General features: G+C 36.4%; 5 protein-coding genes across 11 annotated transcripts in view; 4 read left to right on the top strand and 1 right to left on the bottom strand.

Moving 5' to 3' along the window:
• LOC137007532 (bone morphogenetic protein 2-B-like) overlaps positions 1-446 on the top strand; it is a 5,296-nt gene extending 4,850 nt beyond the window's left edge. Inside the window, exon 6 of the mRNA XM_067369072.1 lies at positions 34-446. Within this exon, the coding sequence (XP_067225173.1) occupies positions 34-446 (413 nt within the window). The remainder of the gene's footprint in view (positions 1-33) is intronic.
• Positions 447-1,915: 1,469 nt separating this feature from the next.
• On the bottom strand, positions 1,916-9,977 carry LOC137008095 (uro-adherence factor A). Of its 2 annotated transcripts, XM_067369925.1 has the most exons (3): positions 9,791-9,977; positions 9,465-9,688; positions 1,916-8,373 (listed from the first exon to the last, which is right to left on the bottom strand). In XM_067369925.1, the coding sequence occupies exon 3, from the start codon at positions 8,267-8,269 to the stop codon at positions 2,501-2,503; it is 5,769 nt and encodes a 1,922-aa protein (XP_067226026.1). In that variant the 5' UTR covers positions 8,270-8,373; positions 9,465-9,688; positions 9,791-9,977; the 3' UTR covers positions 1,916-2,500. The 2 variants fall into 2 exon arrangements, with proteins under 2 accessions (XP_067226026.1, XP_067226025.1); XM_067369924.1 differs by having other exon boundaries at positions 9,465-9,977.
• A 4,807-nt stretch (positions 9,978-14,784) lies between these two features.
• LOC137008175 (transmembrane protein 273-like) lies at positions 14,785-23,613 on the top strand. Of its 5 annotated transcripts, XM_067370050.1 has the most exons (6): positions 14,785-14,802; positions 17,899-17,995; positions 21,623-21,676; positions 21,761-21,877; positions 23,185-23,212; positions 23,306-23,613. In XM_067370050.1, exons 2-6 carry the CDS (start codon positions 17,977-17,979, stop codon positions 23,334-23,336), a joined length of 249 nt encoding a protein of 82 aa, XP_067226151.1. In that variant the 5' UTR covers positions 14,785-14,802; positions 17,899-17,976; the 3' UTR covers positions 23,337-23,613. The 5 variants fall into 5 exon arrangements, with proteins under 5 accessions (XP_067226151.1, XP_067226148.1, XP_067226147.1 ...); XM_067370047.1 differs by lacking the exons at positions 14,785-14,802; positions 17,899-17,995 and adding an exon at positions 19,152-19,570 and having other exon boundaries at positions 21,767-21,877; XM_067370046.1 differs by lacking the exons at positions 14,785-14,802; positions 17,899-17,995 and adding an exon at positions 19,152-19,570.
• A 1,483-nt stretch (positions 23,614-25,096) lies between these two features.
• On the top strand, positions 25,097-58,909 carry vstm4b (V-set and transmembrane domain containing 4b). Of its 2 annotated transcripts, XM_067369575.1 has the most exons (10): positions 25,097-25,223; positions 26,652-27,050; positions 35,535-35,588; positions 35,990-36,097; positions 37,280-37,313; positions 38,163-38,284; positions 38,373-38,437; positions 38,557-38,697; positions 47,140-47,167; positions 58,819-58,909. In XM_067369575.1, the coding sequence occupies exons 1-8, from the start codon at positions 25,172-25,174 to the stop codon at positions 38,680-38,682; spliced, it is 960 nt and encodes a 319-aa protein (XP_067225676.1). In that variant the 5' UTR covers positions 25,097-25,171; the 3' UTR covers positions 38,683-38,697; positions 47,140-47,167; positions 58,819-58,909. The 2 variants fall into 2 exon arrangements, with proteins under 2 accessions (XP_067225676.1, XP_067225675.1); XM_067369574.1 differs by lacking the exons at positions 47,140-47,167; positions 58,819-58,909 and having other exon boundaries at positions 38,557-38,935.
• Positions 58,893-62,964, top strand: lrrc18b (leucine rich repeat containing 18b). The gene is made up of 2 exons (XM_067369576.1): positions 58,893-58,991; positions 61,979-62,964. The coding sequence occupies exon 2, from the start codon at positions 61,984-61,986 to the stop codon at positions 62,749-62,751; it is 768 nt and encodes a 255-aa protein (XP_067225677.1). The 5' UTR covers positions 58,893-58,991; positions 61,979-61,983; the 3' UTR covers positions 62,752-62,964.
• Positions 62,965-72,089: the final 9,125 nt, after the last annotated feature.

The following is a 72,089-nucleotide window of genomic DNA, read 5'->3' as shown; positions in this document are numbered from 1 at the left end:
GTGAAAGTTCTGATATCATTGACTCTCTTTTAGGGCAAAATATCAACACATCCCTGAAATTCCTCGAGCCTACAGAAAGTTTAGTGAAGTCAACTATGCGGAACCGCAGGAGCGTGCGCACGTTAACTTCTACATGCCAGAGAACAAACCTCTATGTAGACTTCACTAAAATTGGCTGGTCAGGGTGGATAATATCTCCTAGAGGTTATAACGCATACAGTTGCATGGGCTCATGTCCGTTTCCGCTGGGCGAAGGTCTACGGGCAACGAATCACGCTACTGTAAGAGCCATCATGAATGCGCTGAAACTATCGAAGGAGGCGGGAAAACCGTGCTGCGTACCTGATGTGCTTCACCCCATCAGCCTCCTGTACTTCGACGATGAGGAAAATGTTGTTCTAAAACAGTACAATGACATGGTTGCGGGCAGTTGTGGCTGCCATTAAAATACAAAACGGCAAGAAGTAAACTTATCTGTTGATGTCTACGGTTTGAAGCATTACATGTCACACTTCAATCAAATGTAAATTTAGATAGCATACCATAAGTTGTTATTTGTATGGGTCTAAACTAAATTAAAGATATTAAATGCATGCAATGCGATAATGTCTTTTATAAGTGTGAAACAGACCTACCTCTATCGTTATAAGCCATCTACTGTGACTGGAAAATGGAAACGTCATACTTGAAGCTCAACCCACCGACAGAGTTCATCTACCACAACTCTATTAAACTTGTTACATCTTTTTACCATGCCAGTGTGGTATTCGTTTTAGGCCTTAAGTTTGTGTTGCCAGTAGTAAGGCATCCTGAGAAAGACGTGCATATTGTCAGACAGGCTTGACCCCGATGAGTCATCCTGAGTTCCTTTATTTTCTCAGCCAATGATGTGTCCTGAGAAATAGCACATAATGTTGCAACCCAACTTTACAGCAGTTTTACAGAACTGTATTTTCTGCTTTGTTTTCTGAGATATGTCTGCGAAATAATCAGCAGTTACGACTTTTGAATGGACAAAAATTCTGGCTTTTTTCACCATTATTTGAAAATATTTTTCAATGCTGGTTTATTGTTGTGGTGTAATCTATTTCAGACAACCCGGTGGGTTTGAGTAGCTTGTGGTCATGGTTGGTCATTGTACAGTGTGTCGATGATCTCTTCCTATCTTAAAAGAATAGTTCACTTCAGAATTAAAATTTCCTGTCATCCAAGATGTTAATGTCTTTCTTTCTTCAATCGAAAAGAAATTATGGTTTTTGAGGAAAACATTTCAGGATTTTCTCCATATAGTGGACTTCACTGGGGTTCAACAGGTTGAAGGTTCAAATGTCAGTTTCAGTGCAGCTTCAAAGAGCTCTACATGATCCCAGACGAGGAATAAGAGTCTTATCCAGAGAAACCATCTGTCATTTTCTAAAAAAAAAAAAAAAAAATGTATATACTTTTTAACCACAAATACTCGTCTTGCACTAGCTTTGCAATACCTGCACGCATTACGAAATCACGTTGGAAAGGTCGCTAGACAAGACTCTTATTCCTCGTCTGGGATCATGTAGAGCCCTTTGAAGCTTCACGGAAACTGACATTTGGACCTTCAACCCGTTGAACCCCAGTGAAGTCTACTATATGGAGAAAAATCCTTTTTTGGAAAAAGAGTTGGCACCGTTGGTGGTTGGAAAAATGTTTTCCTCAAAAACCTTAATTTATTTTCGATTGAAGAAAGAAAGACATGAACATCTTTGATGACATAGAGGTGAGTAAATTATCAGGAAATTTTAATTCTGAAGTGAACTATTCCTTTAAGTCTGGTAGAATAATCTGCAGTGGCGGCTAGACTTGATATTGCAAGTCTAAACTCTGGCTTTCTGGGACTATAAACTGAATGTGATTTTTCTTCAAGTAATTCAAATGAAATAATGAAACAATTGATCACTGATGATGCTTTTATTGGAATGGTTCTTTTCTGAAGCAACAATCCATTTAAATGGATTCATTCCAAAATGCACCCTGGAAAGTGATGCAATCAGCATTTGTCAAATACAACATTTTAAGCATATAAAACACATTAACTATGTTAATCTCTTAATTTTTACAATACTTTTCTGCTGTGAAAAATACTGCGGACTAGTGTATTTCCAAACCTCAAATACAAGATGTATCAAAATAATCTGTTAAATAATGATCAAATATTTGTATGAAAGCAAAGCTACTTTCAATAAGGCGCAAGTCCAAATCTCAACCCTGCTGTTACAAATAGACAAGTGCTTTTAACAGTAAGAGAACTAGGTAATTCCCTTACTTTAAGAAGAAATAAACATTTACAATCCAAGTCTTTTGTACTACAAACAAAGAACAGCATCCATACTACAAAAACTTTTCCACGTCACACCAGACTGCAAGTTGGAAATGGTGAAAACTGCATTCATCTACAAACAAAATAAATCCCTGATTTCAGTCACATTCATTCTCTAGACCATCCACTGGTTCAGTCTGGATGTTGTCATCTCACACTATCAATTTCCTCTTCAGGTGTATGATCTTGTGATATATACACTGGCTCAATGTAAGGATTTACTTCTTCATTATTTATCTGATAAAAGTCCTCCTGCATCTGTTTCCTGCTAGGTTCAAAGTCCTCCAGGTCATCGGGAGGAATCATAGATCCTCCAGTCCTGACAACAGACTTCTGTGATGGTACGGGCACCGGAACAAACCCATGATACAGCATAAGTGATGGTGCGTTCATTACCTCCAATGGCGGAGCTTGTCTCAAAGCAGCCTCAGGAGACTGTACTGGCAGTTGCACATAACTTTTAGTTTCTGGGTCAAAGAAAGTTTTCGTTTTGACCTGTACTGGCATATCCACCAGAAAGTACTGTCCTGAGTCAGGGTCCTGTAAAAGCCTTCTCTGGGTGATCGGGAAGGACTGTGTTACAAGATTAGTGGTTGGTGCATAAGTATGTTCAGTGCTGTTTTGGCGCAAAGGTAATGCCTTTGGAGTAGAGTACTGTGATCCATCTTTTGAACCACCAGTGCTACTTGACATGTTTTCGTGTTTTTCCCTTAGAAATCTATCCAGACTTTGAGTCCTACGTTCCAGTTTCTTGGGCAAATGATTCTCATTGCTTCGACCTAATCGATCACTGTCATTACTTATATTGCCATTCTCCAAACGATCCCCGTGGTTTGATGTGCCATCAGTGCGATGGCCCTTTAAGTCTTCAGTTTGGCTGGTTTGTCTTTCTTTGTCTTTGGTTGCATGTTGCAATTTTTTACTAGGTTCATCCTCTTCTATTTGACTCTTGTGACTACTATGGCGTCTAGCATGCTTCTCGCTTCTTTGAGGTTTGGGCTCAGTTGTGTCATTGAGATGCTCGCTGTGTTTACTGCTGATTCTGTCACTGCTGTGTTCTGATTTGTCAAGTACTTGGTCGATGCTGTGGTGCCTCCTCTCAGCCTTGTGACTGACACTTTTGTCACTGCTCCTCCCTTTACGCTCACCTTTGCTTTTAGCTTCAGCCTTTTGTATCCTCCGTGTGGTGAGCTTCATGGCTCGACGTAGGGCCTTTTCAGTTTTTGGAGGTACAACAGGTGGCTTGTTCTGACCATTACTGTCATTTCCGCTGCAAGCAGAAGCTGATCTCTCGCTGGGTGCCTTGGATCCCTCTGCATCCTCTGCTGGTGCAATGCCAGATAAGTTCTCCTCCATCGTATCCCCTCCACTTGTTTCATAGCTGTCCAGGCCTTCAGATAAAGTGCTCACAGCAGAGCGCCGCTCCTCTTCCTCAGACACAGAGGCACTTCCAACAGACAGTTTTCCCTCTTTGACTGTGACCAGGTGATTTGTCGGAAGGGACAAGAAATGCATTGCTGGTTGGTTTGGTTGGGGGCTCTTGATTGATGGCATGGCAACTGGAGAATGGACACAGTCTTTGCAGAGTTCCAGATCTTGCTCATCTTTCTCAGGTCTATTCAAGTGGTCCTTCTGAGACAACTGTTGACCTATTTCAGGTTGATCCTTAGAGGAAGTATGACTGTGTGATATTTGTGATAAGTTTTTAGCTGACTCAATCAAGCTCTGTACCCATCCCCTTTTGTCTACATCACTCAGTGAAGAAACATCTGGCTCACTTTCATGGTTGCTTAAGGAGCAGGAATCTGTTGTTGGTTTCTGGAAATTCTCCTTCACCTTTCCATCAACTTTTTCTTTCATGTAGCAGACCTCTGCTTTACTTACCAACTCTTCAGGTTGTGATTGTGCCCCCTGTTCTGATTCATGCAATAGAGAGAGCTCACTTGAGTTTGAAGATCGACTGCTGTGATGTGTTTGTTTACCTTTTGATGAGGATACAGTATGAAATTGTCCAAGGATATCATATACTGTGATACTGTCCTTTCTGGCTTTGTCGGGTTTGAAAGACTCTGAGGACAGTGTCTCCGAGAGTTCCTCCTCATGTTCATCTACATTTTTTCCCTTTTCTGAGCTTGAAAGTCCAAGAAGTCCACTAAAGAAGTCTTTCACATAGCTTTTACAAGGACTTTTGGATTTGTTCTGCTTGTCTCCGAACTCTTTCGGACTTACAGAACCCCCCTCCTTCTCATTCGTTTTTACCTTGTTGTCTTGCATTTCTTCATTTGTGTTGTTTGTGAGATCATGCATAGCTTTTTGGAAGTCTTGTGTGACACTGTGTTTCCTCTTTGAATGTTCCTCACCACTTTCTGATTCTTTCGAGGAGCTGTTAGACTTTCTTTCACTCTCTGAATCCATCTCCTTGTAGATAATGGAATAAGTCCCACTTTCAGGATCACTGACTGTGAGTTTTGGTGGAACAAATGTATGTTTCATTTTGTCTTTTGCAGCCTTTTCATTGGTTCCCTCTTCTGTAGACTTTTCGCAGCTTGTATCTTCAACAGGCTGACCTTTCTGAACATCCTTGAGGTTCACCTTATTTTCTTTGTCATATTTCTCTTTCAGAGCCGATACATTTCCTCTTACAGGGCCTCGATTCTTTGATTGTCTTCTTGACTGAACTTTCTTAACTTCCCTACTTTCCATTTCCTCAGTTTTAACTGCAGTGTCACCTTCTCTTTTGAAGTCAAAATTACTTTCTTTCTTTTCACCTTCTCTCTCCTTACTTTGAGAATTACTTCTCCCTCTTCTTGGGGGTATCTCAGGTTTAAAGGAGCTAACGCCCAACTCTTCCTCACACTGTCCCACACTGTGAACATTGCTACTTTTCAATTGATCACCTGTTTTTGCGCATTTCTTTGCATGACTTATATTTTTACTCTTCAACTCTTTCTTTTGGCATATTTTATCATCCTTGCTGACATTATCTGTGTTGCTTTCTTGATTGTTTAGGCACAATCTGTCTCTCTCATTATATTTTATAGGTCCTGCATGCTGGCACTGCCCAATAGATGCTTCCTGCTTACAGGGCCTGGCTAATTTTACCTCAGGCACATGACTTTCACCATGTTTGGCCATGTCTTCTGACATCGTTTGAACAGTCTGCCAGTTTGTTTTAAAAGAAGACACAGTATTCTGACCTTTGCCATCTTTTGCACTTTTCCCCATTTCATTCAGCATGAACATACTAGACAGTTGGTCCTCTCCACTGGTGGGTAACTCACTACCACCTTGAGGTTTTTCACAATCAACTCTTTTTATATCAATGAGTGAATGTCCTGCATTTGAGACCTCTTTACTTTTCAACTTTCTTTGCTCTCGTTCAGCAATTACTTCCTCTAAAGCCATTTTGGCCAGGTCGTACTTATCGACAACAGCATTCTCTTTCTTTAAGGGTGCATTTGTCTTATTAGGCACCTGTTCCATTGATGCAAATAGTGCTCTCTTTTCAGAAATGTTTCTTTTCATTATTTCAGAGTTTCCTTTTTGCTCTCTTTGAGTTTCCAAACCACTCTTTGATGTCGCACTGCTCTGGTCTTTAGCTGTGTTAGCCTCTCCTCTTACATGAACCCTTTCTTTCAATGGTGGTCCATCCATTACTTTATCTTTATGTGTGTTTGCATTATGCGTCTCTTGTCTTATCTCTTTTGTTTTTGTATTTTTGGAATGCCTGGACCACTTGTCATTTTCTGTTTTACCCTGTATAGTCAACAGTGCATTGGAACTATCATTATCATGATGAGTATCATCATCTGTACTTACAAATCTCTGACTTTTAATGTAGTTGTTCTGTCGTGCAGAAAAGGCATGCTTTGCTCCTGCCTCCTTTCCGTGTGGTTCCTTGTCTTTAATGGGGCTTTTCTGTGCACTGACTGTTCCTCCAGGTTTCAACCTGTCTGTAATTTGATTTGTACCATCACTAATGACTTGCTCTTCCAGGTTTGTTAAACTTGCACTCAGACTTTTACCAGATTTGTTTTCAAGAGACATTTTGCTATGTAAACCTACAATGGGTTTTGGGGCATTCAGCATTGACTCCAAGGGATTATTTTTGCTTTGCAACTCTGCACCTTTAAACGGTTTACTTGGATAATTATGCTCAGTGTCATGATCTTTGCTGACTTTATCTGTGAAAGCCTGAGAACTGGTGTCAACCACAGTTTGAGCATTTGCTCTAATATTAATCTCCTCAGGACTAGTTTTTCTGTAAAGTCGTAATGAGGGGTAAGATGCCTTGTTAGCTGCAGGGCTCCTGTTTGATTTTAATTTTCCAGATTGAAGCAGACTTAATGCCAAATAGTCATCTGGCATCCCGCCATTTGCAGGAGAGCAAGTTTGAGTGTCTGCGGTTTCCAACAAGGGACTCATCTGAGAGATGATGGCTTTGTGACGAGCAGGTGAAATAGTTGTAGCTCCTGAAATCTCTGGTATTTCAAGCCCATCTTTTGACACTTCAGGCTGGGGAGATCCTTTGCTTTGATTTGCCACATCCAAACCTTTAAACTTAGGTGGACTGTACATTGTCTTAACCCGTTTTCTATTGTCTTTGAGATTGAACAACAAGCTTGATGCGATGGATTTGTACCCCTCTCTCTTAATCTCAGGTGACGGATGCAATTCTCTCTCCGGGAATGGTGGGACCTCGAGGGAAGTGGGTGAGAGCAGTATCTCTGAGGTTCCTGTCCCATGTCTGGAGGGTATCACTGGTGTCAACAGCTGTGAAATACTGAAAGGAGTAGAACTAGCAGAGGTCTGGTCCTCTATTGTCTTAACTTCTTTAAATGCCTGTGCGCTCCCATCTTCAGCGCTTGTTGAGTTGATGGAATGCCCCACAGGAGCAGCACTTTTTGCTCTACTTCTGCTTTTTCGCCAGGGAACGCAAGGTTCTACCCTTTCTGAATTACATCTCTGTTCAGAGGCAAGCGGAGGGGCCTTTGTAGGAATATTATGCTGGATGTGCTTGGACTCTTTCTCTGGTTTTGGGGGTACACTAGGTGCTGTGGATTGTACAGATGCAAGCTGTGAATGAGTCTCACTTTGTTTAGGACACTTTTCGACTTCTTTTTCCACTGATGGGGGGAAAGTTAATTGATAGTGTCCATGTGCCGCAGTTAATTCTTTGTAAAGAGGTGAATCATACCATTCAGGTGGCCTATTGCTTAACATAATCTCCGATATGTGCTCCTGACCAATGGAGAATTTATTAAAATCCCTCCATGACAAGAACGGACTGAATTCACTGTGGAGGAAAAAGTTGATGGAATTCAGTTTTCTCAGTTTGTTGTTTTTGCTGTGTTTACACTTAGAGGATTTTCCAGAGGGAAGCAATGCATCCTTGCTTGATTTCTTGCCAAACCCTTTTTCATCTGATTTTAGATGATTCTTGGCTTGGGAAAGATGTTCCGCTGTTAAACTGTGGTAATCTGCAGAAAACTCAGAGAGCTCTCTTTGGATGCTGAGTAGAGCCGATTTGTCCCATGAATCACCATTTGTCATCTTGGTGCTCTCACCATTCTTTTTGGCTGAAAATACTGCAAAAAGTGCCGAGTCTTTGGATGACTTGTTTGATCTACTCAGTAAATCATTCGCTCCATTTAGGGGGTAAGAATTAAGTTTTTTGACAGCAGAAACTGAGCTCTCCTGAGTCTTTTTTGAGATGTCCTCCACCACTGGCTTGTGGCAGCTGACTGGAGAAGGGGAAAACTCGGAGTCATTGTAGATTGCTTCATCTCCGATGCACAGACTCTTGAAAGCTCGATCCGTCAGGCTCATGACCTCACGGTCTATTTCATCCATAAAGCTATCGAGATAGCGGAGGTGTTGCATGTTTGTCCTTTGACGTTTCTCCTGGTTGCTCATGATGAATGTGTTTGCCCAGTTCCTTCAGTCTGATGCAGAATTAACCTGGCTTGACACTTCTTGCATTGTCATCACCACATATTGGAGATTACATTGTGATATTCCTGCAGAAAAAAGGAAACAGAAAATATATCAGTTTGTGCAATCACAGTCAAAAACTGCTATTAAAAAAATATTGTTTTGACCTCAGATGTGGTTGGTAATCCATCCTGTGACTATGTACAGTAAAGAAAGATACACCATGCCAAACACCAACTATTTTTAGAAGAAGGCAGATGTCTCTTTGCCCTTTCACATACACAGGCCACCTGCACAACCCTTGGCAATCGTTTGTTAAAACAAATGGATTTTCAAGCTATACAGAGGATTTTTCAGTGTGCCCTGTTCAACAGATCTACTTTTTAAAATAGAATACCTGTCAACATTGTTGAATCGTGTCAAAGAAGTTATCCAGCATATATATATATATATATATATATATATATATATATATATATATATATATTTGGCATTATTTACAATCCTGACAACACAAATTAGTCATCATGCAGTCATTTGTTTGCAGCTGCTGTACTGTGTGGTTGATCCTGGTATAACTCATTAACCCATATTTATCCTCTGACCTGAATCCGTTAACCAGCACTCATCACAGCTTATATCTGTCATGGAATGGGAATGTGTCTCAAAAGAGCAGGTTTCAGACTACAATATAGCATTATAACACATTTCTGTGTAATTCTTGGAATGTCATCTCAGAAAGCTCAAGTGCTGACCATGCAAGGACAAACCTTGAGAGATATTTATGAGCATTTAAAGGCGTGCACTAAGTGGCCAAGAAGTTTTGGGCAGCACAACATTTTTCCACCGCCCATAATTCTGTATCAGCTTGCAGTCGGGGTAATTTCCCCCACATCTGCTACTTTATTTATGTGAAAGAAGATCTACAGTACAGTGATAAAGCCCTGACTGACCTCAAGGAAAGTTCTTCAAAATAACAGACTGTTTATCATCAAATTATGAAAATGTGAAAGAGCAGCTGCGCTCAACAGATCTTAGCTTTTTATTATTGAAAGGAAAATATAATTTACTCTAAGAAAATTTCAAACAGAGCTCCTGTCAGGAAAGTAAGCACATGTGCTGAACTACATTAGTTTGACAGTAACAGAGTAATGGCCTGTTTAAGTTTATTCCTTACCTTTTTTGAGGTTCTGTATTTCATCCTTGGACAAATCCTTAAAGGTAAATTTCACACGAGCCACCAAGTGAAGTCAGACTTCTCTGTTACTCCATAAACGAACACTACGAAAATGAACACGACCTGAAGCTCATGGTAGAAATCCATGTTCAAGTAAGCACTTGAAGGAGGCTGAAGAAGGAACTGAACACACCCTACCGAAATAGTTGCCGGCAAGGCCAGAGCTGTAACACAGGAAGAAGTTAGTGAGCGCAAATAACTGAGTGGCTGTTTGGTGTCGAGTGGGCGACAGATGAAATAGAAATGGTCATCTGCTATTTTGGTACCGCTAGCTTGAAGACCTTAGCTGTCTATACCTCTCCAGTCCTTCAGAGACTACAACATTTCACATTAACACAGCAGCTCTGAACACATGGGATGTTGTTGTATGGTGGGTAGGAGTCATTTGTCTCACAAACAGGGAAGGCAAATATAGCACCTTGCATCACCCCACAGCAGTGTCACCAAACTCAAAGTGTAGGATGAGTGGCTAATGGAGTCTGATTACCATGACAGGCCGCCCACAGTTGTTAAGCAGGTCCTGCTTCTGTCTTTCTAGTATTTCTGCCTCCAGCCGCTCAGACTGAGAGGAAAACATATTTGCTCATACTCTTTTTAACAGTGCTCTTCGTTGACAAAGTTACCGGTTAAAGAAAGTTGTAATTAGAACATATAATGCTGGCCAGATTCGAACCTGAAACTTTTAAAAACACATTTTTTTCCCCTGACATGGCCTCTCTCTTTTAAAGCAGACCTATTATGCCCCTGTTTACAAGATGTAAGTCTCTGGTGTCTCCAGAATGTGTATGTGAAGTTTCAGCTCAAAATACTCCACAGATCATTCATTATAGCTTGTCAAATTTGCCTCTATTTGGGTGTGAGCAAAAACACGCCGTTTTTGTGTGTGTCCCTTTAAATGCAAATGAGCTCCGCTTTCCAGAAGAGGGTGGAGCTTTAACAGCTCAAGAACAACAAAGCTGGAGAATCTCACGCAGCCAAAATGACAAAAGTGTTCAGCCTTACATTGTTCAGTCGACACTGATGGAGAGACTCAGGAAGAAGTTACAACTTTTAGAATGAAACTGGACGCGATTAGTGGATAAATTTATGGATAAATAAGTTGATTCAACTCATCAACTAGCAGATCTTCACCAGTTGTGGGCAGGGCTTCCCTATAAGAGTAGGGGGAAATCTGAAACCACGCGTTTGGAGAGACTGTTTGATTTATGGGGATTATAAAAAAGGACTGGGTTCATTTTTACCATTATAGGCTGGTTGTTTACACACACATCTGTGTTCAAACACCTGTAAAAAAATGAATTTTGCGTAATAGGTCACCTTTTAATGCTTCATTATGTAATTTATTTATTTGGCTATGCTCTTCACACCTACACAGTATGATAGAGAGTTATTTTAGTGGCTCTATTTGAAGCAGCCTGTATTTCATACAGTAAAGGCCTGCCTTTCTTTCTGACACACCTTTCATATCTCAGCTTATCTGTCACACGCATGTTTCTCCACTGTACAAGGCCAGACTCTCAAGAATATTGATAGTGCTTTTCAAAGTTTTAACAGTAAAGTCCTGCTCATGATAACGATAACCATTAAGTTTAAATAATCATTCTAATTCTATGAGAATATGAGAAAATCCAAATTACATATTGATAACAACACAGAGGATCGATATTGCTGGAATCACTTTTGAAGCAACTTATTCCAGCTGATGAATGATGAAAGCATTGACAGCCAATCAGAATCCATCAGACTTTAAAGAGCTCAAGCATTTAAAGTTGCAGAGGACAAAAAACTTTTGTGCAAAATCTTTGTGCATCTTTCATGCATTGCTGTGGATGCTAATATAGTTATCGTTATATTCATTTTTATAGTTTTCATTCTTAACACATTAAAACAAATATTGGCAAAGTATTTAACAAACAGAAATTTGGGCAATATTTGTTAAAGAAATAGTTAAACTAAAAATGAATATTAGTATGTTGAAAATGAACATTTATTAATGTTTAATACATAAAGATTTATTCATATGTTTTCTGAATAATAATTAAACAACATCAGTTGCTTATTAATGAATGTTCACCTTTTGATTATTATTGTTTCCTCTAGCAATTATGTGTCTGATTTTTAATTTCCAACATATTTTGGGTTCATTTTAAGCCAGACATAATTATATATAATTAAATAAAAAAAAAAAAAAAAAAAAAAAAAATATATATATATATATATATATTATTTTTATTTATTTATTTATTTAAATAGTTGGGATAAATAAAACTGCCCAGAAGTTTGGACAAACATTTAACACAACTGCTGGGGTTTGTCCATTTTCAACCCAACTTGGGTTGTTTTTAACCTTGCCTTTTTTTAGAGTCTATGTTTAAATGAAAGTAAATATGCATTCAACGAGATGCAAGCCTCAACTCTGCATGAGGTCACACACATGCATGTTTTGTCCACAAAATGTATGTCGTTCCTGTACATGATTCATGTGTAATGGGGAAAGTCCCCTCCTAATAATATTTAGGGTGTAAGACTCTGCGTCAGCAGTCAGAACACTGTATAGAGTACATTTCCCCTTTACCATCTGCTAATGTGAACCTGAAGGGGAGGAAGGTCACAAGGAGAGGGCAGACAAGTCTCTATCCTTAGCAACCCGGTCTCACCATTTCCAAAAGGCTCTCATGTCCACTCAACCTCTTATACCAGGGCGAGCATGCAAGGCTATAATAGGACAACTGGACTCTGTAGCTCTAGGGGGAGTCCAGGGTGGCAGCAGAGAGGAGCGTGATGGACGTCCACACATGGGCCGGCAGTAAAGCAGCCGTGCCAGCTATCATTCATTGCATTGGGGCTGGAGAATGCTCGACCATCATGGCAGCCAATAAATACTAGCATGTCTGATGCGCTGGCCTCAACATGCACCCGCTGCCCGCAGAATGACTGCCAACGTTGAGGTTCATGTTACTGTTGTGTATTGACTGCCATGCTGGATTCAAGAGGGAGAATGTATGTAAATGTAACAACATTAGCGCCTAAACAAATGGTTCACCCAAAAGAAAGAAAAACATGACTTACTTTCTTCCTTGGAACACAAAGGAAGATGTTTATATCAGAATGTCCAGCTGCTCTTTTCCATACAATGAAAGTGCAATTTTAGTCTGTTCCCCACTTACAAACCTAGTAGTGAAATATTATTAAACAAACTGTTCTCTATTGTAACACATTTTTAAAATGTAATTTATTGCTGAGATCAAAGCTGTATTTTCAGCATCATTACTCCAGTCTTCAGTGTCACATGATCCTTCAGAAATCATTCTAATATGATGATTTAATGCTCAAGAAACATTTCTGGAAACCGTGTTACATTTTTAAAGGATTCTTTGATCAATAGAAAGTTAAAAAAAAAAAAAAAAAACAGCATTTATTTGAAAAGTAAGTGTCTTTAGTGTCACTTTTGATCAATTTAGTGCATCTTTTCTGGATAAACGTATTAAATGCTTATTTAAAAAAAAAAAAAAAATCTTACTGACCCAAATTTTTAATGGTAGGCTGCAAATGGGTCATTGATGAAGGTTTTTAAAATTGTAAAAATAAAATGAAAAAATAATAATAGAGATCATTTTGAAGTTTAATTAAGTGTTAACAATGATATTGTGGTTTTTATAATCAGTTAACACTGCTTTTTGTTATTTTTTACAAGATGGACAAAATTTGTCACCAAAAAGTCATTTGGTTTAACCAAAATTTCAGTTTTACCGAATGACGATATTTTCAAACAATGCTAGCAGGCTGATATCTAGCAAAAGGACAATCAAACATTTTATATTTAGTACAAGTTTTTAAAATATTACTACATTTTCCATGTTTTATAGCGGTTGCACCGATTGACCTGATGTTTCAGGACATGCATATGAGCGAGTCAAAACATAGAGAGTTAGTTACTTTGCTTCATGACCATGTGGTGCATGCAGGTGTCTGAATGATGTCACATCCTGTCACATGATATTCGATCCACATGACTCGATCCAAAATGGTGCCTTTATGTTGGTTACTCTGAATGACATCAATGAAATTAATTTTTCTGGACATTCTTTCTCATAACAAAGCAACAACTTCTACATAAAATTTGAAATCCATTTTGCACTAGGTTGATATATGATGTTATAAAATCATGCCAGAATAAAAAATATATACATTTATTACACTTTAAGATATTTTAATCACAAATGAAATGGCTGTATAGGCCTTTGGACGGTTAAACCGAATGACCTTTTGACACTTAAAAATCTTTAAAATAGCTTTATATGTAGCAAAATATAATTAAAACCTTTTGAAATTGGTAAAAGAAATCTAATTGTACTATGTTACATACTTTGGATGTCATACCTTTTTTATTATTAGTATTAAAGCCTTTGGACAAAAAAATTACCCGTCACATCATTGACCCAAATATTAACATCAGTCATGAAATGAATTTAGTTCATCATGCAATTGAAATATGTATTAGCATTAAAAACAAGGAAATTCCATCCATGGTTCAATATCAATTCAGAGATAAACATTTCTCAGAACATCCAGCTCACATAGTGAGTCAATTGCAACACTGACTTATTGCAACAGATCCAATTAATATGAAACGTTCATGTTCAAAGCCCTGAAGGCAGAGTAATATCTGGAGCTGAGGCAGACTTTAGTTGAGACATCAAGATGTCAACAAATCACCTTGTGATGAAAACAAATCACACAGCAGTAAGACATTTCTGAGATGATGCATGTGATTCACAGATCTAAGGATGTACAAATACCCAATCTGCCAAACTTAAGCAATGGCAGTGTGATGTAAAATCATGTCTAAGATTGTTTAGCTATGAAGTTTACCACTAAACCGCCTCACTATACTGTCATTCATCCACTAGAAAGTTGTCAAACACAAGCTGTCATTCTCACACTCTACTTCAGCTGTAGTATACTTATTAAAATATAACATTATTATCCTGATTTTATTTGTTTTGTGTGGTATGTTGCTCTAAAACAGCATTTTTAAAAAATCAAAAAGATGAATAATATAGAAGTGTTATTCCTTTCTCTTAAGAAAAATGTTTTTTACTATTACCCAAAGAGGTCCTTTACACCCTCAGCTTTTCTCATACTGCGAATATAAATAGCAGACAAAGAGCTCTTGTTGTTATGGTTTAAGAGATTATGATAAGCATTTTGGGTAGATGGAGGTTGGGAGGTGTTTCTGCACACAGTTTACCACATGCTACTGGACTGACAACAGCCTGTAAGTATTTATGGAAGTTCACAAGTGTGTTTGTTTGGAAAGACAAGAAATGGAATGTTGAAGTTACATTGAAAGGCACCGCTTTACTCTTTGAGTGCAAAAAATACCACCTGAAAATGTTTTCATTTTCAACTAATGGTAAGTAAAAGAAGGTGTTTAACCTTCAGAAAATGTTGATCGCCATCCCTAGGAGGACAAACTAATTTCTGAAAATATAAAAATATGAACTTGTTTTATTAAGTCCCAAGCCCTGAAAGGTTTGGCTGTGGAGTTACAAAGGGAAAAAGGAAGTGTGTTATAACTTCTGCATACATAATCTGATTTCGATGAAACCGTGTGTTTATTGTAGGAGGCCGATCACATGGATGTGACTATTGTGAGTCAAAGTCATAGCGCCAATAACTGGCAGCAGGAAGTGTGTCACTTTCAAAATGCTTTGAAATCGCCCTCCTATTTTTACCAGATTTGCTTCAGTCTTCCTCAGAATAATCTCAAGACACTGTGAAAAGATTCTTGATATCTTGAATTCTGTTGTCATGGCAAAACTGAGAGTTTCTGAGGCACTTAGCATTCTTCTAATTGCATGAAACTTGACACATACATCAGAGTTGCCAGGCAGAAGACATGGGCTAAGCCTTAGAAATGGGGTGTGGAGGAGCTATAGCGCCACCTTTTGTCTGAAGTTGGGGGTTAGTTTTACTTACAGTCACCAAACTCAGTGCATATATTGTTCTTATCGAGCCGGACAACTTTCTAATTTACAGTCACTAGCTCTAACCAATGGGAAGTCAGCTGTTTGTGTTTGAATGTGGATTTTTTTTTAACCAAGCTCTCAGTTTTTTAATTACTGCTCTAAAGGCCATCATACAATTCACACCAAAATTTTTCAACATGAAGTCAAGACATTAAAGATGCTAAATTGCGTATGGATTTTAGATATCTCAAACGGTTTGGCCGTGGCAAGGCAACATATTTATGGCGATAAAAGGGAAACAGGAAGTATGTATTTTGATGAAACTTCAGCTGTGTGTTCATTGAATGAGATCAATCATATGAATGTGACTATTGTGAGTCAAAGTTATAGTGCCACCAACTGGCAACAGGAAATGTGTCCCTTTCAAAATGCTTTGAAATTGCCTTCTTATTTTTACCCAATTAACTTCAGACTTCGTCAGAATAATGTCAAGACATGGCAGATGTAGACCTGTGAAAGGATTCTTGATATCTTAAATACTGTTGCCATGGCAACACATCAAACTTTTATAATATTCTTGGGTGTTTTTGAGGCTCTTAGCATGCTTTAAATTGCATGAAACTCGACACACACGTCAAAGTTGTCAAAGACATGGGCAAAACCTTAGAAGTGGGTGGGGAGGAGGGGCTCTATAGCACCACCTTTTGACAAAAGTTGGGGGGTTAGTCTTACCTACAGTCACCAAACTTAGTACATATATTGTTCTTATCAAGCCGGACAACTTTATAATTTACAGTCATTAACTCTGACCAACAGGAAGTCAGATATTTTGGTTTGAATGTGGATTTTTTTGGAATAATCAGGCTCTGATTTTTTAAGTACTCCTCATAGGAGATTCATGCAATCGCCACGAAACTCGGTCAACATGAATCAAAGACACTGAAGATGCTAAATTGCAAATGATTATAAGATATCTTGAACAGTGTTGCCATGGCGAGGAATTAAAGTAATGATAAAAAAGGGAAACAGGAAGGGTCTAATATCACGTGAAATCATTGTTTGATTTAAATTAAATTAAGCTTGCATGTTACCCACTACACACAGGTTTCCATATGCCACCGGTGTCGCAGTGCGCCAGGGCTTGGGCCCGTCATCGCTGCTTGCGGCTATATTTATTATTGTTCTCTTTTATAAGGTTTGCAACCTTTTTACAAAACTTTGGGGTGTGTAAATACAGTATTTGTGTGATTTTGTTAAACACAAGTAAATAGCTACTTAAAAAGAGGAAATAATTGCTATCACAATTTATCACGCAGAATACAGTCCAAAAGTCCAATTGTAAGATGGCCAGTGGTCAATGACCTTTTCATCCTCTTAAATGAATAAGCATGTTAGAATTTAAACATGGTGAAACATCTTAGTCAAGCTGAGAGTTTGCACTATGTTGAGCTCTTAGAATACAGATGTAACTATAGACATACCTTTGAGGCATTGACAAGGGAACAACTGACAATTAAACATTGCTATTAAACATAGCAAGACACTTTGCATGAACCTCCCAAAATGTCCGGCTGGCTATATATCTATATATATATATACCATCAGCCTGTGAAGCTCTCAGAGGTCAGAATTGATATGAATAGCAATTATGCAATAACCCTCAAGTAAATACATTGCTAACACAGTGCTAAGCCCCATCAGATGATAAAAAGATTAAAGCTGTATCACTTTACAATAAAGCCCCATTAGTTAATGCATTAACTATAATAACTAACAATGAGCAATTCATTTCTTACCATTTTTATTACCATTACATGATAAAAATATAACAGCCTTTATGTGTAAAGCATTGTCATAATGTATGTTAAAATGCATATTTTAAAGTTAAAATACATTATAATATTCACAGATTCACAGATACATCAGAAATTGGTTGTTTGTCACATGTTTTAATGCATTATACTTTCTAAAGGTGTGTCCAATGAATAGATCAGTATTGTAACTCCAGGTTTGCGAGATCATATAATGCATTAATTCAATTCAATTCACATTTATTTGTATAGCGCTTTTCCCAATACATATCGTTTCAAAGCAGCTTTACAGAGAATGCATGTCAAAAGTACAATATTAGAAGAATGCAGTTAGCAAATAATGTAATAATTTGTGCAATTAATTTAGCATTTAATTTTAAGGTAGAAGCAATGAGCTCCTGGAAAAATGAAATACATCAACAATAATTATAAGGCATTTTAAGGCATAATTAATGCATTAAAAAATAGTGTCTTTTCAGTAGCATTGCCTGTTTTAGCTCATTATTTTAACAATTTGGACCTCAAATTAGTCACTCTGATTGTAAAACCTAATATCATTTTTATTAATGTCATTTTTGTGTAAATGTAAAGCTTCCCAAATGAAGACCACACAAAGCTGGGAGAACCTGACACCTGTTTGAGCAGCTGGGGGAATGGACGGCCAAGGCCATGATTATAAGTTGCTATGGTAAGGCCAGTCTCTGCAGGCAGTTTATCGACACAAAATAAAACAAGGTGGCGTGTTTTGCGGTTTCTGAATGCTCCATTAATCCTCCATGTTTGATATGCCAACCTGTTAGTGCTTGTCTGTAGCAGACATGCACTGCTGACCATCATAATGCCCCCTGAAGAGTGAGTCTGCATTCTTTCCAGCAAAAGACTTATTTGTGACCTTTGACTGTGTAAGAAGAACCTGTTGATAGAAGCCTGTGCATAGAGCATGTACTCAAGTATATCTATCTAGAAGTATTTAAAAGCTGCTCTTTAGGCTCATATATAGAAGCATGATAACATTTTGAGAAGCTGTGTTAGATTTAGTGGTCTGGCTGTAAATGTATAAATGTTCTCATATAACATATCTCACTTAATAACATCAAGATACATAAATGCTGGGATAAAAACAACCCGAGTTGGGTTGAAAATGGACAAATGACTGGGTTGTTTTAATTACACAGCATGTTGGGCAATCATTTAACATTTTTTAACATTTTTAACCCAGCATTTTAAGATTGTAATTATGACAGAATGTTAAGAATGTTTGGGTGAATTACAAATATAATTTTTTAAAAAGTTTGGGGTTGGTAAGATTTTTAAATGTTTTTTTTGATGGAAGTCTTTTCTGCTCATCATGATATAATTCCATAATTCATTTAATTGGTCAAAAATTACAGGAAAAAAAACAGTGATGTTAAGAAATAAAAAAATGTGGTATATATTAAAGCTGAATTTTTAGTCTTAAGTGTCACATGATCCTTCAGAAATCACTGTAATATGCTGATTCGCTGCAAAAAAAGAAACATTCTGATTATTATCAAACAGTTGTGCGGCTAAATATTTTCGTGGAAACGTGATACATTTTTTCTCAGTATTTCTTTGATGAACAAAGTTCAAAAGAACAGCATTTGAAATAGAAATCTTTTGTAACATTATAAATGTCTTAACTGTCACTTTTGATCAATTTAATGCATCTTTGCTGAATAAAAGTATTAATTTCTATTAATCTCATGTGTTGTGGTCAAACCTTGCACTTTCATTTGATTCAGTGGTCTAGCTGTGTCTGCAATATCACAAATGTTCTCATATCACATACCCCAGTTACTGAGCTCTAGTTGCAAAACAAATTGGTGCAACAGATCTCGCTGCAATGCATGTATGTCTCAAAACATCGACTGGTAATTGAATGGAGCATTTCAGCCTGATGAACCTGATCCGATTCTTTAACATGCACAAAGTGTGATGCTTAATGAGCATTTGAAATTACAGAATGGACATATCTCGTTTTGTGGTTTAAAATGCACTTGATACTGTTTTTTAGAAACAATTATCCCCTAATGGAAAGAACATTGAAGAGCTGCACACTTATCATCAGCATCTCATCTTATCTAGAAATCACTTGGTGAACGTACAGGAAATGGTTTTATTTCAAAAGCAGCACAGCAGAAACTAATGCAAAACAACCAATGTTAGAGACAGACATGAAAAGACGTAAAAATGTCTGAACATGCAAGATTCTGCTCAGCCTTCTGCTTTATTTTCACCATCGGTAAGTAATTCTCATTCAGTTCATTGAAGTTGTGTTGCTAAAATTCTTGTATTTATTGGTATTCAAATCTGTGACATCAAATTAAACAGAATTAAAGACTGAATGATGATTTTTATTCTTGATTATTGATAAGATGCTTGAGAAGGTCTGCCAAACCAAAAGTGTGTTGGACACAAAAGCACATTTTGGCCTAGAATATTGAATGAATTATTTCTTTGTGACAGATAAACTACTTACAGTCTAGGTCAACACATATTCTAATAACATCAAGTGTGTGACTGCATGTATCAATAACAGATCTGATGAAACTCTATAAAGATGTAATATATTGTAATATGTGTTGACCTAGCAAGTAGTTTATTTTTAGCATTCGTTTGTCTTTTGCAATTTTTGAGAAAGGTTTGCACGTCTCAGTGTTAAATAGGAAGTGATGTCGCAATCACTGATTTAATCTTACTTCCTCTCGATCGGGTGATTTGTGCATTCAAACAGCTAATAAAGAGACACTGATTTACTTTATGAAGCTAAAAACAGGCCTATGACAAAAGAAACATTTGCTACAGTATTTTTGGCAATACTTAAATGTGACCTGTTATGACTCTTTTTACAAGATGTATTATAAGTCTCTGGTGTCCCCAGAATGTGTCTGTGAAGTTTCAGCTCAAAATACCCCACAGATCATTTATTATAGCATGTTTTAAATGCCCGTTTTTGAGTGGAAGGAAAAACATGCTGTTTTCATGCATGTATCATTTAATGTAAAAGCTGCTGCTTTACAGAAGAGGGCGGAGCCTGTACAGCTCACGCCTCGGACACTCTGACAAAAACAAAACATCCTTATCGCGGTCACACACACAAGACATTGCAGTTCTTTATCATCATGAAAGTCTATTATTTGAATGCGTTTTAAAGCCATATCAATCTAAACTGATCAGTCACAACCGAAGCATGCGCACAGAAAGCTGGCTGTCAGACGGCGCGTCCTGTGAGTATAAAACTAACTAATTTTTTTTACATCTTAAATGGTCAAATACACACAAGGCTATGCCAAAAACACACAAAGTTCACATAAACACCCGGTTATGTCTGTGAACATCAAGTAAAAAAATGGCATGTGTATATTAGAGCAGCGTAATATACAGATAATATGAACCAAACAACAAAAGAAAAACAGAAAATTTCTCACTGGCTTATTCTGAAACACCGATTATGATTTATGGGGATTTGAAAAAGAGGAGTTGGTGGATTTTTTTTCCATTATACGGTGGTTGTTATGTTTAAACACCTTGCAAAAGTGAATTTTGCATAATAGGTCCCCTTTAAAGTCTTTACGTATATTGCATTATAAATGTATCATTATAATATTTGCAGATTAAATATGGACAAACCCAGGGATTGGGTTGTTTTCACCCAGCCATTTTTTTCAACCAATTTTTGATTTTTTTTTAGCCAGCAATATAGTAATATAGTAAAAGGCATGTTCTTGCTCTGCCAAAAATAGGGGCAAATTTGTGGGGTATTTTAAGCTGAAACTTGACCAAACCAGAGACTTATATTACATCTTGTGAAAGAGGGCATAATAGGTGTCTTTTAACCCAACCTGCTGGGTTTGTCCATATTTAACCCAGCTTGGGTTGTTTTTAACCCAGCATTTTTAGAGTGTTTTTACATCTGAAATTGGTTGTTTGAATGGCCAAAACTCATAAAAAATGAAAATGGTGTCTTGTGAACAGCCCAAACTAAACAATGTCGCTAAACGAGGCACAGGTGAACACAATGGGTTGCTATGGAAACAAACAATCACATGTTAGGAAACTAGGTCAAACTAAACACGGGAACAAGTGGCTGTCTACACCACATAATTTCCAACTAAAAACTGAAAACTTTTTATGCGTTTTGGTCTACACAACTTTTAATCTTATTTTTACTTTGTTGTTGTGTAAAAACTAAACCAAAACAGAACACATAAACGTGACATTCATATTATTTCAAGGCAACATAATAATCTGATACATTTTAAATAAGGATACACCATTGACTGATCTCTTGCAGATTGCTTGTTGGTGACACGTGTGAAGGGACAAGACTCTTCCGGTGATGAACCAGGTAGAAGATTAAACAAACTCAGAAACCAAACCCATTTATAGAGCTGATAAGTGTCCTAATTAGATGATGTTTTCTTCCTCCGAGCCTCAGAAATAAAATATGCGGTCATAGGAGCAGGGATTGGCCTTTTCTTCTCCATCTGCTTTCTCCTAATGAAAATGTACATAATCAGAAAGCAGATGCTTGACAATGAACCATCAGGTAAGTCTTTTCCTAGAAAATAATTTTAAAAATCATACTACACTCTAAAAATGCTGGGTTAAAAACAACCCAAATTGGGTTGAAAATGGACAAATCCAGTGGTTGGGTTAAATGTTTGCACAATGTGCTGGGCAGTTTTATTTAACCCAACTATTGATTAAAATGACTATATGTCTGGCTTAAAATGAACCCAGAAAATCAGACACATAATTACTAGAGGCAACAGTACACTTTAAAAAATGCTGGGTTAAAAACAACCCAAGTTGGGTTAAAAATGGACAAACCCAGCGATTGGGTTGAATCTTAAACCCAACCTGCTGGGTAGATTTATTTAACCCAACTAATGTTTAAAAATTACTTTATTGATCACTTAAAATGAACCCAAAATAGGTTGGAAATTAACATTTATTAATAGGTTTAATTAAAAATAATTAAATAATAAACATGTATTAAATTGCTTTTTAATGAATGTTCACCTTTTGATATTATTGTTGCCTCTACACTCTAAAAAATGCTGGGTTAAAAACAACCCAAGTTGGGTTGAAAATGGACAAACCCAGCAATTGGGTTGTTTTAACCCAGTGGTTGGGTTAAATGTTTGCCCAACGTGTTGGGTAGTTTTATTTAACTCAACTGTTGTATAAAAATTACTGTATTGCTCACTTAAAATGAACCCAAAATATGCTGGAAATTAACATTTATTAATATGTTTAATAAATGAGCATTTATTAATAAGATAATGAATAATCAACAATAAACATTTATTAAATTGCTTATTAATAAATGTACACCTTTTGATTATTATTGTTGCCTCTAGTAATTATGTGTCTGATTTTTAATTTCTCACCTATTTTGGATTCATTTTAAGTCATTTTTAATCAGTAATTGGGTTAAATAAAACTACCCAGCAGGTTGGGTCAAACATTTAACCCAACCACTGGGTTAAAACAACCCAATTGCTGGATTTGTCCATATTTAACCCAACTTGGGTTGTTTTTAACCCAGCATTTTATAGAGTGTAATAATCAAAAGGTGAACATTTATTAATAAGCAATTTAATAATTGTTTAATTATTATTTATTAAGCCTATTAATAAATGTACACTTCTTAAACATATTAATAAATATACATTTCCAACCTATTTTGGGTTCATTTTAAGCAAGCAATGCAGGTTGGGCATACGTTTAACCCAACTGCTGGGTTTATCCATTTTTAACCCAACTTGGGTTATTTTTAACCCAGCATTTTTTATTTTTTAATCAAACAGAAATAAAATATGTATCATTAACACTTTCATATTTTTAAAGATGTATCAGAAAGAAGAGCATCTTCACGGTAAGAATATTTGTATTTGCACTTTTCCGTATCAGATGAATGATGTACGTTTGCTCTGAAAGTAAATCTCATAAAATGACTTCTATTCTTTAGGGCTAATGATGTGGAAAGCAGGAGGGACTGAAATGTCTTCTTTAGCTCAGAGGAGAACACAATCCAGTGTCATTCTATGACAGATTTTATACTGATTTATTTATTCAATAAATGTCTGAATATTCAGCATGAGCCTTCATGAGGACTTTTTGTGCTTTTTACACTGAAAGCCACAACTGCTCTTACATGAGTAAAATGTATATACTTATATAAATCCACAAGAGGTTTAATCCAGCTTGTCTTTTCATTTAAGGTAGAAAGCCTATTGGGTTTCTTTGCCTCTGTTGTGTGACAATTTCTATGCATAATCAAACACAACTGTATTTGTAATTATCAATAAAAAATGAACAGCTCCTTCCAGACCGGTTGAATGAGGTTGAATTAGACTCATTAATATTTATTAAAATGTATGTGGTGACAGATGAGGCTGTTATGGACCCCAAACACACACACACACACACACACACACACACACTCATATTAGTGAGGACGTTGCTTAAACTTCCACTGATTGTATATTAATGATATTTTTCGAAGGCCTAACCCAGTAAAATGTCCTCACTAGTTGGTAATTTTTCAATATTTAAGTGTCATTTTTGAGTCTTGCTTTTGCACTGTAATCTTTAAAAATTAGATTATGCAACTAATGGTTTTGTATGTACAAAAGCAGAATAGTGCAGAATCTCATTGCATTTTACATAACATTTCTTTGTATCACTGTATCATGCAATGTCACACTTTATCCAGAGGAGGGCAGTCAGTCCTTTCCTGCTGTTGCACAACTGTTGTCACTATTAGCTGAAAAGCAGTGCATATCTGTTTCATTTTTTTTTTTAAACATTTTGATGGGATATTTGCACAATATTTGCTTTTAATAACACTTCCAAAATATGAATAGGATGTTATATTGGGAAGAAAAATACACTAAACTAAGGTATTAAAATGACAAAATTATTTGGAAAGAAAGGTAAACTCCAGTACATAAATAAATACGGGTTTTATCATATAATGTGTTTTATCGTGTTATGCAAGCATATTACAATGTAATCAGTTATTAATATTGTGTTAGTTCTCCCTTGTTTTTGATTACAGCCATTCTCCTGGGTATTGATTCGCTAAACTTTGCGCATGATCTCCCTTAAGTTCTTCCGAATGACCAGATTTAGCCATTTCAACAATTGGTTGCAGAGGATAACTCCTTCCATCTGGCCATTTTCACTAAAACCCACAAAATAAAGTCTAATAATATAGCTATTACTTGCCACAATTTATTGAATTACAGGCTGGGAATAATGAGTGTGAGCTTGCATGACCACTTGGCCACACAATTTTGTGTTTCATTGCATCATGATAAATTATATAACTGAACATTAGTTTTACACTCCAGGCACAACTTCACAACATGCATTGTTGTCTTTGAGATGCTTAACTAATAGAAGAACCATCTTTCAGTTCTTAAAAGAGCCATTCTTAGTCTTAAGAACACTTTAATTATAAAGAACCATTTGTGCAATTACTTCACTTGGATGGATGTTAAACGTTCTTCATGAAATCAGATGTCAATAAAGAATCTTTATGTAAGTGTGTATGAAATGTTTCACTGGCAAGTAAACTTTAACCTCCATCTGGACTGGACAAGAACTAGATTTTAACCCTTTCTGGAGAGGAAATGACATCTCCTTCATTGAGTGTAGTGTGTAGTCCTGTACAAAGGGGGAGGATATAGGGTGTGCACTAAGTAAAAACAGAGCGTGTCCGGTCTCGGGTTACACAGAAGAGAAGGAGGAAAAAAAGTGTAGAGGAATTCACAGTCACTTTTTGCAAAGAGATTTAACTGGAGTTGCATGGAGCCCATCAGACTGGAGAATGAAGATCCCTGCAGTGGTAACAGCTCTCCTGACTAACGTCTTTTTTGGAAGTAAGTTCAGTGTGTTTGAATTGAATGTGATCAACTGTGATTGTTCTGTATAGCTTAGAAAATCAGCCTAGGTGTCTAATGCATGTATTTCTTTCTATTTTCATCTATTATTATTAATTTTTACTTCTGAAAATTTGAATATAAGTTCAAGTTCACCATGACAAGACTAACTGTGCAATGCCTCAATATTAACTCTGGAGCTGTATGAAATTTCAATTGTTTGTTTTTTTCCCTGATAAGTCACTTTTTCTCTTCAGCTATGCTGTGGTTTCTGACTTCTTCACAAGTATATGAGGAACATAAAACTTAAATCTTATCTGTGAGCGCATACGTGTGTCACTTTGTGTTTATAGATAGCACAACGTTCTCAGAAAGAACTGACACACCAAGTTGTTTTCTTCCTTACTGCCTAATGGAAAAAAAAGATTTTGCAGAAGAATGTTTACATCTATTTATAACATTATATTCAGGATGTATATGCCTATATTCAAATTTCCATTAAAACATATACCTATGTATTATGGTTTTATGTACAGCATATATTTTTGGCTGTACAAAATTTCACAAAATGATGTTTGAGGAACTGACCTCAAACATCCACAAAAATATCCCTTCCAGGGTATCTGGTTTCAAAAAAAAAAAAAAAAAAATGTAAAAAGTGGCTCAATTAAGTGAAATCAGTTCTGTTGCAATTAAATACAGGCAGTGTAAAAAATAAAAACTCTCTTTTTTTAAAGAAATTAATTCTTCTATTCAGCAAGGATGCATTAAATTGATCAAAAGTGACTGTAAAGACATTTATAATGTTACAAAAGATCCTATTATGAAGCTTGCACAACTGTTTCCAATTTTTATAATTATCATAAATGTTTCTTGAGCATCAAATCATCATATTAGAATGATTTCTGAAGGATCATGTGACACTGAAGACTGGAGTACTGATGCTGAAAATTCAGCTTTGATCACTGGATATAAATTATATTGTTTAATATATTCACATAGAAAACAGTTATTTTAAATTGTAATAATATTTCACTATTTTTACTGTATTTTTGATCAAATAAAAGACCTCTTTCAAAAACATTAATAAATCTTACCGACCCCAAACTTTTGAACACTCTATATATAATCTAATATATGTATTTGTGGCGATGTCTGCCTGAGATCCACCCAAATAATGTTCTCCAGATGGCCTGTCAAAAAGTCTCATTAAGCAGAAGAGTCTGGAAAGGCTCTCAGTTTTAATTTCCCAGCATGCATTGTTTTACAATGCTCTTTAAAGGCTACAAACAAATTGCCGGCTTGAACGACGGAGACACTGAATAAAAAAAAAATGACTCTCGTTTAATAATTGTCCATCCGTTTTTCTTGAATACTGTGGCTGTATTAAATGTTGCATCTCTCTCATGAATGTCACATCGATTCCAGATGTGTGCTCGGCTATCAACGTCACAGTCACTCCCTCTCCGTTCACGGTGGTGGCTGAGGGGGAGAACATCACCTTGTCCTGTCAGGTGAGCCAGCGGCGCCGGTCGGCGAGTCTGCCTGTGGTGCGCTGGATGTTTCAGCCGGAGTCGGGAGGAGAGGAGCTGCTGGTGGCGCGGGTGAACATGCAGAGGGCCAAGTTTTACGGGAACTACACCAAGAGCTTCCGCAAGCCCAAAATGAAACTGACGGTGGTGAAACACGGCAAGATATACAACCTCCTCATCGTGAACATCAGCGAACAGGACCGGGGTCTTTACAGCTGCAGGGTGCAGGAGTTTAAGAAGCATCAGGAACGATGGAAAGCTTTGACCAACAGCTCGGCCTCGACACAGCTCCGAGGTTTGTCTTAACGTTTCTAAACTTTGAATGCAAAATGCTTCACTGTTTCAAATCCCTCGAAAATTCACAAGCTGGTGGTCAGCGTGGTGCAACAAAAGCCCAAAATATGCATTAAAAAAAAAAAAAAAAAAACCTTTTACAACCAAATGCAAATGTTTTATTTAAGATATAACCGTTAAGGCCATGTTTACGCCTTGTATTAAAGGGGTGGTTGATTATGATTTCACTTTTTTTAACTTTAGTTAGTGTGTAATGTTGCTGTTTGATCATAAACAACATCTGCAAAGTTACGACGCTCAAAGTTCAATGCAAAGGGAGATATTTTCCTATACAGAAATTGCTTTTTAAAGACTACAAAAAGACTACGACGAGCTTCTTCCTGGGTTAGTGATATCACAAACCCTAATATTTACATAAACCCCGCCCCCGGGAACACACAACAAAGGGGGCGGGGCCATGTTGGGCTGCTTTAGAGAAGAGGAAGAGTTGTTGTAGTTGTTTCCATGCTGTCATTTTACGCCGGACTGCTTCACAAACGAGGGTCAATTCAACACAAAAGATGAACATGACGGCACATGCTAGTGGATGAGTTGAATCAACTCCACAGCAACTACATCAATTTATCCACTAACCATTCAGAAACGTCTAAAAGTTGTAACTTCTTCCTGAGTCTCTCCATCAGTGTCGACTCCGGTTTGAACAATGTAAGGCTGAACACGTTCCTCATTTTGGCTGCGTGAGATTCTCCAGCTTTGTTGTTGTTGAGCTGTTAAAGCTCCGCCCCTTTCTGGAGCAGCAGCTCATTTGCATTTAAAGGGACACACACAAAAAATGGCGTGTTTTTGCTCACACCCAAATAGAGGTATATTTGCTGAAACTTCACAAATACATTCTGGGGACACCAGAGACTTATATTACATCTTGTGAGGGGGGCATTAGGTCTCCTTTAAGATGCGTTCTGGTCAATCGGATCACAAGTGGACAATGCTAAATACTAGGGTAAACGGTCTAAAACATTTTGAGCTTGTCCACTTTCAATCACTTCCAGATTGTTTTTGTAGTTTAAAATCTCATGTGGTCGAATGTGTTTGAACAGCCACTAAAGACTGATGGGGAGTCGACTCCAAAAGAGTCAATTCCTCGACTCTGAATAGTCCCAGATTCAGGGTTGACTCCAGCACAGGAATCCACGCTCGTTGTCGACTCTGTTGCTGTGTCTGAAATCGCTCACTTGGTTACTGATCCCTATATTGTGCGTGGCAGTTGAGTGCACTGAAAAAAAATTGATTCATTGAATCACTTTTTCGAAACAGATGATTCATAAAGGTTTAGAAGCTTCTCAAAAGCGCCCATCACTAGCACTATTCCATATGCTGTTGTGACTTTTCGCTGATGGTTTCTCTCATCTAGACTCTTAAACTGTCTCGAGGTTAGAAACATCTGACAAAATACTCACCGCATATGCGACGCACGTCGAGAAACTCTTTCGGGGTTTTATGTGTTAGATTTTCCATTAAAAACATGTGGAAAAGTGATCTAATATTTATGCGCTATATATCTGTCTTTTGGCAGTCAGGAGATGACAGAAACAAAGTGAACACTGGCGTAGTGACAGCCAAACGCTGTTGACACTGGCTGCAGAGTGGAGTTTTCCCTTACTAACTTACTGTGCCGACAAACAGACACACAAAGAGACTGTCGCTCTCTGGATCCAAGACAACATAAGTCCAGACGTATTTTGAATGTAAGAAGGGGTTCACGCCAAAGCAGCAAGAGTCATAAGGTGAAGAGAAAAATGAGGTCGGGAACTTGACTAACAGATCAGAGTTTCCCAAAAAGGGGCGCCAGTGCTCACTGTGGGTGGCCGTCGCATGGCCTACTGAAAGACATCAGGACATCAAAACGGGGTGTTTGTGGCTTTTAGTGCATGTGTGTTATCTACATGTGAATGTACTGCCAAACATCTGCAAGATTCGCTTTTAGCAAACATTTCCCTTCAATTAAAACAGAACCAAAACAAATTAAATCTAGTCTGAACTAAGGGACGTATACAGTTTTTGTCAAATCGCCTCTGACCACCAAGGACTCAAATCCGACGTAGGCTCATTGGAAAAACATGCCATTACCTACATTTTTGCAGAAAATTTTTAAGCAATTCCCAACTTAATGAGCACTAGCGGCAGTAAAATGGATCGATTTTAATTCCTTTTCACACAAATTATGACCACAGGGGCAAATTATTGACTAATATAGACTTGTTTTCACATGGTTCACTTTTACACTTTCAAAACACTTTTAACGCAGTACATGACTTACATTTTGATGTTTGCATCACATCAGCAGCTCTATATGTTTGGCTTTTCTCACATGCTAAGCTTGCTCGGCAGCTCAGCTGGTCCAGCTTGTGATGTGAAGCGCTCGGGTACGAGTACCGTGAAAATCGAGTCACGATAATTGAGCTCAAAGACTTGTAGAAGCAGCTGAAATGCATGGTTGCTTCAGCAATTTTATATAAAGATATAAAGTCAGAATTGTATGATATAAACTTGCAATTCTGAGAAAAAAACATTTTTCCCCTCACAATTCTGACTTTATATCTCACAATTCTGACTTTATATCAGGCAATTCTGACTTTATATCTCACAATTCTGACTTTATATCTCACAATTCTGACTTTATATCTTGCAATTCTAACTTTATATCATGCAATTCTGATTTTATCTAACAATTCTGACTTTATATCTCACAATTCTGACTTTATATCTCACAATTCTGACTTTATATCTCACAATTCTGACTTTATATCAGGCAATTCTGACTTTATATCTCACAATTCTGACTTTATATCTCACAATTCTGACTTTATATCTCACAATTCTGACTTTATATCTCACAATTCTGACTTTATATCAGGCAATTCTGACTTTATATCTCACAATTCTGACTTTATATCTTGCAATTCTGACTTTATATCAGGCAATTCTGACTTTATATCTCACAATTCTGACTTTATATCTCACAATTCTGACTTTATATCAGGCAATTCTGACTTTATATCTCACAATTCTGACTTTATATCTCACAATTCTGACTTTATATCAGGCAATTCTGACTTTATATCTCACAATTCTGACTTTATATCTCACAATTCTGACTTTATATCAGGCAATTCTGACTTTATATCTCACAATTCTGACTTTATATCTCACAATTCTGACTTTATATCTTGCAATTCTAACTTTATATCATGCAATTCTGATTTTATCTAACAATTCTGACTTTATATCTCACAATTCTGACTTTATATCTCACAATTCTGACTTTATATCTCGCAATTCTGACTTTATATCTCACAATTCTGACTTTATATCTTGCAATTCTAACTTTATATCTCACAATTCTGACTTTATATCTTGCAATTCTAACTTTATATCATGCAATTCTGATTTTATCTAACAATTCTGACTTTATATCTCACAATTCTGACTTTATATCTCACAATTCTGACTTTATATCTCACAAATCTGACTTTTTATCTCACAAATCTGACTTTATAACTCACAATTCTGACTTTATATCTCACAATTCTGACTTTATATCTTGCAATTCTGACTTTATATCTCGCAATTCTGACTTTATATCTCACAATTCTGACTTTATATCTTGCAATTCTGACTTTATATCTCACAATTCTGACTTTATATCTTGCAATTCTGATTTTATCTAACAATTCTGACTTTATATCTCACAATTCTGACTTTATATCTCACAATTCTGACTTTATATCACGCAATTCTGACTTTATATCTCACAATTCTGACTTTATATCTCGCAATTCTGACTTTATATCTCACAATTCTGACTTTATATCACGCAATTCTGACTTTATATCTCACAATTCTGACTTTATATCACGCAATTCTGACTTTATATCTCACAATTCTGACTTTATATCTCACAATTCTGACTTTATATCTCACAATTCTGACTTTATATCTCACAATTCTGACTTTATATCTCACAATTCTGACTTTATATCACGCAATTCTGACTTTATATCTCACAATTCTGACTTTATATCTCGCAATTCTGACTTTATATCTCTCAATTCTGACTTTATAACTCCTATTCTGACTTTATATCTTGCAATTCTAACTTTATATCATGCAATTCTGATTTTATCTAACAATTCTGACTTTATATCACTTAATTCTGAATTTCTCACAATTCTGACTTTATATCTCACAATTCTGACTTTATATCTCACAATTCTGACTTTATATCTCACAATTCTGACTTTATATCTCACAAATCTGACTTTTTATCTCACAAATCTGACTTTATAACTCACAATTATGTACGGAAGAGGATTAGGGCCAATAATAAAAAAAATAAAACCATCTCAAGATTAAACTCGTTAAATTTCAAGAAAAAAGATGAGATAAAATGTTGAGAATAAACTCGCCAAATTACAAGAAAAAAAACTCGTTAAATTTCAAGAAAAAGTCGAGATAAAATGTTGAGAATAAAGTCATTTAATTACGAGAAAAAAATCGTTAAATTACGAGAACAAATTCGTTAAATTATGAGAAAATGTGGTTAAATTTTGAGAAAAAAGTTGAGATAAAATGTTGAGAATAAAGTCATTAAATTATGAGAATAAAGTCGTTAAATTACGGGAAAAAAAAGTCGTTAAATTATGAGAACAAATTTGTAATTTAATGAATTTGTTCTTGTAATTTAACATCTTTTTTCTCTTAATTTAATTACTTTTTTCTCAAAATTTTATCTCGACTTTTTTCTCGAAATTTAACGAGTTTATTCTCAACATTTTATCTAGACTTTTTTCTTGAAATTTAACGAATTTGTTCCCGTAATTTAATGAGTTTTTTATCGTAATTTAACGAGTTTATTCTCAAAATTTTATCTCAACTTTTTTCTTGAAATTTAACAACTTTAATCTCGAGATGGTTTTATTTTTTATTATTGCTTGGCCCTAATCCTCTTCCGTAATTATTAGTTTATATCTCGCAATTGCCTTTTTTATTTTTTATTTCATTGTGGAGGCAAGTTTAAAAGCTATTAAAAAAATCGCAAATTTAATGCCGTAATCTGGTGAAAGAAACAGGATATTTTATCCATCAGGAACTGATTTGATTGTGAAAAGTGAAGATTACAAGAGAGAATAGAGTCACACGATTGAGTGGAGAGGTTTAAAAGAAGGATTCCTGACATCAGCTAAAAAAGGAAAGTCATCGTAGAGTCATTTGATTTCAATAATAAAAGTTTTTTATTTGGAATAACTGTGCAGCATATCATCAATAATAAGAACTTGTATTAGTAAAATACTGTAGTTTCATGATGGGGATTGCTTGAAAAGGGGAGATGAAAAGACTGTAGAATGATGACATAAAAACATAGAAAACAGAAATCGCACATCCAGTAACTACTGTATGTACAGATAAACTCCAATACAGTTACACAAGATAAGCCCTTACTGTTAGTAATTACTTAGAATGGAAGAATTATATACTTTAGTTGATGCACAACCTTAACTAACAGCTCAGTTTAAATGAGAATTTGTGTTTCTGATTTTAGGTTATCTATAGAAGTGTAGTCCCAAGTACTCCCAAAACCAGGCCATACCACTAAACTCAAAACTCTCTGTTCCTAAAACATGATCACATTTTCCACTGAGAGTATTTGTAAGGAGTGCAAATCCTCTGCCATGTGAGGGAGGATGTGGTGCAGATTTAAATACACAGTAGCACAGAGAAATACTGACCGTGTTTGTGGGTTCGACAACAACGTAGCTAGATGTTTTATGTGACTCTCGTCAGCACGTGTTGCAAATCAATAAAGCCTTTATTGAAGGCCGTCTCTGTGAAAAAGCCTAGATTTGAAGTAAATGGGTTGTATTTTTATGCATTTTTGTTGTGCCTGTCTTTATTTCCAATGCTAAATGGCAAGTAACTATGCTGAATAAAAGACACGACAACCATCAAGGCTTAGTTGTTATGGATGTCACAGAATGTGATCATTCATATCGCAGAGACAGAGGAAAATGTTAAATTCCCTATTTTTTTTATACTCATTCATCACTACTTCTTTCTTTTCATAGCTGAATGTGCTGTGGCCGTGCAATGAATTCATTAATATATCAACTGATGCAGCTGCTCTATTGAAACATGCATCTGTGAGGTCTGCAACAAATGACTTTTGGCAAAGGGCATCCTGTAAAGTGACATTAGCCTTTAGTAATCCACTGAAGATTTTGTATCTGACTCTTTTTTGTCCAAATATAAGCCATATGACTCAATAGAGCTTTTGTCCCTCCCCAGTTCGGTCAGGCATGAGCAAGGGCTCCAAAAATAAGCACATTTCTGCAAGAGTCATGAATAGAGAAATAAATAGTAGTCCATGTGCAAGCAGAAAACATTTGCAGTGTGGTTAATAAGAACGCATAGCAAACTGGAAATGCTGTGCATGATCTACATTCTAATTCTGTGAGAAACGATACATAGTATCTGCAATAAAGACATAATTTCATGTAGCTCCTCACATAATCAGCTCCATGTCTTGTCTGATGTAGTAAACTTGCTCAGTCGCTCACCTGGTACAGCACTGATCTGATCTTAGAGTGTGCATACGCTAAAATCCACACCAATGTTCATATTTATAAAAGGTCTTTGATGTGGAAAAGTTCTTAGTGCCATGTCAGGGTCAAAGCAGACATACACACTTTTCCTTGTGGCAGAGAGTCAGAGTATTGAAATCGAATGCCAAGTAAAGGATTTGGACGTTGACTGGTGCTCTTTTATTTGTTAATGACATTAATTAAGCAGTGTTTAGATCTGAAACCATTAATCTGCACACAATTTCAAGATCGTTTGTGATTTATAAATTTCACATCTGGAAGAGAAGCATATGCACGCTTTTTGTGCGTACTTTCGCTCTCTGAATCACACGTACACACATTTGAGAAATGATCATAAAATCAAATTAGACTCTAAAAAAGAATGGGTTAAAAACAACCCAAGTTGGGTTGAAAATGGACAAACCCAGCAATTAGGTTGTTTTAACCCAGGGGTTGGGTTAAATGTTTGCTGGGGAGTTTTATTTAACTCAACTATTGTTTAAAAATTACTCTATGGCTGACTTAAAATGAACTCAAAATATGTTGGAAATTAAAAATCAGACACATAATTACTAGAGGCAACAATAATAATCAAAAGGTGAACATTTATTAATAATCAATGTAATTGCCAACATACACTCTAAAAATGTTTGGTTAAAAACAACCCAAGTTGGGTTAAATATGGACAAACCCAGCAATTGGGTTGTTTTAACCCAGTGGTTGGGTTAAATGTTTGCCCAACCTGCTGGGTAGTTTTATTTAACCCAACTACTGATTAAAAATGACTATATGTCTGGCTTAAAATGAATCCAAAATAGGTGAGAAATTAAAAATCAGACACATAATTACTAGAGGCAACAATAATAATCAAAAGGTGTATATTTATTAATAAGCAATTTAATAAATGTTTATTGTTTATTATTCATTATCTTATTAATAAATGCTCATTTATTAAACATATTAATAAATGTTAATTTCCAGCATATTTGGGGTTCATTTTAAGCATGCAATACAGTAATTTTTATACAACAGTTGAGTTAAATAAAACTACCCAACACGTTGGGCAAACATTTAACCCAACCACTGGGTTAAAACAGGTTTTAGGTCCAAATGTCAGTTTCAGTGCAGCTTCAAAGAGCTCTACATGATCCCAGACGAGGAATAAGAGTCTAATCTAGAGAAACCATCCGTCATTTTCTCCAAAAAAAAAAAAAAAAAACCTTCAACTCATTGAACCCCAGTGAAGTCCACTATATGGAGAAAAATCCTGGAATGTTTTCCTTAAAAACATGGGGGTGAGGAAATTAACAAGAAATTTTAATTCTGAAGTGAACTAATCCTTTAAAAAATTAATGTTTTAATGAATATTTGTTTCCTTAATATTTTTAGAATGCAGTAACTAGGGAAGTAACATATATAAAAATTATATATATATATATATATATATATATATATATATATATATATATATATATATATATATATATATATATATATATAGGATCGATTCAACTCTTTTATATTTTAGCGAGTCAAATTTGCTCTTTAGTGATCTGTTGCACACCCAAAAGGCGGCTAAACTTACTCAGTAGCCGAGGTGGCTGTGTTTGTTCGGCCAACTAGCCTTTCTGTCGTCAGCTGCCGTGGTTATGAGTATTTCAGGGCATCACAGTGGGTGTTAGCCACTACGAGCCAGGACCAGATCCAGAGAGAGGGAAAGCCTCACTGCTGTCATCCCACACACATCTTCCCCTGCAATTTACTTGATTTAACTGCATGTTTCATGTAATTATGAAGGTCTGGAGCCACAGTGATGAGTGTGCAATTCTCTCTTCTTCCTCTCGCAGTCCATGTTCTCCCGGCCGGCAAACCAAAAGAGGAACTGTGGAGTCTGTTTGAAGGTAAGCCACAAAACTGTTCAACCATATTGTCTTGGACCAAAAAAAACAACAAAAAAAACGTACTAAACACGTTCTTTCAGATGCAACTAATAGTCTAATAGAAATGGATGATAATTCACTCAAAAATTAAAATTTTGTCTTCATTTACTCATGTTCGAAATCTGTGAAATCTGTACGACTTACTTTCTTATGTGGAGCAGACAGAATATCCTGTCTCTTTTCCATATAATAAAAGTGAATGGTTAGTATAGGTCTTAAATCAAGATACATTTCCTTCTCAGTACAAAAAGGTTACACAGAATGCTGTTAAATAAAGGCACTGCAGTGTCATGGGTATATTTCTGTGCAGCGAATGTGCATGTATTTCAGCTGTGAAGTGCTGTTTCTCTTGTGTGTTTCAGACGTGTATCTGTGTGCTGTGCTGGTGTGTTGTGTTGGGCTCTTGTGCATGTGCATGTTCACTATAGCTGTGAGCTGTCAGTATCTGCAGAGGAAGAGACGATTAAAAGGTATGATTCTTGCTGTTGTTGATGTACGGTCGTGCTCAAAAGTTTACACACCCCTTGCAGAACCTGCAAAATGTTAATTATTTTAACAAAATAAGAGGGATCATACAAAATGCATGTTATTTTATATTTAGTACTGTCCTGAATAATATATTTTACATAAAATTTGTTTACATATAGTCCACAAGACAACAAAAAAAAATTGCTGAATTTTTTAAAAAGTTTACACACCTTTGATTCTTAAAACTTTTTGTCAAGATGATCCACGACTGTTTTTACGTTTTGTGATGGTTGTTCATGAGTCTCCAGAACAGTTAAACTGAGCTCTGTTCTTCAGAAAAATCCTCCAGCTCCTGCAGATTCTTCAGTTTTCCAGCATTTTCAGCATATTTGAACCCTTTCCAGCAGTGATTGTATAATTTTGAGATCCATATTTTCACACTGAGGACAACTGAGGGACTCAAACACAACTATTAAAAAAGGTTCAAACATTCACTGATGATCCAGAAGGAAACATGATGCATTAAGAGCCGAGGGGTGAAAACTTTTGCACATGATGAAGATGTCCAAATTTGTCTTTTTTTTTTTTTTTTTTTTATTTTTTTTTTTAAATATCAATTTTTCTCATCTAGTACTGCCCTTTGGAAGCAACAGAAGATCTTACATGTTTCCTGGAAGACAATAATAGTTGTGTTTGAGTCCCTCAGTTGTCCTCAGTGTGAAAAGATGAATCTCAAAATCATTCAGTCACTGCTGGAAAGGGTTCAAATATGCAAAAATGCTGGAAAACTGAAGAATTTGCAGGAGCTGGAGGATTTTTCTGAAGAACGTTGGTCAGTTTAACTGCTCAGGACAAACAAGAGACTCATGAACAACCATCACAAAACACACAAACAGTCGTGGATCATCAGGTAACCACACACAGTATTGAGAATCAAGGGTCATTTTTATAAATTCAGCTATTTTTTGATTATATGCAAATATCTTTTATGTAAAAATATCTTATTCAGGACAGTACAGAATAAAAAGTAACATGAAGTTTGAATGATCTCTCTTATTTTGTTAAAATAATTAACATTTTGCAGGTTCATCAAGGGGTGAGCATGACTGTAAAACAGTCTGATAAACAATTAATGTGCATGTTAATCTTAATCATATATTTTTTCATATGCTCCTTTTTGTTAGAAAACTATCATTTGGTCAAGAGCCCACAGAACAGGTGAGAAAAGATGAAAAACACATTATTTCAAAGCAGCTTTACAGAAAATCATAATGTCAATATCTTCATGCTTTATACTGTAGTTGCATGTAGCAGATTAGAGCTGCCTCATTATATAGTTTATATTTTGTAACAATATAAACAATCATGCAGCTGAGATTTGCTATATGGTATATATCGCGTGTGTTTACGTGTGTGTACTATATGCATGCAGGTAAATACACTGAACACAAAATTAAGTGATATATCAGTGGAAGAGAGGCATAACTACAGATTTTGTAAGAACATAGCTTATTATTTAATGAATTGACAGCCTGTTCCCTAATCTTTAACATGTTTTAGACTAAACAATACTTTTGCTGGGAACTATATGTAATCATAATTTAATTATAGTAGCCAATCACAGGCATATCTGTTGAATGCATGAACACAATGGCCAATCAGAGGTCTTTAAGTTAGTCAGAATCCGCTCAAAATGATTGGTATCATCGCATTTTGAAATATATCAGTACCGATTCGACAACTGTAGATATTTGTACTGGAAAAGTCAGTGTATGTAAAACTATATATCCAACTTGCTGGGTGAAAATATATCTTACATTTTTCAATGATATAATGATGCTTTCCTGTAGCTCAGTGTTTGGAGCGTGGCACTAGCAATGTCAAAGGTCATGGGTTCGATCCCAGGGATTGCACATACTCAGATACAAATGTATAGTATAATACAATGTAAGTCGCTTTGGATAAAAGCATCTGCCAAATGCATAAATATAAATATAAATATATAAACATAAAAATCAAGGAGGATAACCTTCCTCATAAATTGAAACTGTGTCCATGTGTGTCCAGTTCAGGGGAGACGGTCACTAGTGTCGTCAGTCTGTCTCCAGCTCTTCCCAAGAAGGTGAGAAAGTACAAGAAAAATAAAAGAGTTGAGCAGCCAGATGTGCCACCAGAGATACCGGCTAAAGGTAGAGTAACATTCCCAAATTCACCTCTATATATGACTGAAGTGCATACTGTAAATCTCAGTTTAACAAGTACAATATTACATCTCAGCCCCTATTGTAGACAAAATGCGAAAGCCAAAGCTTTTAAAACCTCAACCCAGAAAAGTGGTTTTGGTAAGTTACTTTTACGAAATACACAGAAGTTTGTTGTTTGCATTGCAGAACTGCCAATTGTTGTATGTAATATTTTATACGCGAGCTGTAACTCCTCTACCATTTTCCCGTCCCAACAGCCCAAAATTGCAGAGGAGAGTCTGACGTACGCCGAGCTTGAACTGATGAAGCCACTGCCTGAAGCCAAAGCTGCGAAGACAGGAACGGTGTACGCTCAGATACTCTTTGAGGACAAGCCTGTGTAGCATTACATTTACTCGGTACAAAACATTATTTATAAAAACACAATGCTGATTTTTTTTTTTTCTGATGTTTTATACATGCAACCTTAGGTGAAGTGTAAATATTGTATATGTATATTCATTTTTTTATGTTTATGTCTTATCTGTAATACAAGTTTAATATTTAGCAAATCCAAAACACACATGCAGGAAATTGTTGTCTGAAAACTGCAAACTGTAACTAAATGGCGTACAAAAGCCCTAATATTACATATTTAAATTTAAAGTTGGACTCCTATCTGTTAATAAACTAATAATTTATACAAGGACATTTGCGCAAATAACTTTTCGCCACAAAAACACACGGAAATCATCTCAGGAATATTCTGGGTTCAATACAAATTCATTTGCACAGCTTCTGTGTCCTGCAATTGATGTATTTTTACATCAATTATGTCAAATACTATTTTGCTATATTAAAGGATCCTAATTCTACGGAAGAGGATTAGGGCCAAGCAATAATAAAAAAATAAAACCATCTCGAGATTAAAGTTGTTAAATTTCGAGGAAAAAGTCGAGAAAAAATGTTGAGAATAAAGTCATTAAATTACAAAAAAAAAGTTGTTATATTACAAATTTGTTCTCATAATTTAACGACTTTTTTCTTGTAATTTAACGAGTTTATTCTCAACATTTTATTTTGACTTTTTTCTCGTAATTTAGTGACTTTATTCTCAACATTTTATCTCGACTTTTTTCTCGTAATTTAACGAGTTTATTCTCAACATTTTATCTTGACTTTTCTCGGAATTTAACAAGTTTTTTCTTGTAATTTAACTAGTTTATTCTCAACATATAATTTTGACTTTTTCTCATAATTTAACGACTTTTTTCTCGTAATTTAATGACTTTATTCTCATTTTATCTCGACTTTTTTCTCGTAATTTAACAAGTTTATTCTCAACATTTTATTTTGACTTTTTTCTCGTAATTTAACGACTTTTTTCTCGTAATTTAATGACTTTATTCTCAACATTTTATCTCGACTTTTCTCGGAATTTAACAAGTTTTTTCTCGTAATTTAACAAGTTTATTCTCAACATTTTATTTTGACTTTTTTCTCAAAATTTAACGATTTTTTCCTCGAAATTTAACAACTTTAATCGCAAGATGGTTTTATTTTTTTATTATTGCTTGGCCCTAATCCTCTTCCGTATAATTTTGTTCTGGAGGTCTCCTACAAAAAGTTTACATGCATCTAGGGCTACAACTAATGATTATTTTGATAATCAATTATTTTTTCGATTAATCAGATAAAAATCCTAATTTTATTTATTTTTATTTTATTGACAAAAAACACACTATTGCACATCCTGCCCAATGTCCTTCAAACAAATGTGCCAATTGAATGCTATGAAAACATGCAGTGCTTAATTTATTATACTACCTGTCATAATAAAGAGGGAACACAAATATTTTAGGAATCTATCAAAAACTTGTTTGAAACTAAAAATGGTATTGCCATTCATTAGGAAAATAACAAACTGTATATAGTGAATATAGGTTAAATCTCTACTCCACATTAAAAATGAAGATAGTAATAAAGAAAATGGTTACACTTTATTTTACAGTGCCATAGTTACATTGTAATTATTCAAATAAGTACTGAGTACTATTAATTAACTACATGTACTTACTATAGAGTTACAGTTAGGGTTTGGTTTAGGGTCAGTTACTTGTAATTATGCATAATTTACTGTCATTACTATAGTAAGTACATGTAGTAATGTGTAACTACGGCACTGTAAAATAAAGTGTTTACAAGATAATAATTAAAAACACAAACTCAGTGTTAACCAACAGGCAAGATAAATGTTCTGCAGGAACACACACGTTCACTTCGGACACAATCACCTCTTACTGTAATTTCTTTATCCTGTAAATAGGCTATAAGTAATGTCTTACATTTACATTCAATTACATGTTGTTATCCCTTTACAGTTAGTACTCTCATAAAATATTTGAATGACATGTTAGTTTTTAAATCTAAATTTAACTTTAAACAACAAGGACGAGCCTTTATGCAAAATGTAAATGCTTGCATCGATTTGTAACATTTACAGATAAGGATATAGCCATAGAATGAATGTTTTGCGCTGAGAACGCACATGCATCTGTCAAAGCGCCTGACAGTGCAAGCCATAATGCATTAGCTTGAAGCTTAAAGAATTCTCATGTTTTGATCAGCTTTGATCTTGTACCTTTCCCGCAGCTGCTCAATCTTTTTTATTCACAATGATTTTCATTATTGATTATTATCAACTTCATCGAATAGTTGTTGCAGGCCTACATGCATCTACAGTCATTAAAACACTAATTTTCTCATAATATACACTGCATCTCTTTTCTCACAGCATCTGAATTTTTGACAGTTCAGAATCAATTCTTTCTTTTAAGAGAATAACTTTATTTGTCATGCACTTTGATCTTTAAAACTTTGCAGACCTTTTACATTCACAGCTATATTACAATCCGCATGAAAGGTAGCCTAACATCCGAAAAAGCATAATAGAGGCATTTTAATTATTCTATAAAAAGATGAGCTGTAAAGTTCTGTAACCAATCTGTTTAGTACAGAAGAGGATTAGGGCTGAGCAATAATAAAAAAATAAAACCATTTCGAGATTAAAGTTGTTAAATTTCGAGAAAAAACTCGTTAAATTTCGAGAAAAAGGTCGAGATAAATTGTTGAGAATAAAGTCATTAAATTACGAGAAAAAAAGTTGTTAAATTACGAGAACAAATTAGTTAAATTTCAAGAAAAAAAGTCTAAATAAAATGTTGAGAATAAACTCGTTAAATTACGAGAAAAATTTTTTGTTAAATTTCGAGAAAAAGGTCGAGATAAAATGTTGAGAAAAAACTAATTAAATTTCAGGGAAAAAGTCAAGATAAAATGTTGAGAATAAACTCATTAAATTACAAGAAAAAATCGTTAAATTACGAGAACAAATTAGTTACATTTCAAGAAAAAAGTCGAAATAAAATGTTGAGAATAAACTTGTTAAATTACGAGAAAAAAAGTCATTAAATTACGAGAACAAATACGTTCAATTTCAAGAAAATAGTCAAGATAAAATGTTGAGAATAAACTCGTTAAATTATGAGAAAAAAGTTGAGATAAAATGTTGAGAATAAAGTCATTAAATTACGAGAAAAAACAGTAAATAAAAAAAAGAATAAATTTGTTAATTTAATGACTTTTTTTACATTTTATCTCGACTTTTTTATCGAAATTTAACAACATTTTTCTCATAATTTAACGAATTTGTTCTCGTAAATTAATGAGTTTATTCTCAACATTTTATCTTGACTTTTTTCTTGAAATTTAACGAGCTTTTTCTCGAAATTTAACAACTTCAATCTCGAGATGGTTTTATTTTTTTATTATTGCTTGGCCCTAATCCTCTTCCGTAGTTTAGTGATGAGACTTTCCTAGGCAGAGGAGATTACTGACATACTGTAATTTTCTCAACAGTAGTTTGTGCACTGTTACATCTCATAACTTTATGTTAAATAATTAATTCACGTTCAAATGAAAATTTGCCCAAGCTTTACTCACCCTCAAGCCATCCTAGATGTGTATGACTTTCTTCTTTCAGATGAACACAATCAGATATATTTTAATAAATATCCTGGCGCATCCAAGCTTTATCATGGCAGTGAACGGGACCAACAAGTATGAAGCTGAAGAAAGTGCTTCCATCCACATCCATCCATCATAAACGTGTGTTCAAGTAAAGGCCTTCTGAAGCGAAGCCATGCATTTGTGTAAAAAAATATCCATATTTAACAAGTTATGAAGTAAAATATCTATTTTCCGCCAGACTGCCTTCCATATTCAACGTACAAAGAAAGTGTAAACTGGCATCACATCAGTTACACTTTGTGTAAGTTGAATAGGGAAGGTGTAGGACGTAGCATAAGCTTTGTGAACATTTTTCCGAAAACAAGACTTAATATGCCATTTTGCTTTTCTTGATTTAAGAGTCTACTGCAAAGACTGAGTAAGGTTATTTTTGTTGTTTGTTTCTTTTGCAGTGTAAGTCCATTAATGTGATTTCTGTTTGTTTATTTTCACAAACTAAGGGAAGACCCAGAATTATTTCTGTGGAAATGGAAATCAGGCCACAGAAGCTCAACTCGCATTGAACCTGGAAAATTCCTTTAAATCTGTCGAAATGCTCAAGCCTGTTTGTTTTTTTTATAACTTCTTTTTTAATGGAAGAACGTTTTGGATTTAATAATGGAAAAGCTAATGAACAATCAGGGCGTATCCATATCTGGAACAGACATACAGGCACCGCTGATTCGACCCCTTCAGCGTCTGTCTCACTCCTTAAGAATAAATAAGACACAATCTCTCACTCCAAGGGTTTTTGACACTATCACAGACTTGCAATGTGTAAGAAAGTTATTTAACTGTGAAATGTAAAGGGTCCTACTGAGATCCCACAGCCTTCACCACTAACAAGAACCATCTGTGAATGACGTACAGAGACCCACATGCGAGAGATATACTGTTTTTCTCTTCTGTTTTGTAAGTGTACTGTAAATTAAATGTTTCTATGTGAAAGAACACGACTAAACCTCTCAATGCTTTTATTGTGGACATCATTTGCAAATTCTGTATCTAAAGAAAACAGTCATGTTCAGTTTCTGTGAGGGTTTGTGTGAACTGTGATTTGTGGGATTGCAAGAGGCAAAGTTTCACATGTGTTTGTGTTTAAATGGGAGGTCACGTTCTCAATGGTACTACATTAGAAAGCAGTGTGGAGAGAAATACGTATCGGTAGTCCTTTCATATTAATATAATGGTAAATCAAAAAGATGAAGCATTAAAAGTGTCAAGCCTTGATATTTCATTCTGTCACTTTTATGTTTTACTATTCCTGTTGACTGTTGTAATCTTAAAGGGATAGTTCACCCAAAAATGTTGTCAACATTTACTCACCCTCAAAACCTATATGCAAATTTTTTTACGGAGTGTTTGTTTACACTAAGTGCAAATAGCGTCCCTTGTTGGCAAATGCTATTTACATTAGCTCCACCCACCAATGTCTGGTTGGGCCACTTAAGTTTAAGAAAAGAGGTGCAAAAATCAACTTCTTCAGTGGCGCAGTAGTAGCGACTAAGAATCGACACGGTTCGGATCCGCCTTTTGCCGAGCTCGCATTTATTTTCAATAAAAGTGGAAAAAACCTGCAAACAAGTGTTTAATAATATTAAAAGTGCTTATTGGGTAGGGTTAGGGGAAGGTGTAGGGAGGTTTTTTATTCTCCCAATAAGGCAGCATCCATTTAATGATTTTAATAGATATAATCATTTACACTCTTTTTGATATTATTGCATTCTGTTAATGTATAAAAAAATACTTAGATGCGAATATAAAGTATAGATAGCATCTAATTATTATTTACTCTTATTGCAAAGAACTGATACTTTTACATGATGTAAATAGAATCTATCGCTATTTTCACCTAGTGTAAATAGCATAAGAAAAGGCTGCCATTGTCACTTAGTGTAAATAGCAATTTTTATTTAGTGTAATTAGCATCTTTTGCTATTTTTAATTAGTGTAAATAGCATCTATCGCTAAGAAAATATGTTATTTTTAATTAGTGTAAATAGCATCTATCGCTAAGAAAATATGTTATTTTTAATTAGTGTAAATAGCATCTATCGCTAAGAAAATATGTTATTTTTATTTAGTGTAAATAGCATCTATCGCTAAGAAAATATGTTATTTTTAATTAGTGTAAATAGCATCTATCGCTAAGAAAATATGTTATTTTTAATTAGTGTAAATAGCATCTATCGCTAAGAAAATATGTTATTTTTAATTAGTGTAAATAGCATCTATCGCTAAGAAAATATGTTATTTTTAATTAGTGTAAATAGCATCTATCGCTAAGAAAATATGTTATTTTTAATTAGTGTAAATAGCATCTATCGCTAAGAAAATATGTTATTTTTAATTAGTGTAAATAGCATCTATCGCTAAGAAAATATGTTATTTTTAATTAGTGTAAATAGCATCTATCGCTAAGAAAATATGTTATTTTTAATTAGTGTAAATAGCATCTATCGCTAAGAAAATATGTTATTTTTATTTAGTGTAAATAGCATCTATCGCTAAGAAAATATGTTATTTTTAATTAGTGTAAATAGCATCTATCGCTAAGAAAATATGTTATTTTTATTTAGTGTAAATAGCATCTATCGCTAAGAAAATATGTTATTTTTATTTAGTGTAAATAGCATCTATCGCTAAGAAAATATGTTATTTTTAATTAGTGTAAATAGCATCTATCGCTAAGAAAATATGTTATTTTTATTTAGTGTAAATAGCATCTATCGCTAAGAAAATATGTTATTTTTAATTAGTGTAAATAGCATCTATCGCTAAGAAAATATGTTATTTTTATTTAGTGTAAATAGCATCTATCGCTAAGAAAATATGTTATTTTTATTTAGTGTAAATAGCATCTATCGCTAAGAAAATATGTTATTTTTATTTAGTGTAAATAGCATCTATCGCTAAGAAAATATGTTATTTTTATTTAGTGTAAATAGCATCTATCGCTAAGAAAATATGTTATTTTTATTTAGTGTAAATAGCATCTATCGCTAAGAAAATATGTTATTTTTATTTAGTGTAAATAGCATCTATCGCTAAGAAAATATGTTATTTTTATTTAGTGTAAATAGCATCTATCGCTAAGAAAATATGTTATTTTTATTTAGTGTAAATAGCATCTATCGCTAAGAAAATATGTTATTTTTATTTAGTGTAAATAGCATCTATCGCTAAGAAAATATGTTATTTTTATTTAGTGTAAATAGCATCTATCGCTAAGAAAATATGTTATTTTTATTTAGTGTAAATAGCATCTATCGCTAAGAAAATATGTTATTTTTATTTAGTGTAAATAGCATCTATCGCTAAGAAAATATGTTATTTTTAATTAGTGTAAATAGCATCTATCGCTAAGAAAATATGTTATTTTTATTTAGTGTAAATAGCATCTATCGCTAAGAAAATATGTTATTTTTATTTAGTGTAAATAGCATCTATCGCTAAGAAAATATGTTATTTTTATTTAGTGTAAATAGCATCTATCGCTAAGAAAATATGTTATTTTTATTTAGTGTAAATAGCATCTATCGCTAAGAAAATATGTTATTTTTATTTAGTGTAAATAGCATCTATCGCTAAGAAAATATGTTATTTTTATTTAGTGTAAATAGCATCTATCGCTAAGAAAATATGTTATTTTTATTTAGTGTAAATAGCATCTATCGCTAAGAAAATATGTTATTTTTAATTAGTGTAAATAGCATCTATCGCTAAGAAAATATGTTATTTTTATTTAGTGTAAATAGCATCTATCGCTAAGAAAATATGTTATTTTTATTTAGTGTAAATAGCATCTATCGCTAAGAAAATATGTTATTTTTATTTAGTGTAAATAACATCTATCACTAAGAAAATATGTTATTTTTATTTAGTGTAAATAGCATCTATTACTAAGAAAATATGTTATTTTTATTTAGTGTAAATAGCATCTATCGCTAAGAAAATATGTTATTTTTATTTAGTGTAAATAGCATCTATCGCTAAGAAAATATGTTATTTTTATTTAGTGTAAATAGCATCTATCGCTAAGAAAATATGTTATTTTTATTTAGTGTAAATAGCATCTATCGCTAAGAAAATATGTTATTTTTATTTAGTGTAAATAGCATCTATCGCTAAGAAAATATGTTATTTTTATTTAGTGTAAATAGCATCTATCGCTAAGAAAATATGTTATTTTTATTTAGTGTAAATAGCATCTATCGCTAAGAAAATATGTTATTTTTATTTAGTGTAAATAGCATCTATCGCTAAGAAAATATGTTATTTTTATTTAGTGTAAATAGCATCTATCGCTAAGAAAATATGTTATTTTTATTTAGTGTAAATAGCTTCTATCGCTAAGAAAATATGCTATTTTTATTTAGTGTAAATAGCAACTGCCTTTTTTTTTCTTCTGCAGAACACAAAATATGTTATTTTGAACTAACATTGGACCCCATTAACTTTCACTGTATTGACCAAAAAAAAACATTTTTTAAACTATCTTCACAGAAAATCATGTTTATGGTTATAAAATACTCATGTCTTATAGTCACATTTAGATTTAGCAATGATAAAAGCAATTAAGCAGTTGAGATTTGCTATATATTATATATTACTCTACACAACTGTTTGTATGGCAATGAAGTTGGACATATATCCAATGCAACAGATTAAATCAATTACATTTTTAAGCCAACGATTGGGTTGGTCCATATCTGACCCAACTCAGCATTTTTTGTGCATAGTTACATTTTGTGACAAAATAAAACTAATTCTGTTCTGTTCTTGTTCTTCAGAATAAAGAATTGCATACAGATTTGGAGGGTGAGTAAATGATGACAGAATTTACATTTCTGGGTGAACTATCCCATTTACACACCCTAGTACTGCCAGTGTATATACACCATAAATTATAGTCTTAGTCAATGTATGCAAACAATGTTTTATCGACTGTATTTGAACTGCAGGACAAAACTGGTGATTTACACCCAACACTACTAGAGTTTGTTCTGTAACAGTCACCATAAAATATTTCACCAAATGAGGGGAAAAAAACATGGCTTGTGTTGCTTTAACATGACCTAAATAAAGCTAAAATAATCTGGGGAGACATGCCAAAACCAGTGAAACGTTATACTAAAAGTAGACACGGTTTGAATTAGCTCATGAAAGAAAGGTTTCCATTTTTGACCATGGGATGAGTCTCAGACAAGATTCTTTGAACGGCATCCAGGTAAACATTTATGAAGGCCTGCACGTGCCCTAAAAAACCCACATCCTTTCAAAACAACCATTTGCCAGTTTTCCAGAGACCATTTTAGAGCTCATAACACACCTTCACACATTTAAAAGTTTAACGGATAATACAAGACAGAGTTAAATCAGTTTCAAAACAAGGGATCTACAAGCTGTTTACCAAGTCAGCAAATGAAGAATACATAAAACCTGAGGTCACATCAATTATGAAGTGTGTGATTACACGAGGTGAGCGTAATCTTGTAACTGACACTATAAAGCTGCTCCTGACAGCAGGAGCTCATGGACATGAAGATCTTATCATTGTAAGACAGACAGATGTAACATCATAGCATGTGATCAGGATGTGTTCAACACAAAGCCTCTCCAAAGTGTCTCAGCTAACCATAACAAATCATTAAAATACATAAATGTGTCTCTGCCTCTGGAAAACACAATGTATTAAAGGCAAGGACAATTTGAAAAAAGAGATGTATATATATATTTATATTTATACAACAGTTCTTCCAGGTTCTCGAACCTGATTGGCTGCAAGCCAATTAGTTGTTTAGACCTGAAATATGTGACTCATATTTAATCATAGCACTATTTTACAATTTGTTTAGACGTTTTCGGAGATGCGAGCTCCAGGCCGTTCAGTGCTCGTGTACCCGCCGAGAACAGCTTCATCTCGGCCAGTGCTTAATTATAAAAATGGAACGATTTTTTAAATTAAAAAATGTGCAATGAAAAACATGTGTGCTAAAAACTTAAGCAAGTGCATACACTCTAAAAAATGCTGGGTTGTTTCAACCAAAAATTGGGTCAAATATGGACAAACCCAACCGTTGGGTTAAATTTTTAAATGCATTTTTTTAACCCAACGGTTGGGTTTGTCCATATTTGACCCAATTTTGGGTTGAAACAACCCAGCATTTTTTAGAGTGTATGGTTTGTCCAATGTAACTGTGATGTCCAAAAAATTAATAATAATAATAATATTTTTTTAAAGATTTAAAGGGGCGTGGGCAAAAAAGTTTGATGATTTTATATACACTCTAAAAGATGCTGGGTTAAAAACAACCCAAGTTGGGTTGTAAAATGGACAAACCCAGCGATTGGGTTGTTTTAACCCAGCGATTGGGTTAAATGTTTGCCCAACCTGCTGGGTAGTTTTATTTAAACCAACTATTATTTAAAAATTGCTATATGGCTAGCTTAAAATGAACCCAAAATAGTTGGGAAATTAAAAACCAGATGCAATTATAGGCAACAATAATAGACAAAAGGTGAATGTTTATTAATAAGCTTTAATATTTTATTAATAAAAATTTAGTTCAATAGTTTATTAATATAAATTTATTAATAAGCAATTTAATAAATGTTTATTGTTTAATAATTATTCATTGAACATTAATAAATGTTAATTTCCAACATACTTTGGGTTAATTTTAATTAAGCAATACAGTAATTTTTAAACAATACTCAGCAGGTTGGGCAAACATTTAACCCTACCGCTGGGTTTAAAACAACCCAATTGCTGGGTTTGTCCATTTTCAACCCAACTTGGGTTGTTTTTAACCCAGCATTTTATTAGAGTATGTATGCACACATATACATAGCTTATACAAACAATAAAACATTGTGTCCTTATACAGCACAATCCAAATATAATTTCTATTTAGGGCAGCTTTTACTTTTCTAAAAGATGTGACCTTCTCCTGGTGGATGAAAAATGTGGGTCACACTTTAGAGTAGGGTTCAGTTCCCTTTCATGGGAACATCGACGCTGCATAGTCGCTTTGGGAACGCCTCTGCGTGATTACGTCTTGAAGCACTTGTGTAATCGAACCAATAGTGTAACGGGACGTCAGAGCGGGTGACGTCACGGACCAGGAAACTATAAAGCACCCCTGAGAACAAAGAACGCTAGCTTCTGCGTCTTCAGCAAGCGCTCTGTGTATTGTGTGTCTTATTTGGTGTTGTCTGTCCGTTATACAGTTCGAAAATATCTCTTAGTCCGAGGGCAAGAGTATTTTCAGTCCATAACACTTATATATATATATATATATATATTGAAAGACACGTTTATAAAAAATATGGCGGCAGGACAAACAGGCAAGCAGCAGTTCATTCAATGCGCTTCTCCCTGCCCTCGCTTCATCACGGGCGGGGATACACACGAGTTATGTGTAGCCTGTTTGGGAGTTGAGCATGCCCAGGCAGCTCTTGAGGGAGCTGTCTGTGTGCATTGCGAAAAGTTAACGCTCCGTACACTCCGTTCACGCCGGGCGTTCTTCGAGAAAGATAAAGAGAGCGCCGCGGCGAGTGTTCCCCAGGGATCGGGTCCCGCTGCTGCTGAGGCACAGCGGCGGCTGCATTCCTGGGGTTCACAGATGGATCTGGTGGAGGGGTTAGAGACGGGCCCAGCCCTATCTCGGCCCTCACCCGCCAGACCCAGTGTCTCTCCTTTGGTTGTGGAAGCACGCGCTGCGGTTTCTTCCCCAGAGGAGAGGCACCAGCGCTTCACCTGTCTAGCTCTGAGGAGTTGGATGTGGTGAGCGTTGAAGCTGGAGAGGAGGACTCGCCATCCTCATCTCCAGCATATGAGGAGCTGCTGGAGGTTGTGACTAGGGCAGTGGCAAAACTTAATATCGAATGGCCAGCAGAAAAAAGCGAAGCGCGTCACAAAAGCAAACTGGATGAGCGCTTTCTCCCTGCCCGGTCACAGCCTCAGCGTCGGGGATTACCATTCTTTCCCGACCTCCACACCGAGGTGACGAGGTCGTGGAAAAAGCCAGCACAATATCGTGTATATAACCCTCAAACATCTATATATTCTAATATATTGGGGCTTAAACAACATGGCTATGGGACGATGCCTCGGGTCGAAGAGACGCTCGCGAGCTATCTCTCGCCCGAGTCTGCGTCGTCCCTAAAATCCCTGACGCTGCCCACCAGACCACTAAGAACAACATCAGCTCTGGTGGGCAAAGCATATGCCTCAGCAGGTCAGGCCGCAGCGTGTTTACACACAATGTCTGTCCTTCAAGCATATCAGGCTGACCTGCTGGGGGAGATCGATGAGAGCGGTGAGGCTAGCTTTGATATGATTCAGGAACTTCGTAAAGCCACTGATCTATCTCTCCGTGCCACCAAGGAGACGGCAAAAACAATCGGTCGCTCTATGGCAGCCCTGGTGGCAACGGAGAGGCATTTATGGCTAAACTTATCAGACATCAGAGAAAGAGATAAGAGCGTCTTATTGGATGCGCCGCTGTCTCCCCTGGGCCTCTTCGGCGACTCTGTCACTTCGGTCGTCGAGAGGTTCCAGGAGGCAAAAAAGCAGTCAGCGGCCTTCCAGAAGTTCCTCCCTCGCCGCTCTCTCCCGTCCGAGGCTGCTGAGCGGGAGCAGCCTCGGGCGTCTAGCAGCTCCTCATCTGTGCAGAGAGCGCAACAAAAACAGAGTGTTGCTGCCCGTGCTCCCCCGCAAAGAGCTTGGGGACCGGGACGGGCAACACAGTCGAAGCCTTCCCGGGGTAGAACAGATCTGAGGACTGTTATTATCGCCAGGAAGGCTTCGAAGAAGTCCTGACGCCAGTGGCCCAGGACTTCCGAGGGGTAGCCCCCTCTGGAGAGGGTCCTGTATTAAAATCTATAAAATTAACTCCTCTCCGGCACCCTCAAGGGGCCGTTCTGCCAACCCTGCCACCCCGTGTGCTTCAGGGCGCAGCGGTCCCCACCGACCCTCTGAGGGGGGTCGGCCAGCGCTTGTTTCGGCTGCTCCCTGCCGGTACGCCGCTTCAGGGCACCGAGCCAAGTGCTCAAAAAACACCAGAGGCCAGTCTCGAGAGGCTGGTTCCCTTAGTGAAATTTCTGGAGGAATGGAAACGTCTTCCCAACATTTCTCAATGGGTACTGCGTATGATAGAAAAGGGTTACAAAATACAATTCGGGTTTCGCCCGCCCCGGTTCAATGGGGTCCTCCCTACAGTGGTGGGCCCCCAGCAGTCTCTGGTTATGGAACAAGAAGTTATGACACTTTTGCAAAAAGGAGCTATAGAAAGGGTTCCTCCTCCCAGCAAACAGTCAGGGTTTTACAGCCGTTACTTCATCGTTCCGAAGAAGGATGGAGGGTTGTGTCCCATAATAGATTTACGTATGTTAAATCGCTCAGTACAAAAACTCAAGTTCAAGATGCTAACACTCAAACAGATCACCACTCAGATCAGGTCCGAGGACTGGTTTGTGACAATAGATCTGAAAGACGCTTTACTTTCATGTGTCAATCCATCCTTCACATTGGAAGTACCTCAGGTTTGCTTTCGGGGGCGAAGCTTACCAATACAAGGTTCTTCCCTTTGGCCTATCCCTTTCACCCCGCACCTTCACGAAGTGCGTGGATGCAGCCCTGGCTCCTCTGAGACTCCAGGGCATCCGCATACTGAATTATATCGACGATTGGTTGATTTTAGCTCAATCAGAGCACAGGCAGTTCTACATCGAGATGTAGTTCTGTCACACATGAGAAGGTTAGGGTTGAGACTCAATGCCAAGAAGAGTGTGCTTCTACCAGCTCAGACTACCAACTATCTAGGGGTAGTTTGGGATTCTACTACGATGCAGGCACGTCTGTCTCCTGCTCGGGTGAATTCCATTCTCTCAACCGTGAAAGGGGTGAAATTAGGCCAGTCACTCACTGTAAAACAGTTTCAGAGACTGTTGGGTCTGATGGCAGCGGCGTCCAACGTGATACCTTTTGGCCTGCTGCACATGAGACCCTTACAGTGGTGGCTCAGGACCAGGGGGTTTCTCCGAGGGGAAATCCTCTCCGCATGATCAAAGTCACGCGGCGATGCCTTCGTGCTTTATCCATGTGGAAGAAGCCCTGGTTCCTGTCCCAGGGTCCTGTGTTGGGAGCTCCTTGTCGTCGCGTAATGCTAACGACGGATGCATCTCTCACAGGCTGGGGGGCGATCATGAGTGGTCGCTCAGCTCAGGGTCTTTGGGAGGACCATCATCGTTCTTGGCACATAAATCGGCTGGAAATGATGGCGGTATTTCGAGCACTCAAATACTTCCTCCCAGACCTGAGGGGCCACCATGTGTTGGTCCGTACAGACAACATGTCGGTGGTCTCATATATCAACCATCAGGGGGGTCTGAGGTCTCGTCAGTTGTACAAATTAGTCCTTCGGATCCTCCTGTGGTCCCAGGGGAAGCTCCTCTCCCTGAGAGCGGCTTACATCCCGGGGGCATCAAAATGTGGGGGCAGACATCCTGTCGAGGCAGGGGCCGAGGCCCGGGGAATGGAGACTTCACCCCGAGGCGGTGGAGTTGATATGGAAAGAATTCGGTCGCGCAGAAGTCGACTTATTTGCCTCGAAAGAGACGTCTCACTGCCCGCTGTGGTACTCACTAACTCATCCATCCCCCCTGGGGTTGGATGCCATGGTACAGACGTGGCCGAGGCTGCGTCTGTACGCCTTTCCCCCGATTGCTCTGCTCCCCGGAGTTCTGGAGAGGGTTCGGCGGTACGGGGCCCGTCTCATATTGGTAGCCCCGTTCTGGCCAACCCGAGTATGGTTCACGGACCTAGTGTCCCTTCTAGACGGCTCCCCCATGGAGATTCTAATCAGGCAGGACCTTCTGTCTCAAGCGGGCGGCACAATAATTCATCCCCGCCCAGAGTTATGGAAACTGTGGGCTTGGCCTCTGAGGGGGCCGAGCTCATAGAATCTGGTCTCCCAACTGAGGTTGTGGAGACCATACTCCATTCCAGAGCTCCGTCCACGAGAAAACTATATGCATACAAGTGGAAGCTGTTCGCTACTTGGTGTAGCCAGTCTCAAGTGGACCCGTTCCACTCTTCTATCAGTCACATACTGCAATTTCTCCAAGAAAAATTCTCGGATGGCCTAACTCCTTCTACATTAAAGGTCTATATAGCAGCAATCTCCGCTTATCACTCTCCTTTGGAGGGTGTTTCTGTGGGAAGAAACCCACTAGTCATACGTTTTCTCCGTGGCACCCAGAGGCTGAGGCCGGCTGTACGTACAAAAACTCCTTCCTGGGACTTAGCTATTGTACTCGAAGGGCTGTCTGCGACTCCCTTTGAACCTTTGGAGGAAGTACATGAGAGGTTCCTCACGCTAAAAACCGTATTTCTGCTGGCTATTACATCTCTTAAAAGAATTGGAGACCTTCAGGCACTTTCAGTTGCTCCTTCATGCTTAGACTTTGCGCCTGGAATGGTCAAAGCTTTCTTGCATCCTAGACCTGGGTATATACCCAAGGTCCCTACTCATGTCCCAGGGCCTATTGTACTGCAGGCCTTTTATCCTCCACCTTTCACGAATGAGGATCAGGAAAAACTAAATCTGCTCTGCCCAGTGAGGGCTTTAGACACCTATGTCCACAGAGCTGCCCTGTGGCGAAAAACAGAACAGCTGTTTATATGTTACGGGTCCCCTAACAAGGGAGGTCCTGCGTCTAAGCAGAGAATGAGCAAGTGGGTGGTCGAGGCCATCTCTCTTGCTTATAAGTCATCCGGACAGCCCTCGCCTTTGGCCGTCCGGGCACACTCTACCAGGGGTATGGCTGCCTCAAAGGCTCTGATTTCGGGGTTCCCCTCAATGATATCTGCGATGCTGCTGGGTGGTCATCTCATCATACCTTCGTTAGATTCTACAACCTTGACTTGGGCTCCACTCCAGGGTCCTCAGTACTGTCATCCTAAAAGGTGATTCAGACAGGCATTTGGTCTTATGGCCTAGTTGGGATAGCGTTCCCAAAGCGACTACGCAGCGTCGATGTTCCCATGAAAGGGAACGTCTCGGGTTACGTTTGTAACCCTGGTTCCCTGAATAAGGGAACGAGACGCTGCGTAGCTTAGCCATACTCCCTGCACGCCTGTGAGCGCTTGCTTCATCCGTATCAGAAGCTAGCGTTCTTTGTTCTCAGGGGTGCTTTATAGTTTCCTGGTCCGTGACGTCACCCGCTCTGACGTCCCGTTACACTATTGGTTCGATTACACAAGTGCTTCAAGACGTAATCACGCAGAGGCGTTCCCAAAGCGACTACGCAGCGTCTCGTTCCCTTATTCAGGGAACCAGGGTTACAAACGTAACCCGAGACGTTCTCACTATTAACTAACTATTATATTTTTGCCTCAGTAAACTTCTAATTACTGCTTATTAATAGTTATTAAGATAGTTGTTAAGTTTGGGAATTGGGTAGGATTAAGGGATGTAGAATATGGTCATGCAGAATAAGGCATTAATATGTGCTTTTTAAGTACAGGCAATAACCTAGCAATATGCATTATAACTAGTTAATAGTGAGAATTGAACCCTAAACAAAAGTGTTACCGAATTTTGTAAAGACATAACAACTCCCTGGCAAGTTTTGCACAGTGACCGTCTGAACAAGTTCTTGGCCATGGAAAAGCATCTCTTCAGCGGACGGCATCACAAACTTTCTCATCATTAACTGTTGCCAGCAAGCTTAATTTCCCAGTCATCACAAATCTCCTGTCCGTCATCGTCACTGACCGTCCAAGCTTTTCTAACTCGATATGTGACAGAATGAGCTAGAGAAAACAAGAGGGTGTTTGGCTTCTCAGAACCAGAAACCAGATCCTTGCATGTCTGTGTAAGTGTGAAGCAGCGGTGTGTGAGGAAGCTCTGAAATGTCCTCTCAAGGAGCCCTTAGATCACCTTTCCCACGCAAGCAATCTGCTGATGGTCTTTTGGCGAGGATATTAATGTTTAATGTTTAATGTCTAAAGCATCTGAAGCAACACCAAGCAAAAACAACTAGGAAATGATAGTGCTCAAAAGGTTCAAAGAAAGCCTTGGTTTTAATCTTGTATTACATTTTTTGGTCCTTGAAAACACGATTACAATTTAAATACCCAGAATTGTGTGGTCTACATTCATCTGTAGCCAAAATAACAGAACAAATGATCTAAACAGGCTCAATATATAGTTCAAACACCCATGCGATTTCATTCCTATATGACAACAATTCGGCTTTGTCTATTAAACCTTTGACAAGTACGATCATAATGAACATTCAGATCTGTGCAGTTTTTTCTTATAGATATGAAACAGCTTCACAAACAGTCTTCAACCACACAGTATCATTATTTCTGTGTTAGATTTATTCAAATTATCACTGAAGCACTGGGATAAAAGTTTACAGTTCAGACATAAACACGGATGTCTACGGTAGCCACCAAATTAGAGCAAATCACTTTTGAAAGTAACTTGATGCTTCAAATAAAGACTGCATCAATTACATCGTTACACCAGTAGGTGGTGACAAATGACTGAAAAAGTATTTGTCATTGAGGGTATGTTTATGTGACAACGATGTACTAAAACCTGAAAAGTTTTTCTTTGTACATACAGCAATGTTGTCAAAATGATCCCCATTCACACAGATCTACGAAAATGACTAAATGCTGTATTACGCTACCAGGCCAGTAGATGTCACTTTTTTAAAATAAACACAACGCGACAATAGTCTGCAATGCATACATGAAATCACCATTTTCTCAAATTCACATCTTTGTTGTTTACGCAGAGATGGTAACAGTGTCGATTTCAAAAACTTAGATTTTTACAATTTGAAAACCATTTTCAAAAGTTTGCTTTTTTAAGCCCCCCAAACACCATTGTCATGTACATGAACGGCCAAAACACAAAAAGTTGTCTGTCTTTAGTTAAAAATGATGCTGTGTAAACGGTCCCTGAATCATTCATTCAAAAGATTTGTTCAAAAACACTGATTCATCCAGTAATGGTACAAGTGAAGTCATTGAATCATTCACTCAACTGATTAAAAAATGCATAAATCAAATTAATATTTTATATTTTAAAATAGACTGTAGCAATTAACATTTTGTCAGAACCTCTAGTAAATTTTATGCTATTCTATTTAGTTGTCTATTTAGAATCGTGGGAGATTCTCAATTTATCCAGAACCGTGCAGCTTTAATATATACCATTTATTCAGCATTCTTCGTGGGTGACCATGATTTCGCCAAGTATTACGTGTTCCTGGATCATCATTTTTTTGTTGGTGCTGGATCAAACAAACATAGCCATTATTTCAAACCCTAACCAGGAGGTTGATCTGGGAACACATCCTACTCAGCAGAATGACACACGTCCTACTTAGCAAAATGAGGGGATAACTATGAAGCATCCAGACCAGCCGTCACCTTACCCAAATGACCTAGATAAGATACACAGGTGAATTGAGGTGAAGTATCTTTTGCAATTTTAGTCACACTAAATGTATTTTGATGAGTAGATGCATTATTTCCTTCAATCACTGACTGAGACATAACTCACCTAGACAGCTAATTTAACTAATGAGTATTTGAGGTGGTTGCAGTTTAAAATAAAACTTTAGCATTTCAAAATATAAATTTTCAAGGGCATGCATTTAGTTTTGTTATTTCCTCAAGTAGTTACATTACAATGCACTTTTGCAAAATATTCCAAAATATTTTTGCATGCATCATCAATCAGGTAAATAATCATCAAAAGAGTTTACTGCCCTCTCTTGGTGGTAAAATGCAATGACAAATAGTAGTGATATTTTGCTTGACTGTAAATGAGCCAACTTTACTCATGATTAAAGATTGAGGTGATGAAAAACAAGCAAAGCTGCTGTTTAAAGCAAAACTTTAAAAGATAAAGCACATCTTAGTTGTTCATATTGCATTTATTTTCTCACCAGGAATTGTATTTTAAGTGATTTACAAAAAATGCATTTTTTTTTTTCTAATTTACGCAAGTAGTGAAATAATGATTAAAGTTGCATGATTTCTTTTGCATGCTTTCAAAATATTTTGCATCATCAATCAGGTAAATACACATCAAAGTAGTTTGCTGCCCTCTCTTGGTGGTAAAATGCAATGACAAATGTAGTGATATTTTGCATAAGGGGTCAAAGATGAAAAAGGGTTTTCAAGCATCAAAACAATAAGTGTAATACAGCTTTGAATTGTTGTAGTTGTTTTTCAGTACACCAGAATGGGTCCTGTTTTAATTTATTTTTTTTTTCTGAGCAAAAATTACTTTTTTTACCATGATTTACAGAAGACACCCACTAAAATGTCATTCAGTTTAACAATCTTGTCAGGGATATTTACAACAAAAAAATTAATTTCTGCCATATTAAAGACTAATTACTTTTACCCCAAATGCGAATTACTTGTAATTTTAGATTTTTAATCTTTACCTATTTATCAGCAAGAACTTTTTACTTATTTAAAATTCAATAAAATTTAGTATGCTCACTTGTTCTTTTATATATTTTAATATGTACAGATCAGAATAAATATGTTTCAATTTTTACATAAATATAAGTCTTACACTGAATGACAATGGAACATTATTTCACCCACATTTTGATATTTTAGTCTCCCAAAACTTGTTTGAAACCTTAAAAGTAGATGTTTAACTTTATCATTTAATGTGCTTTCTATGTATATAAAATCAATTTTGTAAATTTCTATTGATGAGGACACCTTAATGTCTCTGACCCATGACTGTTAGTGAAATGTTATACTTAACAGGACAAAAATAAATCTAGTGGGATTCACTACTGTCAGATATATCATATTCCATGTATGCCGATACTACAGCATACCTGCTACTTATCTAACAGAGAAACTGTTTTCTCGGCTTACTGTAAGATCTAGGTCATGCTTTGTAAAACGACCGGACAGTTTCAGGTCACCAATTATCGGCGTGGAAAGGGTTAAACTTTCAAACAAACAAAATAAATTAAATAAAACAGATTGCATCTCATTGATTGTGAAACATTAAATATGGAGTAATTCAAGTCACATAAACTGTAAAAAGTTGCCAGGTGCTGGTCTCAAAGTGATAACCAGAAAGGGTAAAGGTTAAACACCACAAGAATGATGCAAAATATTACGTTGCAATAGCATGCATACCTGCTGACATTTGTGCATAAAAATCTAATTAAGAATATCCGTCAATAACAAAACAAGCTACGTGCTCCTCGCTCAGTAAACAAAGCAATTAAACTGGCAGGCAGAACGGCACATCTCTGTTGCCTGGAGATACAGCAAAACAAAGCCGTCCTCACGGTGGCCACGGTTTTTATACTAATCCCATAAAGCCGGCAATAAGCAGTGCTCTCTTCTCAGAGGAATTGAAGCGAGGCAAGTTTACCCTGCTGGTTTTTACTTACAGGGTTTCCGAGAGAAGCTTGTGCATTATTCACATGGACGGATACTTGACATAGAAGGCCTGTAATGATATGCACACATATAGTCTCTGAGACTTACAGACGTGACTGTCTCTGGCTCTAAACTGCTCTGAGAGAGAGAGAGAGAGAGAGAGAGAGAGAGATCCAATCACAGCAGGTAAGAAAGCACAATTTCTTCTCTAAATATAACATTTCTGTATAAATGTTCCTTTATGCTTGCCATTTACAGTTAAGACCTGTGAAAACTATTACTGAACTGTTCATTTGCTGATTATAAAAGCTGTAAGTCTGCAGCACGTTTTGTCTTTAATGCGTTTGTTTTGCTTTTCATTGCTAGGTTACAGATGTTATTATGTTATTGTTACAAATATAACTTAATGATAAGGTTCCATTTATTAACATTAGTTACGTTGTGTTAACATGAACTAACAATGAAAAAACTTTATTATATTAGTTACTGATAATTTACTAATACATTATTAAAATCAAGAGTTAATTTAATTTAAAGGACCTGATGAACTAGCAATGAACAATTGTTTTTATTGACTAACATTAACAAATATTAATAAATACGGTAAGAAATGTACTGTTCATTGTTAGTCATTACTGTAAAGTGTGCTTGTTTTCTGTGCCAAATAACCACAGCTTGTTTTGAAACATATTAACATAATGAATTATGTAATAATTTATACATATACTAATACATTACAGTTATAATACAGTTGTAGCTATAATTAAAAATAGTAATAGTAATCATAAAAAAAATCCTAGTATAATAGAAAAAAATGCACTTTTTAAATACCCGGATGATGCACTTAATTAACTGGAAAAAAAACTGTACTTTTAAAACTGTACATTTATCTATATTAATAAACGCTGGATCTCTAATGCATTATGTTATGCATTATGTTGCTGGTTGAAGATGTCTGTGTGGTTGCATAAATTTGTGTAATGGGAAAAACATCGGCTGTTTGATGGCCAGCGTTTCATTTCATGAGACAAAGCGCACGTCTGTCCTTCAGCAGCACTGATGCATGACAGTCACCTCTATCAGACACACTCTCATACACTTTGTCCCAATATGCATGTGTCTCCAGGGTCTTTATTCCTAATCATTGTTTTTCATGGTGTAGAAAGGACAGCTTGTGGAACATTGCAACTCAAATTGACTGATTGATTGAAATTGCACCGTATGTCTAAGTGCTAAGTGAGCTTAAAATATAAATTATAAAACAAGACTCTAAAAGTTAAAATACAAATATCACTCCTCAAGCAACACACACAAGAGACTCGAGTACATTGATTTCAGTAGCAGCATGTTGCTAAAAATGCAATACTCTAATAATAAGCATAAAATATACAGGTAAAAGGCGCATTTGGTTTTATTTTCCTTTAAAACCTCTAGATCCACTCACTGCATAACAATCCCTATGCACATGGAAATGTGGCTGATCCTCGACGCGATTGTGGGACGATTCTGTACTGCACTGATCATTTATTTAATGTTTTCTTTTCATATAGCCAACAAGAATCATTAAAATTACCAAATACATTTGGAGACAAATGTCTGGTTAATGATTTTCTGTTTTCATCAAGGTCACAAAATCACCACAATATTTATAATGGAAGTATCACATTTAAAATATGAAATTATTATTTATTAAAATAGATTTATTGTTGCTACTTAAACAGCATATTAAAGGATTAGTCCACTTTTAAATAAACTTTTCCTGATAATTTACTCACTCCCATGTCATCCAAGATGTACATGTCTTTCTTTCTTCAGTCGAAAAGAAATTAAAGTTTTTGATGTTTTTTCCATATAGTGGACTTCAATGGGCACCAAACAGTTGAAGGTCAAAATTAGTTTCACTGCAGCTTCAAATTGTTCAACACGATCCCAGACGAGAAATAAGGGTCTTATCTAGTGAAACCATCGCTCAGTTTCTGAAAAAAAAAATGAAAATTATATACGTTTTAACCTTAAATGCTCATCTTGAACGAGCTCTCTTCTTCTCCTCTATTAGAATTCCAGCAGTGTAGACACTGCTAAGTGTATTACTGCCCTCCACAGGTCAAAGATTGAACTAATTGTTATATGCAATATGCTACTTCAATAGTATATAACAATTAATTCAAACTTTGGCCTGTGGGGGGCAAAACTTTAATTTCTTTTTGACTGAAGAAAGAAAGACATGAACATCTTGGATGACATGGGGGTGAGTAAATTATCAGGAAAAGTTTATTTAAATTGGACTAATCCTTTAAATTACAACGGTGTCTTGTTCAAACAGCCTAAAAACCTTTAAGAATCTGTATTTATAAACATTTTAACTAGATGAGTAAAGTTTGATGACAAACTATGAAGTTGACTTGAAAAAGCCAGGCCAGAAAGTTTGAAAAAGTTTTAAAAGCTTGAAGTTTTAAGGAGAAGTTTGAAGTTTAAAGTAGTTTTAAGTTTGAATGTTATGATGGTAATGTAGTTTACAAAAATTCTGTCCATCTCAATGAATGTCTATGGGTTTTTTTGTTTTGTTTTGTTTTGGGTTTTTTTGGTGGTTTTGACAGTCTGGTTTATGAAAAGCGGAAGCTAGTAGATGATTAAGTTGGCTTTTTCAAGATAACTTAATGACAGTGTGTTTACTGCATAAAAGTAAAATGTAATCAGAACAGGAAATGGAACAAACTGAACAAATTTGAACTCAGATATTATGCAAAACATTACAAAACATTGCCAATTATTTATTTTTTTCCGGTATTTTATCCAATTTTTAAACAATAACTACTTTTATGGGTTTCTTTTCCCTACAAAATGTGTTGTTTCATCAATGTTCAATAAAACTAAACATATTTTTTCTTCAACCATACACTATGAAAACAGTGAAAAACAGATTTTCCTTCAGGCCCCTTGTTTACTGACAAATTTGACTCCAGCATATGAAATCAATAATATCTCTCACCCTTTTGGCTGGATGTTTTCCACAGAGCTTGTCAGAGCATTGTTTAATTTTTCACAAATGATAGATGTGATGTTGCCTACAGTGCATATAAATGACGCCTACTAGGTAGTTCACTAGGCTTTGGAACAAAGCCAACATAAAAAAAAAACAAAAAAACATTTACACAATGTTCCCTTGTTCACAGACACGATGGTGAAAGGGAAGAAGAAATCGAATGATCCATCAGGCAGAAAAATCACACTCAAGATGGCGAAGAACGCTCTGAAGGTGACTGTAGACGGCAAACGCCGCCTCGACCTCAGCAACATGGCGATCGCCACATTTCCAAAGTGCATCCTGAAGCTCTGTGACGTAGACGAGCTGGACCTCAGCCGCAACCTTCTCAAGAAGATCCCAGACACCATTGACAAGTTTGTGAACCTCCGTTTGCTGGATCTGCACAGCAACCACCTGGAGCAGGTTCCTGCGGCTATAGGCCGTCTGCCTAACCTCTACAGCCTCAACTTATGCAACAACCATCTGACTACCTTCGGCCTGCCGCATGAGCTCGGCCTCTTGAGGAACCTACGGATCCTCAACCTGGGAATGAACCGCATCGAGACTCTACCTCCATCTGTGGCTGCTCTCAAAGAGCTTCGCGAACTAGGGCTCTTCAACAACCTGCTGACGCATTTGCCCAAGTGTATTCAAAACCTCCCAAAACTGCAGAAGATGAACGTCAAATCCAACCCCATCCCTACGGACGAGCCTCCAGAGGTGGACTGCATCCAGAGAGTGGAGTGCCTGTACTTAGTGAGGGAGGACTGTCTGTGTACCGACTGCTTTAAGAGGTGTAAGGAGGAAAGGGAGAAGCTTGACAGTCGAATAAGTGCATCTTCTACACTAAAGAAGTCCATCTTTGCAGGTCTCCTAACGCCAAACTCTGTAGCACAGGAGAACCAGGCTTTATGGAGGTGAACATGTAGACTAGTTCAAATCCTGATATAAGTCTTTGCAAGATGATTTGTAATTGTGTGTGTGTTCAAAGCAATACAATGATGATTGAGAGATGTCCGTGACCAGGCCTTGAACATTGGGGGGACCAATTTTTTTTTTTTTATAAATCATAAAGATGTCATAAAGAGGTCTAATTCTAATTTTGAACTATTTGCAAATAATATTTGCATTAAAATTTGCACACATGTACTTTTATTTGAATGCCTAATATGTCAAAAATGTAAAACGTTTCTGTTTTCATCACTTTCAGAATGACCTGAATCATGCAAAAGCACATTTTTAATTCAAAACGGCCATATTTGAGATATTTGAGTTTGCATCACTGGACGTTACTGTCGGTTGTTAAACATTTCTATTGCAAAACAGTTGACATGCATTAAATGTTTCGCTATTTAAATCTTTTAACATTAAAGTGACGCTCTACTTACAGTAAACCCCGCCTACTTTGATTTGATTGGCAATCATTTTGACATTGACAAGCGTTGTTACTGCTGAGGCAGATCAGACTAAAAATGTAACTTTTAAACCTTTTTGTCACCCTAACAACATACAGATCACAGTGTAATGGAGTGCCGCAGTGCAAGACTTTCAAAAATTGGAGGGACAATTTGTCATTTCTAATTTCTAATTATCGGGGCGGACTCGTCCTCAAAAGCCTGTTGTATCAGACAAGACGTAGTGATGGACCTTCACAGAAGTTCATGTTAATGTATTTATGGAGGTGTAAGTGGTATGTTTATCCTGCAATAGATTCTATGTACCACTAGGGAGTAGCAAAGCTCTAAACAGCCTCAGTTCTCACTGCTGCCCCCTAGAGGAGCTCTATTGATCTGGAAAGTGTGAGCGCTACACTTCATATTTTAATAAAGGGGTCAAGGCTTTGGAAAAAGTGTTATGCTACACAAATGAATATAAATGTAAATTACTTGAAGCTGATATTTATTCAGGAAATACCAAAATACTGTTTCAGAAATGTAATTTAAGTCATTTTAAAAGGGTCTTCTAAAATGAGTTTGATGACTGTAAATGGAGAGAGCGTTCACCATCATCTATTATGTTGTGAAGAACAAGCGCAGGTAAATACAATTATGTCCATATTGATTTTTTTTTCTTTCTCGTTTCTCTTGAGGAACAGTTTCCTAATTAACACTCGGCTCAATCCTATTGATTTCCTCACATTTTGAAAATCTGCTCGATATGAAAAGTGGCATTTTAAATGTCTCTCCGTTTAGTCAGTAAATATAACAAATACACAAGATGACACTCACATCAAATCTGTGCACTCTAAAAAATGCTGGGTTAAAAACAACCCAAGTTGGGTTAAATATGGACAAACCCAAGAGGTTGGGTTAAAGGGCACCTATTATGCCCTCTTTCACATGATGTAATATAAGTCTCTGGTTTGGTCAAGTTTCAGCTTAAAATACCCCACAAATTTGCCCCTATTTAGGGGTGAGCAAAAACATGCCTTTTACTATATTACTACACTCTAAAAAATGCTGGGTTGTTTCAACCCAAGTTTAGGTTAAAAATGGACAAACCCAACCATTGGGTTAAATTTTTAAATGCATTTTTTAACCCAACAGTTGGGTTTGTCCATATTTGACCCAAATTTGAGTTAAAACAACCCAGCATTTTTTAGAGTGTATATTGCTGGCTAAAAAAATAAATAAAAAATTGGTTGAAAAAATGGCTGGGTGAAAACAACCCAATCCCTGGTTTTGTCCATATTTAACCCAGCATTTTTTTAGAGTGTGAGACTGTGAGAGATATTACATCTCTAGATATATGAAATGTCCAGACTTTTTGTTTTCTTTTGGTACAGTAGGGTTAAACTCTAAAAAATGCTGGGTTAAAAATAACCCAACTTGGTTGAAAACAGACAAACTTGGGTTGGGTTAAATGTTTGCCCATCCTGCTGGGTAGTTTTATTTAACTCAACTATTGTTTAAAAATCACTGTATTTCTTGTTTAAAATGAACCCAAAAAATGTTGGAAGTGAATACAAGTTTAATGAATAATAATTAAACAATAAACATTTTGTAAATTGCTTTTTAATAAATGTTTATCTTTTGATTTTTACTGTTTCCTCTACTAATTATGTGTCTGATTTTTAATTTCCAACATATTTTGGGTTCATTTTAAGCCAGACATATAGTCATTTTTAAACAATAGTAACAATAGGATGGGCAAACATTTAACCCAACTGCTGGGTTTGTCCATTTTCAGCCCAGTTTAGGTTGTTTTTAACCTTTTTTAGAGTGCATGCATAATGTAATTTGAATGAACTAAGTTCCTATTATCAAACCAAATCTTGCTTAAATGCTTATTCTTAACTGGATGAACACAAATAACCAGAGCGCATGAGGTTTGAAGTATTGTTATTTGGTGCTCCGCATCTTGAAATGAATCTGGAGGTCTGTAATCCGATTACTCCCACCAGAAGTCAAAGTAAACAAAACTCAGCACTGCTATTAGGCTAAAGTGGATCAAAGAGAAGCCAAAATGGTATGGAAGAACTGATATTTTACATAGAAAATGGTGGTCCGAGTGTGAAATTATGTTGTTTTATTCACATTTAATTACATAAACAAGTTTAATTTATGATATTTCTCTCAAGTCTGCTGAAAAATAAATAAAATAGTTTTCTACTCTGGTGGGCGAGTTCAAGATCTGCATCATTATCATTTTGAAAATCTACCATAAACATCTCCTGTTGCTCCATCACCGCATGTGATGTCCCTGGAGGTGCCCTCCTGAATTATTAATACTTTGCAAAATCAATAAGTCACATGACATTGCATCTCCGTCAACAGAGCAGCGCTAATCATAATTCTTCTGAACAATCCAAGGTTTATTGAACACTTGGTCCCTAATGTCATAATAGACTGAGGGTTTGACACTGCAACATTAATGTGATCGAAAAAAACAAAACATTTTTTTCTTAAATCATGAATCATTTTTAGTATTTTATTTCCCCACAGTCAAGGACATACATCACCCAATCTTTTCAGTAAAGCTACAAGGTAATGTATTTTTAGCCTGAGCCGAATAGGTTCTTTGATATGAAAGACATGATATGTACCACTTCAAGAACACTTCTCAAGCTCAAAGAATCCAGCAGTGGTGCTCTGATCATCCGACTGGAAAAACACATCCCCGGGAGACTAAACATCCTGACCACACGCAATGCATTTTTGAGAATGGACAAAGAAGCCTTTCGAACAAACAGCTAAATCATCAACAAACCAGCTCACGGGGGTATAGAATGACCTGACAGTCAAATGCATCCCATCTAAGTGCTTTAGGATGTGTGCATTTCCAAAATAGCATCTGCCAAAAATGATGTTTATGGGAAATAAATCATTTGGCATGGGCATTTTTCCGGGCAGAACTCACATTAGACAAACTGCAATATGAATTTGTCAGAATCTCTTTATTAGATAAGTATGCAAGCATAAAAGACACGGTGCATTAACTGTATGTACAATTACGAAGTGCACCATCTAATCTGTAATGTTTACATAGTTTTGGAGTCAGAAAGGGCACGGTTTGACAAACACGCACTGGGAGAGAACAAAGCGCTTTATTTGAGATGGTAGAGTATATTTGGGAATTGGCAGGTCAGTGGTGGTTACCCTGCGCCTGAAGCAGCAGCTCTCGGCCCCGGTGGCGGTAGAGGCGGTTGAATGAGGTTTTTATTGCTGTCTCATTTAGGTCTCCGTCAGGCTCCCTCCCGCCCCCATCCTTACTGAGGACCAGCTGCGGTCTACAGGGCTGAGCTTACTGAATGGCATTGGTGGAGCCGCTGCTATTATCTGCCATACTGGGGGTGGCTTAGGAACAAGACAGGGGAAGAAAAGGAAGACAAGGGCAGGAGGAGAAAAAGGGTGGGCTGAATGTTAAATGGAGATTTGAGACGGGCAATTTGTGTAATTTTGTTGTTCAGCACTCCAGTGTCCAGTGGAATAACACCAGTAATCCAGTAAAAATCAGTAATGGATTGCTTGAAAAATCACTTAAGTTAAAATATAAAAAATATGATGCATACTACAAATTATCTTGTTTTATTCACAAACATTAGACTATGTCACCCTTACACCATAATTGTTTTAAAAGAAGTTAATTTCATGAGATTTATCATTTCTTATGACAATTCTTGTTTTAAAAAATGCATTAAAAGGATATTTCACACAAAAAAAAAATAAAAATTATTCTTTTTCTTAATTGCTGTCTTATAAATACATATTTTGTTTATATATATATATATATATATATATATACAAACATTTTTATATATCTTTTTTTGCTACAAATCATTAAACGACATATATATAAATATAAATAAATGTCGTTTAATGATCTGTAGCAAATTAAGATTATGATTATATATACTTTTTATTTTATAATATTAAATATATTTTAAATACATTATATTTATTTTATTTTATATATAATACATTACTACTATTATTATTATTATTATTATTATTATTACAATATTGGAGTGAAAATTGTTTTTGTGTGTGTATATACTGTGTGTGTGTGTGTGTGTGTGTGTGTGTGTGTGTGTGTGTGTGTGTGTGTGTGTGTGTGTGTGTGTGTGTGTGTGTGTGTGTGTGTGTGTGTGTGTGTGTGTGTGTGTGTGTGTGTGTGTGTATATATATATATATATATATATATATATATATATATATATATATATATATATACTTTACTATTACAATTTTGGAGTGAAAATTGTTTCAGAGTGTTTGTATATATGTATATATGTTATGTATATATACTAGTGCTGTAAAATAAATTATCTTGATTAATTGCATCAACTGAAAAGTTTGTAAATATATAATGTGTGTGTAATATGTGTGTGTATATACACACACTTTATTAACAAACTTTCATGTTAGATGCAATTAATCACGATATTTAATTAGTTCTATATCAATATATACATGTAAAATGTGTTTGAGAACCGCTGTATTAGACCATATCAGCAGCACCAAACACATTCAGAAAACAGCAAGATTTATATGAGAGATTTAATGGACTCTGGTGCATGCATCTGCAATTTGAAAATAACTTAAGCACTATTTTACCAGTTGACTAGTTACTTGCAAAACACATACTGGACTAGTCCAACAGTGCACATTCCTAATGGAGATGTGTGCGCACGCATATGAAAGAGGCAGATTCCCCAGAGATGGAGGGAGCGCGAGTACACATGCCTGAGACCAATTAGAAGGTGGGCGGCTTTGCTCTTCTGGACAGCCTGCTGTAATCACACACACACACACTGACTGGTCAATGTAGAGGAGCGCATAATGAATAATGCAACGCTTGGTGGGTGTGGACCAGCGTGCGTGTGTGAGACCCGGAGAGTGAGCATGTGCGCGCGTCAGTGTGTGTGAGAGGAATCCCTCCCCCAGCCCCCAACCAGCCGGTGCCTGCAACATGAGGTCAGCGAGCTAGCGGGGAAGAGAGGAGAGAGTGAGGAGGAGAGGAAGAGGGAGCCACGGAGCAGAGGAGCAGGAGGGAGAATGTACCCAGAGAAGATCTGAGGAGGAGGAATATGCAGAGCAGAGGAAGTGAAGCCCATCGATGGCAGCCATGCTGAGTCCAAAGATCAGACAGACCAGGAGAGGTACAGTACGCTGCATTTGTATTTCATCTGTCACCTCTCAGGGGCCGCGTCACACACACACACTACGTGCTTTGATCTCACAGCATCTCTGCTTCAGATGCTCTCATCACACTGGCTGGATCTGCTCCTGATACTTTAACTGTGGGAATATGCAATTGATTGATTATATATCAGTGGCAGAATCTCACAAATATATTCTAAAACGTTTCTTTTTTTTATACATTTAATAATTTGCTGCGTTAGTAACAGCTGTTATGATAATCAAAATAATTCTGTTGTATAAATTGTGTAAAAGATTTCTGCATCTCATTAAAATTGAAAATTCTCATAAAAAGCTGCAAATTTTGAAATTCTTTTTTTTTTTTTAATCCCATAAAATATGTGATTGTGAACATCAGGTATACATATATAATGCATTGGACTAGGCTGATGAATTTGCCAATATTTTGCCATATTTATTGATGTTTTGCCATTTTGAAATTATTGACATCACATTTTTATTGGTTATAAAAATGCAATAATTTCAGTATATATGTTTACATCTCAATTGATAAAATTAAACCTCATTCTTGCCATAATAAATACCCATTTTTGGAAATAAATACCCATATCGGTCGATGACTGAAATTGATATTTGAACTCTTTTCACCATCAAAAATCTTTAAATGCACTCTGTGGCTCAAGAAAACCCACAATAAATAGAGCCCAGTGCTTGCCTCTCATTGTGCTGACCATACGACGAACCACGACCTTCCAGCGATGCATGTTCCACCTCAACAGATGAACGTTAAGACACACATTCCACTATCGTCCGCAGCATGCCGTACGGCTTCTACACACACGCCCACAGCGGCTGATCATCATTCATCAGCAGCCTATAGCACAGTCTTGGGTGAGATGTGAAATACAGGCAGAGGAAGATCTGAAGCACAAGGCTTCATTCGTCATGCATCAACTTGATGGATGATGCGGTGTTAATAACCAAAGCTCAATGCGTAAAAAGAAGCTGAGTGATTTACCCTTTTATGTATTCTTATAGCTCCCTGCCCATCCCCCCATCTGCCTTATGCTACCTGCTGAACATCAAGGCATCTGCTGGGAGGAGATGTCAAAGCACGAACCGTGAATTTATTTGCACGGCTCTCTTGAATGCTTGACTCTGATTGGTCAGTCATAGCATTCTGCGGACATATAGTTTTGTATAAAGATGCTTAAAGGGTTAGTTCAGCCAAAAATGAAAATAATATCAATAATTACTCATGTCGTTCCACACCTGTAAGACCTTCGTTCATCTTCGAAATGCAAATTAAGATATTTTTGATAAAATCCGATGGCTTAGCGAGGCTTGCATAGCCAGCAATGACATTTCCTCTATTAAAAACAAATGTAAATCAGTTCATTGGTTCTACCTTAATATTATAAAGCGATGAGAATATTTTTTGTGTGCCAAAAAAAAAATAATGACTTTTTAACAATATCTAATGATGGCCGATTTCATAACACTGCTTCATGAAGCTTCGGAGCTTTACGAATCAAATCAGTGGATCGGAGCGCCGAGGTCACGTGATTTCAGCACTTTGATACGCGATCCGAATCACTGATTCGACTCAAAAGATTCAAAACGCTCTGAAGCAATGTTTTGAAATTGGCCATCACTAGATATTGTTTTTTGGCGCACAAAAAATATTCTTGTCGCTTTATAATATTAAGTTAGAACTCACATGAACTGATTTAAATATGTTTTTAGCACCTTTATGGATCTTGCTGGCTATGCAGGCCTCGCTGAGTTATCGGATTTCATCAAAAATATCTTAATTTGTGTTCTGAAGATGAACGAAGGTCTTACGGGTGTGGAACGACATGAGGGTGAGTAATTTCCCACTGATTTCCAACACAGATGTGCTATTTTCATTTATCGTTCCTCATTTATTCATCTATTTGGTAAAAGCCATGTAAATAATAAGTCATCCCTCCTTACACTCGTCATGTGATAAACGATAAGCTGCTTGTAGAATCTGTTGTCCAACTGAACTAAATGTTTTTATTTCTATAAAAAAGCAAAACAACAGTCACGTTTAACACCGTCTAACACCGACTACTGCAGCAAGCCTAACAGTTACTTGGTCATTTTCACAAAATAAACGCTTCAGGGCCTCTCTGAATTGCGTCAGGGTCTTACATCACCCTGAAGGGGTTTGTTTTGCGATAACGACCAGATGACTGTACATTATATTTTCTTTATTTCCCAAAGGACATTACATTAATGCATATGGCAGATGCTTTTATCCAAAGCAATTTGGATTGACATTGCAAGGTATACATTTTATCACTTTCATCAGTTTGTCATGCATTCCCTGGAAATGGAACCCATAACCTTGATGTTTTTCTTTGATGCTGGAATGTTACTATGCTGTTTACAGCCACATAAATCAGCCTTTCAAGATATTAATGTAATAAAGAATCTGTGCAATCATTTTTATAATTTTATATATAAATTTAAAAAAGGCAAAGTTGTTCTGAATGAGGAGTTCTACCATGTGGTATGAATGTGGGCGTGTGCAAACAAAATTTGCGTAATTTACAATCTTTTACACATGTTTTTCGAGATACGCAAATGTCCTCAAAAGTAGTCTTGGCATCTTGGACAAAGACGCCGCATGCCAATGTTCAAGTCAATCAGACGTCATGTTGCGTAATTATAGCCATTTTTAAGTTTTATTCATGTTATAGCACCACCAAGTGGCCAGTCACTGCATCCATTTTCACTTGACCACAGAATGAGCTCTTACATATGTAAAGAGCCCCAGACATGAAATGCAGGAAAAAAATAGTAGGCTAAATCGTGATTTACTAAAACATGCGCACGATTTACTATTTCATTCCTTCGATTTATAAATCATGTGCAAATCGTGTGCACAATTTATTAAATCGAGGGAACGAATTGGTAAATCGTGCGCACAATTTAATTTTTTTTCTTGCATGTCATGTGCAGGGCTCCGTACATATGTGCGCCGAGTTTCGTGCAAATATCTCATTCCGTTATAGTCATATAGTTATAGTCATTTTAGCAAACGTGGCTCCACCCACTTTGAACGTTTTGGCGGACCTTAGAGACCGTGAATCAAAATATCAACTTTTTTTGGATAATTATTGACAATCAGACTTCATAGAATCGTGCTGCACTTGTTTGGTTCAGATCGGGCCAAAAAACCTCGAAAAAGTAGTTCGCAAAAGTAGGTTTTTCAAAAAATCCAAAAATTTCACCCAAGCGACAATCAAATCCGAGACATGCATTCTGTCCGTCTTGAGCCAAGGATTTCAATGAGAGAAGACACTTGAGTCTATGCCTAACATTTAGGAGTAATGAGCGATTTCATACTTTCCACGGCTGTAGCGCCCCCGTTAAGCCTATTGGGGCGAGCATTGGTGACGTTGTAGACGGTGCAAGTACTACCAGCCCTCAAAGTTTCAAGTCTCTACGACTTACGGTTTGGTCTGGGAGAATGCTGATCCTTGGAAATTTGAACATTTACAATATAGGGTTTCAGTGCTACACGCTTGAACCCCTAAATATAATATCACACCCATTTTTCTTAAATGCAGCTGCCTTTATATTTTTGGAAGTGGGTCCATGACATTTAGAGGTTCATGGGATTAA

Source organism: Chanodichthys erythropterus, chromosome 19 (assembly GCF_024489055.1).
Source record: "Chanodichthys erythropterus isolate Z2021 chromosome 19, ASM2448905v1, whole genome shotgun sequence".
NCBI lineage: Eukaryota > Metazoa > Chordata > Actinopteri > Cypriniformes > Xenocyprididae > Chanodichthys > Chanodichthys erythropterus.
Note: the sequence above shows the minus strand (reverse complement) of the source record. Positions and strands in the feature narration are given on the sequence as shown.

Coding starts and splice junctions, on each gene's coding strand:
- lrrc18b (XM_067369576.1), top strand. CDS start 61,984: ATGGTGAAAGGGAAGAAGAAATCGAATGATCCATCAGGCAGAAAAATC.
- LOC137008175 (XM_067370046.1), top strand. CDS start 19,519: ATGTCTGAACATGCAAGATTCTGCTCAGCCTTCTGCTTTATTTTCACC. Junction 19,571..21,622: donor CTGCTTTATTTTCACCATCG/GTAAGTAATTCT, acceptor GATCTCTTGCAG/ATTGCTTGTTGGTGACACGT. Junction 21,878..23,184: donor GCTTGACAATGAACCATCAG/GTAAGTCTTTTC, acceptor ATATTTTTAAAG/ATGTATCAGAAAGAAGAGCA.
- LOC137008095 (XM_067369924.1), bottom strand. CDS start 8,269: ATGAGCAACCAGGAGAAACGTCAAAGGACAAACATGCAACACCTCCGC.
- vstm4b (XM_067369575.1), top strand. CDS start 25,172: ATGAAGATCCCTGCAGTGGTAACAGCTCTCCTGACTAACGTCTTTTTT. Junction 27,051..35,534: donor GGCCTCGACACAGCTCCGAG/GTTTGTCTTAAC, acceptor TTCCTCTCGCAG/TCCATGTTCTCCCGGCCGGC. Junction 38,285..38,372: donor ACCAGAGATACCGGCTAAAG/GTAGAGTAACAT, acceptor ATTACATCTCAG/CCCCTATTGTAGACAAAATG.